The following is a 72,089-nucleotide window of genomic DNA, read 5'->3' as shown; positions in this document are numbered from 1 at the left end:
GATTGGTTCAGACCGGCAAGAAACTGAAATACTCGTTCATTTTCCATCTGCTCCCTATACCGTGTTGCATCTTGGCTACTTGACCACTCTAAGTCTGTCATCAGGTCCAGTTCCTGCCAAATAGCATTAAGTTCCAACCAGAAGGTCGTGACATCACGCTCCCCCTGTTGCAGTGTCCATGCCTTTGTTTTAAGCTCATATATGCGAGCCAAATCCTTCCCATCAGAGTAGGAGTCTTGCACAGCCTTCCAAATTTCATGGGCTGAGGGAAGAAACATAAAGCTTTGCTGGATTTCTGAAGCCATGGCATTTATCAGCCACGATGATACCAGCGCGTTTTCCGTGTGCCATTGCTGAAACTCTTGCGTCTTGGATTCTATTGGAGTTTTCGATGAGCCGTCAAGATAGCCCATCTTCCCCCGACCTCCAATCGCAAGCTTCATGGCCTGCGCCCACATACGGTAGTTCGCACCGTTAAGCTTCACAGAGACGAGATGCACCAAGGACCCTTCGTGGTTGGTAGTCAATCCTATGAGACCACCCACCTTGCTCGGATCGATCTTAGAGGACCCATCATCAGTCGACATCAGAACAGTGTCAGTTGGGTTCGCCTCACTCTCGATACTATCTGCTTCGAAGCTCTCGGCGCCGGATTCCACTGGAAAGTGTCGCGGCTCTGATACCATGAAGTTATTGAGCCGAATTCCTCTTGTATATTCATCAGAAGGTATGTACAGCAATATATACATAAGCAAGACTGATCATATCTCCGAGAATGATGGAGACAGAATTAGAGGAGTATATCGGGAAGTGAATCGCGTAAATCACTCTATTATAACTACCCAATATCTCTCCCAATAATAACATATATTTACATTAAATAATTACTATTTCTAACCACAATATTTTTCCCTTGTGTATTGGAATTACATGGAACCAGTGGACTGCCTGAAAAATAGGGAAGCTTAAACTCTAGAATTTATAACATACTAAGAAAAAAGTTAAATGTGCGCTTTGTGAAAATGAAGTTCCTAAAGTGAATGGAAACTACAAATGTGAACTACGTGACCCCTGGAATGTTTAAGAATGAGAAACTCAGTGAAAAATGGGACTGGACAGTGCTCGTATGATTAGATATGAGCATTGTTGAAACTGAAATTTGAAGCTTCATGGAATGTGATTACTGGACCATTCAGAACTCAAGGACACAGATCCCATGAACATCTGGAAACCAAAACATTAAAAAATGTGCCAGAAAGCTGAAGATGAACTCACACCCGAAGTTTGTCTGAGCATGAATTTGGATTCTTTTAATGCACGGTTTTCACGTACAAAAGGGATCATGGATGGGTGGAGGAACTCTCCAGGAACGAAATGATGTTAAAATCACTCAATTTGGACCTCTGTAGAGTGAGAAAATGAAGTAAGAAGGATCTGGGTTGTGGGGACCTGACGGATCTGAGAAATAGGTAAAAATGACCCAACTGGAGGTTAGGGATAGCTAAAACATGTCGTTTCCTCCATCTCCAGACGACATGTTTTATTAATCAAAACATACCTTTTCAATAATTTGAAAAGGGGCTACTGGGCAGGGCTCTTTAATCTAGAGAGCTTCTTGGGATGTGTTAAGGTCTGTGGAAGCTCATTCTGGGGCACGGTTTGATCCTAAAAGTTCCTAAATTCATGAGCTTTATTTGATATACTATTTGCTATTTTTGGGGATATGATTGGTGATGTTTTATGAATTTTCATGGCTAAATTTTCAAATATTTAGTACCTGAAAATGCTAAAACCCTACGAATGACATTCATTTCTTTTCTAGTTGAACATGAGCTCAGAAGCACCGATACACAAAAATGGCTGGCGTGTCCGTGTCGGATACGTTCAGGACGGGGGAACGGCGTGTCCCTTTTCCCAATTTTCGGCGGACGCGGGCAAATGCGGGTTGAGACGGGTTGACGTGGGCGGACACGGGTCGGACATGGCTGACGTGAAACTCTGCGTTTTTCACCTCTTTTTACTCAGTCCCAACTCTAGAAACCCGATGCCCTAAGATTTTCAGCTCCAGTCGACCCCCTTCTCATGTTTTCCGCTCTGTCGCTCACTGCCTGTGTCGACCGCTGTATCGTTCTTCAACCTTGTATCGTTCTAAGTCAGACGCGTTTTCACTTCTCACTTCGCATGCTGCCTCACTCTCGCGTCTTCAACCTCATCATTCTTCAGTCTTCAGTCTTCAGCTTCAATCTGAGCTCTGCCTCAGCATCTTCGACCTCGTCTCTATCTCTTCTGTTCTTCACTTTTTTATTGTTCAATGTTAAGCTGCTGCCTGATGGATATTTATTGAGATTATTGCATTGCTGGATATTGAATATTTATTGTTCAATTTTTCACTGCTAAACTGAGAGAGGCAGAGCAACTAATCAGTTTTTTAAATTTAATACTGAATTACTGATTTAAACTTTTTTTATTTAGATGGATTATTTTAAGTTAAACATTAATTTATTTTAAATTTTTATTGGCTCTCTTCATGTTAAAATTTTTATTAGAATTACTTTAAGTTGATAATTATTTTTTGCCACTTGATAGTGTTTAAATGCTTAACTATTTATTGTATTATATTTTATGATGGTATTAGACATCTTGAAATTATATTTTTAGACATCCAAATATTTAGTATTTAATTATTTATATAGCCGTACCCATATTCTAAAATTTTGAAAAATAGCCGTGTCCGCGTATCGTATCGTATCGTACCTGATACTGTACCCGTATCGGTGCTTCTTAGAACATGAGTCAAGAAAACTCTTAACTCCAAGGGAAACGAGTCTATCAACAAAAGAAGACCATTGAATTACGTTTCACCTAGGCTAAGGAATCTCATGATTTAGGAAAGAATGGCTTTCTTATAGAGGAATCTTATGAGTCAGATTCAAGTGAAGAAGAATATGGAAGAGTTCAAACAGAAGACGAATTGAAAACTTGCATTAGAAATTTTTATGAAGAATATAATAATCATGCCCAACCTCTAAGATACGTCGTTGCTGAAGTAATTGTACTTTGTAGAAGCTTAGACGTTAGAAGGTATTGTTTCCTGAAGAGATGTGGGTGGATGCTCTACTCAACGCTCTCCCTAGTGATAAGTTTTGGGAACACATTAAATAGAACATTAAAGTAGATGCAGAAATGACACTATCTCAATTTATGGATGAATTACAACTCCTAGATGCGCATCATTATGGTGAATTGGAGAAAGAAAATTCTGATGTCTCACTTTCCAAATATGAGAAGTGCAAGACATTTCGGTCATGGAACATGGGAGAAAGGGAGAGGCATTTGAACTTTTGAAGAGCCCTCTAAAAGCCATCAAAAGGACAAGAGATTGAGTCATCAAATCCAAGCTATGATTCAAAATTTCCCACGAAATTTAAGGAAATGAAACTTTTGTGTCCACTACTCCTGTAAACATCAATTCTAAGAAATACATGTTAGTTTATTGTTTTACCCTTTTTTTTAATTGAACTTGGTTGTATGAACCATTTGGAGATGATAATTTTATTTATTAAGGTCGTTCTTTATTTTTGTTAATGGTACTGATCATGCACTTGATTGTATATGTGTGTGTTTGTAAATTACTTGACTAGGGATACTCTATCTGAGTGGGAGTACTCAATTTAAATGAGGGTTTTTAGATAATAAGCCGTTTGAGAACTATGAATTTTATTTGCTTGAGTTCTTGATTGGGAGTAATGGTACTTCTAGGATACATGTCATGGGAGTTCATATATGTAAACTCTGGATCGTGGACCTAATAGCTTCATTGTTATTCCAGTAAAGAATAAATGCAAATAAATGACATCTTATACATTGGATTGGGGACTGCAAATGATAGGAAGTTTTCTTTAATCTCGGATGAGAAGTCCTCTTTGGAGATAAATTGTTTGTGGTCACTTGTTTTGTTTTTAACCTTTCTAATATTATACGTGCACTGCACAGTGACATGGTCAATTGGTTCTGAGATTCAAACCTGAAGTGTTTTACTGCTTCCAGCAGGCTACATCCTCCCTTTGCTCAAAGACTATTCACATATGCCCTTATAAAAAGAATAGAAACGAAATATTCAAATGTTTTGGTTACTCTGATATTAAGTTAGATTTCAATTTCATGGTTATTTATGTTTTGGATTTCTCAAATCTGCCCTCCCATGCAGGTACAAAACTGTTACAAGATAAAGAGAGCGACGCCCGTGGAGACAAAACCACCTGTACCAAAGCAAAACGATTCTGGGTCACTTCAACCACCAGCCTCTGGATTTACAGCATCTCAGGAGACAGAAATGGATGCTGCGGAGATCGCGGCATACAGAATTGCTGAAGCAGAGCACAAATCACATTGGGCTGCTGAAGCAGTCAAGGAGGCGGAAAAATTCTCAAAGTTGGTTGAAGATGCCGATGCAATGTTAAAGCTAGCGAAAGAGATTTATGAGCAATGTATTAGTACTACAGATATATAGCCTTATCTGCTCAGTGATTTCTTTAATCATTCCTAAAATTGAATTAACCGCTTTTCTTGTGGGTTTATTGCAGGTTCACGGGGTGAAATCATCCTCTTTGCTTAGCTCACAGGGAAATGTAAGGTCGTTTGATGGAATTCCATTGATTTTGGTATTTATGTAAATTTTGTGATCCCATGAAATGATCTGTCTGATACCCCCCCCCAAAAAAAAATCCCAAAAAAGGTTATTTGGGATTGAAAAGGTCTGTTACGGCACATTTCAAATTTTCAATACTTGTATAGTTAATATCAAAAGCAGTGGTCATTACTTGAGGTTGATAGGTTCTTACGGTGCAGTTTTCCAAAGCAGTGGTTGTTTGAGGTTGATAGGTTCTTACTGTGCAGTTTTCTCAAAGTGAATTTCATCCTATAATTGACATGTTAAATTAATTTTAACTTGCGAGCGCGCGAGACACCTTGCTATTCCGAAAACCTATGAAAACTAGAATCGTGTAACTGGACGGGCCCACAGGAGCTTGGTGCTTTATCCACCACACGTTATGCAACTCTCTTGTCTCAACCGTCAATTTATGAATCTTTTACTGAAGACGGAAATGAGGAGCACGCTATTATAACATGGTTTATCAAAATTATAATAACAGAGAGGGTTATCAGTTCAATTGGTCAAAAAATTTGAATTAATTTATCTTAGATTTCTAGTCAGTATTCTGGAATATATAGTCTTATTAAATAAATATTTTAAAAACATCTCGAAGTGCTTTTAAAGAATTAAATTAAGTAAGGATCACTTTAATTAGATTGACTTGACTCTCAATTCTACTTAAACAATGTAAGTTGGTGAAGGCAGGTTAAAAAATGAAAACAAAAAATAGCCAAATTTTAAATGAAAATCCAAGTTGGCACGAATAGGTAAGGTTTATCTTTCTACTCTAACTTATTATTAATATTTTTTATCAGATTTGTAATTTTCAGTTTGATGAAATTCACGACATTCAAGAATGTCTTCATCGTAACATTGTTAACATCAATTATCATTCTTAACATCATAACATTGTTTATCATTCTTACTATTGAAAAAGGAAGGAGGGGGGATCTTGTATGAATTTCACCTATCGACAATCAACATCTATAATAATTTATAACTAGTTACACTACAGACACATTTTGAATATGTATAACTATTCTTTTTGGATGCACTGTATATGACTTAACTAAGGAATAAAGGCTATGGCAAAACCATAAAAGAAAGTAATAAACAGAGAATATTAGAAAGCTGAAGCTTGTGTGTCCAAAAAGTCAACCCCCAATATTTTAAGAAAAATATTGACAACAGCACAGAAGTGTTGGTAAACAGCATGAGCATTTTTGGTTAATCAATTGAGGCATCTATTAGCTTCATGGTATAGTATAATATGCATAATATAATCATGTGTTACGTATGAACCACATCTAGTGGAGAATGTAAAAATTGATGCAAAAGCATGTGATGATAACAAACTTCTTTAAAAAAAAAAAAAAAAAAGCCAAAACTCAAAGCTTTGTAGCAGCTGCATGCTAGTTAATCTGAAATTTTGGCAATAAAACAGTCATGATTTCTTCTATTGAACTTAAATGACATAATCAAGAGCATGCCCAAAAACTGCAAATAGCAAACGGCATTTCTTTAAATCAAACCAGTTCTACATTGAAGCCAAATTCCTCTACCAGGAATCTGCGAAATTGTTTCAGTTTCCAAAAGCAAAACCTAAGTTCCACCCATGGGTCACCACATATTATGCAGCCATAAAAAGTCCAGCAAAATTGTCATGACTTCTTCATCCATCCAAGTCATAATAAAATGACAAAACCTCATACTACAAAAGCACAAGTCCAAGCTCCGCTGGATTCAGAGCCTGCCCTATTCTGTAGTTGTAAAGATAGTAGTGAAGCTTCCCATCACCTGGTCCAAATTTCAATTCCTTTAAGAAGGATTCGTTCTGCATGACATCCAATGCATTGAAAACATCGTAGTCCTTCTGTTTTGCCACAATGAGAGCATCATTCATGAGCTGAAGCAAAGGGGTCTTTGTTGAAACATTATAATAGGAATACGCTGCTTTCAAAATAGAATAGTTTTGGTTGCCAAGGATGGTTGAAGGAAGTGTGTAAAAGCTGCAGAAGTCAGTGATCTCATGAGTTTCAGGACTTTCAACCAGAAAGCTATCGACAACATTCTCCTTTGGAAGAAGCCAATGCTCCACATCGTTTTCATCAAAATCAGGTGCAACAACAAACTGGCTTATGTAGTTCCTAAGGAGCCTCGTAACTGCAGGAACATCATGTATTTTCATCTTTCTGAATCCTGGGGTGACTGTTGACTCCGGTAACTTATAAAGCTTGATTGTTCGACTCATCGTCATTCGTGCACCAAGCCGCGAGAATCCAACATCAATTAACTTCTTGGGATTTAAAGACCTATGCCAGTATTGGCAGTTTGCTATTGGTGTAGGAAGTACCACCCCAGCAGTATAAGCCGCCTGCCAGATATTCTCCATGTGCACCCTTCTAGTCACCTCTTTGATCATGACAGGAGCAAGCCTCTTCGACCTAAGCTTCTTGTGCACACACAGAAAATTAATCTCTGCCATATTAACAACCTCATCACGAACTCGGATTCTAGCAGGAACACCTGTGATGAAGGCAACCAATTTTTTGGAACTTTTAACACAGACACCAATATGCCAGCTCCTGAGATAACCAGGAGGTTGCAGAGCCCAGTGCAGAAACTCCTTTGAGTAATTAAATCTGAACATGTTCTCATCATCTTCGACATAATTATTAGCAAGAAGGTTATAAACCTCATTACACATCTCTTCAGAGTTGATATCACAAGTAATCCATTCATAGAGGTTAGGAAGGTTATATGGTTCTTGTTTAACATCCGATAAGGGAGTTGGAGGTTCAATAGGGCCTTCAGGCAAACTGCTGTTTCCTATATCCTTGAACTGCCCGACAGGTTGAGTTTCCCAAAATTTATGTCTTTTCTCAAGAGAGAGAGAGTCCTGAACCTTTTGGGCTAGAGTATCAGGCACAAGATCACTTTCAGAAGGCGCATTTCCATCTGCAACAGGGTTTTGAGTTTCTTCAGGAGATCCAGAAGATGTATTGCTGTCAACCATTTGAAATGTTTCCAGAAAAGTATTCTGAAAGACACCAAAAAAAAAAAATCAATATGTAAATTTAATGAAAGAAAGAAAACTTCCATATCATACTGGATGGCGATGTTTTAGAAAATAAATTCTTGTGGGAAAGTAATCTTACATATATGCTTTAGTCAAAGTTAATAGCATGTGTAAGATTTCCCAAGTCTAGTATTGTCTGTAAATTTATGTGGGTTGAATTCATTTATTTAGCTATATGTGTCTCAAGTATGCTTTTAGCAAACTCTATTAGATAGTAGTTAGTTAAATGGTTATGAAAAATACTCCCTTCGGTCCCAAATGTAGAAGCTAGTTAACTAATTCACATAGATTAAGAAAGTAAGGGAAGTTAGTTATTTGTAAAAAAATGCGTGCTGGTTTTTCTAATATAGCCTCCTTACTGATGAAATATAGGAATTAATATATTTTGAAGAAGCTTGCTATAAGAGGAAATCTGTCTTAATTTTATATTTTAATACTTTTTGTGTTTTACTCTATTTAGCAAGTGGGCTGTTTTATCATTTCATGTGTTAAATGGGCTGAATGTGGATGTTTCCTTATAGGGGAGGAAACCTCTAGTTTATATACAGAAATTGCTTTTGTAACTTGGAGGTAGATTTGATGAATGAATTCATTTGAGAAATTCTGTAAGCTCTTTCCCTCCCCTGTGCGTTCTCTTCCTCTCAGTTCCTCCTCCCTCTTTGTTCTGCCCTTCCTCTTCTCTTTCCCCTCTCTCTGTTCTCGCTTCCCTCTCCCATCTAAGTCTCTGTTTCTGTTTCTTTTCCCTTATCCTATTCTGTTCAAATCAGTGTGAGCATGAGTGCGTGTGTGTGTTTTGCATCACTTACATTGGACAACCTGTTGAGAGTATGGGACAGAAAGAGTCAGACCACAGGTTAAGTATTTTGTGTATAGCGAAGAGTAGGGTTTGTTGCATGAGAAGTTTTATATAAGTGTGTTTTGAGTATCTCCCTCTTCCTAGTATCTTTTTAAGTAAAGTTGAGAAGATTTGAGAAGTTTTGAATTGTTCTCCTCTCTAAGCATATCATTTTCCTCTTACCAACAATTCTTGTACATTATACCTGTTGAAACTATCTAACCTGCTGACGTGGGAGTCCCTACACTTCTCTAACACCCAAACCAAATAAAATGAACAATTAATTGCAATTAATCAACCTTTCAAGAGCACAAACTAAAAGCATTTTGAGGTGAAACATCCAAACAATAAAATTTCAGTCATTACAATCATAAGCACTAAACTAAAGAAAATTATCTTTAATTGCACAATATTCTGCAAGCCACTGCAATAGTGCTCTGGTACATTTTTTTAACCATTTACTCCTTCAATATTCCAAAAGTCGTGACAATGCTTCATTTAAAAAGGAAAAAAAAGCTAAAATTTAAAAGATACATCAACTCACATAAATAGTATAGTACAACAGCAAGTTGATTATCAACTCAGTCAGAAGAGAAGTAACCTAAAACAGATTTTAGTTGTCCTTACCTTTTGGCTAAAAGAAAGGCATCTTATCTGCATATTATTTTGGGATGGAGTGAAGTAGTAACTTTTACAAAAGATGATGAAACTACTGAACCTTGGTTTTTCTGGTAACGTGACTTACTTTTGCTACACCATAAAGTCTCTAGATAAGCCTATGGCAGTTTGAATTCTATTGTGGAGAGATGTGAGAAATAATAATAAATGTTGAAATAGTTGTAGTAGAATATTCAAAATAGGGCTCATGGCATTAAAATGTTGAGGTAATCCATAAAGACACTTAAAGCAAAGTACCTTTAAAAAAGAGACAAGTGTCAATGGAAGATAAGTTCTGTGAGCTAGTTAATCGAAACTAAATTCTCCATCCAACCAGGAATTCAACAAGGACTTTCGAAAAGGTTATATAAATGAGTGCAATACAAAAGTGCATGTAAAAATTGATGCTTAACAAGTCATTTTCCATCTATACAACAACAACAACAACAACAAACAAGTGGGATCAGCTACATAGATTGAACAACACTACTGTACTCCATTAACAACCAAGTCTTTGGATATATTGTCAATCAAAAGACCTATTTCAACAACTTTATTGAGTGTTCTCTTTGGTCTCTACCTCTCTTTGGCTTCATAAGGCTTGGCTGCTGTAACTAAAAGTCGAGTCCATGTATCACCTTCTAAACTATGGACTTTTCTGCTATGATCAGTGAAAGGTGGGATTTTTCCTGTTCGAACTGCAGTAGATAATCCTCCATATTCTATACTAAAACTATGTTTCGATTAGAACCATAGTGCATAGAGGCCACCATATCGACTAAAAGTGCAGCTTCTTGGTCCTTGATGTCGAGAAGAACATAATAAACTATACTGGTTCAGATTTAACGAATAAATTGAGTTCCTTTTGCAAAAGGGTATGAGTAAATCCGAACTATATAATACAAACACTAAAATAGCTTCCAGCGATTGAGCTAAATAAAATATGCGGGAAGCAGACAGGCCAAATTTGAACTGTCCACAAATCCAGAAGTAACATCATAAGTCGACTAAGATCTAACCAACGAGAACCGACAGAGACAACTTAGATTAATTGTTTGTACAAATCAAAATCATAATTTCAGCAACTGTTCTAAATCTTAAAGTACGCCGAAAATATTAGTACGATATGCCCCCCTTTTATTTTCCTTCATTTTCATCAGAAAGGAAAGGGAAAGAAATGCCAGAATATTTTGAATGGAGACAGAAAATGGAAAAGGAAAAAAAAAAAAACTCGGCTTTCTTGATTACCTTACTTCAAACTGTAGCTGGTGTGTAGATTAGAAAATTCAGCTTAATCCCTCCGAGCATCCTCTAGCTTGCAGTCGTGAGATTAAATCGTCTCAGAGCGAGCTTTGGAGGAATCGGAATACGGGTCTGACAAAAGCGTTGTGGGCTCTGGCCTTTGAAGACGGTACTACCATTGGAATTTTTGGAGTTTTGTTTTATTATATCTACCTAAAATAAATAGGAAAAAAAAAAGTCCACCAAGAATCTAATTATTGAAAAAGACTTGGAAATGTTTTGGAAATTAAGTATTTCCATGATGAAGGTTAAATGGTATAAATATTTTAAATGATTAAAAAAATTAGAATTGAGCGAAGTCTTTTATTGTTAATATATTACATAAGATCTTTTGCTATTAATAGATTATTAGTCCTTTATTATCAAAAATTAAATGTCAATATATAACACAGAATCTTTTGAGGTTAATTATCAAACAAGGTCCTTTGATATCAATTTATTAAGCCTTGAAGCACAAATATATCATATGCAATGTTTCTTTCATGATATACAGATCTTCTTCGATAAATCATATGCAAATTTTCTTTTATAATATATGATTGATTTTTAACAAAGTGTAATTTTTTTATATATTTGAATATCACTTATACATATTCAAATATACTTTATTAATTCTTCCTTATGAATGCCTTTGAAAGCATATGTAACCTTTCTTCAACGATAGGTGACTAAGCTTTAACAAAATATAATTTTCTATCATATATTTAAATATCACTTATGCATATTCAAATATCCCCTACCTATTTTCCTTATGGATACTTTTGGACGTATATGCAACCTTTCTCAATGATATGTGACTAATCTTCAACAAAATGTAAATTTATTTCATATATTCAAATATTACTTATGCATATTCTAAAAAAAAATTCTTAGTGGTCAAAATTTTACATGAAATGCATCTTATATATTTGAATATGCTTTTTGCATATTTTCGAAAAAAAAAATTGATGTCAAATTTTTACATTCAATGCGCATTATATTCAACTATCCTTAACGAAAACACCAATTGATAATTTGAAAGCACAAATAAAAATTCTAAAAAAATTTTAATTTTTCAAAAGACACCAATGATCTCGATTGTTACATGTAAAGCTTATAAATAAAATAACACTTGAAAAAGGAAATTGAATTAAACTATTCATTTATCATATCATGTAATTCATATAATAAGAGTCACAAAAAGTGAATTTTTATATCCTGAAATATGTATACATAAAATCATTTATGCTTTACAAAGGAAAACAATTTCATGGACATGAACATTTACAAATGACCAATTTTAACTATACTCCTAATATATTCATCCTAGCTTCCTTGTTCTCCAATAGTTAGATAACACAAAAATCAAACCAAATGCCATTTTGCTTATGCCAAATATTTGCAAAAGTCAATGTCAAAATATAAGAAGGCACTTTTAGTATGCAATAAATCAAGTGACAAAATATTGCATTTGCCTTAATACAAGAAGACTAGAGTTTTAGTTGCAAAATCTTGTACTAAATTTCTAACCCTCTAAAGCATGTTTTTGAACGAAAATTATGAAGCAATCAATCCAAAATTATAGCAAGAAGTTCAAAGTACTTTTCCCTAGGCAAGAATTAAACAGTAACTAGACTCCTTTCTGGCATGATTTATGACAAGGATAATTCCTAATGTTGAGAACTACAAAAACAAGGATTGATACAAATATTTACAAAATAAGAATAATTAAGGGAAAGTAATATCTTTTCTTGGCCACAACTAGTAAATTTAATGACTAACAATTTTACAGATTAGTTGGAAACACCCGCTGAGTGTTGGAAAATACCAAACCTACTCCAAAACGGCTATGTCCCTACACAATGCAGAAACAGATGTGTTTCAAAACAAAGAAATTGTATACAAATACTAGGAGAAGGGCAATTTTTGGTCTTTGAATTTGAAGCAAGTCATTTGCATTAATTCTGTTCAAGGCATGTATTCAAACCAAAAACCTTTAGCTTGAATAAGCAATAGAAGCGAAATCACTATGTAAGGCACAAGACACCCTTGCCCAAAGAAAAAGCAAAAAATATATTATGATTCTGGAATTAAGGACATCAATATTCAATCCAAGAGTAAGAAGAATATGCAAAACAGTAATAAATGCTTGACCCTATTTTTAAAAATCCCAGACCAATCAAGCACATAATTCTTAATTCTTGATAGAAAGATTGCAAGGAGAGATTTATCTAACAACAATTGAAAAATACATCTCTTAATAATCTAGATAGAATATGAAAATAAAGAAAATATTCAATGACTAAATTCTAAATAATCCAAAACCTTCTCTGATCAACTAGAATCATATCTCATCAGCACTTACCAATGTTGAAACTTCATGTGGATGGATCTTAAGTCAAATTTCCTTGCCCAGGCATATTCGAAGGAAAATGGAGACCTAGGATCAAAAGGTAAAAATTAAAGGGAAAGAGATGCGAGGGAAAATTCAAATCTAAAGTCAAAGTTAGATTGATTAAAACCAATCTCACCTTATTGAAAGTTATACTAGGAAGATTGCTATGTAGGGAATGGAAGAATTGAGCATCGAGGGAATCCATGACAATGAGGCACTGAAAAGGGGGAGGAATGGAGTTAGAGTAGTTTAGATTTTGACAAAACCAAAATAGGTTTGTTCATAAGGCAACACTTGAGGTGAAGAGGGAGAGCAAGAAGAAAACATTCCAAGAGGCATAAAGCTTTGTGATTTTAACAGATTCATCAGGGAATAGAAAAACCCCTAAGGTTTAGACCTTCTTCACTCCCTCTTCCATTATCTTCAAAACCAAGACCTTTCCTCACTCCTTTTTATCGCCCCTGTTGTCAAAATCATGACCACTCATCATCGCCATCAAAACCATGAAACTGGGTTTAAATGATGCATATGAGAACAAGAGATGTAATATCACTCTTATTAATCCAACAACTTACAGGTTACTAGTAATTATTAGAAAAAAATTGAAGAGGATTACCCAACCATGGTTAAACACTTTCCAAAATTTAATTTGCAAAATTTACACAACTGGGCCCCTAAGTTTAAACATTACAAAACATTTCAACTATGACTTTAGTAAGTCAAAAACAAGGTAAAATTGAGTACAGAAGTAGGGGATACCATTTCGTAGTTAACAAGTTTCAAAACAAGTGGAAAACAACAAGAGGGAAGAGAAAATTGAGGGACTCAACATGTGCATGTGCGTCACAACTTGTTCCTCTTTATGTCACATGTTGTGGCATAAGTGCCATGCATTATGATGCTCTGCACGAAATTTGATAACATTATGTTGTCATATGATAACACTCAGGCACAACTTCTAACATGCCTCATATCTCCATTTGACATCCGATCGAGATAATTTAAATATCTACAAAAAACACTTTACATAAAATAACTAATGGCATGAGTTTTACTTTAAAAAAATTTTACACAAAGGAGTTGGATTCCCAAACATATTTTCTTTACTTTTCACAATACAAAGGTGTCCATAACCCAAACATATGCCCCAAATCTACAATTAACACCTAAACCTTATTTAATGGACTTAGGATAATCTGTGCAAAACACCATATGCACATAATAATAATAATATCTCATTTTCATCTCTTAACCCCTCAATATTAAAAACAATGGGGGAGATTCATCTTAATAATTTCAAATTGCTTTAACTATAAAAATATCATACCTTTTCCTATACTTGCACTAGTATTTTAGCTCCATTAGAAATAATCAAATTTACATACAAACACTTTAGGGCCCAAAATACAATAATAATCATGAAAATTTTTTATAGTGCAAGTATACTCAAAATGCATTCCTAGTTAGCAATATCTTAATGATTACACAAAAATAATTTAAGATGGGAGGCTTTATAATACGAATATCAAATTTCTAAGCCTCTAGAGCTTTTTCCTTATCCGCACTCGAGCTAGAGCCTATAAAATGGTAAGAGAGAGGAGTGAGTACAACTATTTAATAACTAAGATATATTTATCATGTATAATTTCTCATTAATTGTCAATAAAAATAGGCGCAAAAATAAAAAAAACATACAACTTTCTCAACATACAAGGCAGTCCAGTATTATTTTCCACAATAATCTCAATCATGTGACATTAGCAAAAGTAAATATCACAACTTATCACAAACTTAACAACCATGTAACAAGTTAGATAAAAATGCATGATCTGACCATCCTTTTGTCCTCCTTATACCTTCTAATTGAAACTGTGGCTATAAATTCAATTAAGGCTCCATCTGTTTAAATGAACTACTCAGGCTCACTAATTGTGAGGAGTAACTCAATCAAAGATCACTACACTCACTTTTAAACCATGACTTTCCCAATTCTTAAATTCCTAGGGTGTTGTAAACCTCAGGCTAATCTCCTCAACAAACTCGTGGAGTTAGATAGGTTTGAGTCCCTTGATAAATAATGAGATAGTCCCTCATCCAATAGTAGGATAAGGCTTGCCCCTCAATTTCAATGATTGACAGCTATTACCATATAAATTTTATCTACTCATCTTCCTAGGTGAACTCTCACCAAAATAATCATGCTATAAATTATGCTCACACATTTCACATCTTCATATATACAAATGCAAACTTATTTTCATACATTAAGTTATCACATATGAGCATCACAATCATTTTCACTATTCATGCTTCACTTCTATTCTCAATATCATACCACGTTTGTATATCCTTTACAACATCTAGAGTTTTTATTTAAGAATTAATTTCTAACTAAATGAGCAATTAGTAAAAAAATTGATTAATTAAGTTAATCATGTTTTCAGGTTGTTAATTGATATTTTGGATCATGGATAGGTTCAAGGTCGAGCTAGGATGGACATTAGATCAAATTGGGTCCATGTGACATGAGGCAAAGCAAGAAAATGCTTATTGTGCCACATACCATGGCATATGACACAAATTCAGCATAAAGACTTGAAAAACATTATAAAAATAAAGGGTAGCATCTGGAAAACACATAACTCAAAGAAAGAAGTTGGAAGGTATGTTGGGGCTTCATTTTAGGGTGAGATTAGAGGCTTGTTTAGACCTCTAATCATCTAATAAGTTTTTTAATAATCTTCTCTATCTATCCACCTTAGTTTTCTTGGATTTTGAAGAAAGGATGGTTGGGTTTTGAGTTGAAAGTGGATTATATTTGAACCTTAAGTCTTCTATATGGCTATAGGAGTTTGATTAAGTTGTTTTATATTAAATAAGTGGTTCTATAGTTATGTATTGTTGGATGCAAGATTGTGGGTGAACCTTAAGTTGGTTTTGGAGTTTTGAAGTTGTGTGAGTTGAAATTAAGCATGTATCAATATTGTATATGCTAAATTAAGATAAGGCTATAGAAGCTTTGACTAGCTTTATCGTAGATATTTGGATTGTCGAGTAGTTAAATTAAGTTAATTTAGCTAGAGGGTACTTATGTTAAATTACTGAATTAACATATAGTATTTCTAATTGTAGATTTCAATATCTTGGAGTGATTCCAAGGCTACGATAATCGGATAATGTGAGAGCTTATGTTTTGATCTACGAGTAACCCTTTTGGTAAAAAAGGAGTTAAGGTAATTGATTAATCATATAGCTTATTAGCTTCTATAGTTATTTGCAAAAAAATATTTATATACAAATGTAATAGTTGATTTTAGAAACTTGTGGAGTATGCTAAGGATTTTATAATAAAAATTTCTCATAATTGGATTAGTAGGCTAAGGTTTGGAAATATGCTTTTGAAAATGGATTTATCAAACTAAATAAATAAGGTGACTTTGGTTAGTATGGAATATGCAGGAGTTATATTATCTATGGAAGAAAAATGCAAAGAGTTACATTGGGAGAATTGCATGATTGAATAAGGGTGGAAGTTCGCCCTAGTTGAAGAGATAATAAAATCCATATAGTTTTGTTGTCACCTAGGATGCCCAGTACAACCTATCTTGGCTCCGTATTCACTGAAGAGGTTTAGTAGATTGATGATGTTCTAAATCAACTGAAGAGCATTTGGTAGATTTGGTGCATATGACAGCCCAAATTATGGTTGGGGGATCCGTAGTCCTAAAATGGTAAGGGACAACCATGGCTAAGTATTTCCCTCTGTTGAAGGTGAACTTGGAACAATTCATTAGGAATTGATCCTATGTGACAACCCATGGATTCAATCGAAGAGACACGAAGCTTCGACTAGATAAGGGATCATGCATACGATATTTGTGTTATTTGTTATGAATTTATACTTAACTTATATATTATACTATATTACATCATATTTTATCATGCCACTCTACTATTTGTTTATGATTGTACATGTTAATGGAGTATATGATTTTTTGGTTATTGAGACATTATTTCACCCTCATAGATTCATATTTCTATAAGTTTTAAGGTTGAAGGAGACAAGGGAAAGAGTCAGACCAAGAGTAGCCTGTCTACTTTCTTTATAATGCCCTATATTTCATAAATAATGATGTATATAAGTTGAGTTACTAATTTAAGAGATTGCATATTTTGGATGCATGTTTATATGAGATATTTTGATATGTTAGCCTTAGGTATTAGTGTTGATCTCCATGTATAGGACTAATATATTAATATAAAGCATGATGTGTATATGAATGTGTTTGGATTAGATATTTCACTTATTATGATGTGTAATGTGATAAATTGGCTTAAAGTGAATGTAGATAACATCACTTATGGTGGGCTAATTTTTATTGTAATTGTGTGGTTCATAGCACAGTTTTATGTTAAACTAGTGCTTTAATAGCCAAATCTTGGATCTATATTAAAATTATGTGATTACTTGTTCAATTAGGTGTATTTTAGTCCATTAGGCTTGGTTAAGTTAAGTTATTGTTACAAGTTTTGAGATTTGAGCACTTGGATGTCCTATATTGATTTTAAAATCTAACATTTCTCATCCAAATGTCTAAAATTCATATACAATATTAAATCATAATGAAAGTTATTTCATTATCTAGATTATTAAATAAGCTCTATGTGAATGCTTGAATCACTTTAATCGAACGTTGGATGTAAAATTGGCACATGCTAAAAGTTCATTTTAAAAAGTAGTAATGACAACACTATGCTATCATGAAATGTTATGTGGGTTGCAGCATATTTGCATATGCCACAACATATGGCACAACAATGAAATTAAACCCTATGTGCCACATACTATGACATATGGGCCCTCATACTGCAATACATGTGTTAGAATGTGCCAAAATGACATTTTCAACCTTATTTTACTTGCTTTTGTCTTCCGTGCTTTCGAAAACTTTAAATAGTTTTGAGCTCAAACTACATATTTGAATGGTTTTTCTTGGGATCCTAAATGTTTTCAATTATATTTCAAATACTTAATTGATTTAATCTTTTTATAATTATAGTAAGCTTAGGAGGGATTAATGGCTCTTAGCTAATTACTGTTGTATGATATAATTGTGTGGTAATTATTGGTAATATCAAGGTGGACATTACATCCTCCACTTTACTCATAGATTACATTCAAAGTTAATACAACAACAAAATCATTTCATCAATTTGTCAACTTCATATTTCAACACATAATCATAGTAACATCTCGAATTCTTACTTTCCATCTATGACCAACATGAGTTAAACAAAACTTCACATTATTTTGGCACATGTTTATTATCATAAGTTCAATCTTTCATTTTTGAAAACATAAATCAATTAATAGATAACTACAAAAACAAAAAAAATATTTTCCTTAATTACCTTAAACATTTGAAAGTTCAAAAGTTTACCCCTCATGTAAATGCTTCCAAGCTTACTTTCAAGCCAAATAGGTGCAATTTAATCTACAATTAATCATATTTACATTGTCAATATCACCATGTATGCAATTTAAACTCTTATTATCAACACTCTAAATACCCATTAAGCTCATTATCTTTTATTAACCTCAATTAACTTCATTAAATTTTTCTAGGGTTATTAATGTTACCTAACAACCTTCAAAACTTACATTTAATGCCTTAAATTTAAACATAAATGAGGCCAACTAACCAAAGATGTGTAAAGCCATAAATCTTTGATTTAAATACCTCAAATAACTTCCATTGAGTCCATTTAAGACTCGGACCTATAGCTTTTATGGTCCAAAAATTACTTGTAATAATAAATCATAACCTCAAAACTTTTGAAAAATGAGAGAGGAAGGAAGAAGGCAGCTTAAGAAACTTATCTTTTATGTTTTCTAGCTTCAAAATGCTTTAAAATCCTCTAATAAGTAAGACCTAACAGAGTTCTCAAGCCTTCTTCGTCCCGTTTGTCCAATACTTCTATTTTCTTTCTCTTTTTTGCATATGATTTGCAACTTATCATTGTCAAATTTAGTCCATGCGCAACGACGCGCGACATGAGGCATATAGAGGGTTCTTTTGTGTTTTCTGGGTTCTTGGGCCATAGCACATGACGCACACATTGCGACATCTAACATAAAGGCATTCTTCTTTGTTTTGCTTCCTTTTTGAGGTTCAAGTGACCACCCGAACTTATGATCGAAAACACAATCCAAAACATTTACTAGTCCTTTCTAACCACACACTACACTAATTTTACTTAATTATCCTTAATTACTCTGATTAATAGGAGGTTAATTTTCAGGTGTTACAAGAGACTTGAGGGGGAGCCGAGTGGGAGAGAATTTGGTCAAGGGCATTTAGGTCTTTTGCTCAGTTCACTTATTGACATTGCAAGATCCAAGTCCTTTCTCAAATTCTAAGTCCTTATAAGTAATAAATATCGTGGTGAAGTTTTTTTGAACAATTTTTCCAAATAAATATCATATGTCTATATATTAATATTAAATATAAACTATAAATTCATGAAAAAAAATCATAATAATTTTACAGTTAATACACTCTACTTTTATGTGTACAATAAATAATATAAAAATAGGAGTGAAAAACAATTTATTAAAATAAGGGATTAAAATAAAACTTTGTGTGAACTTAAATAATTAAAAATACACTTTTTGAAAATTGTACTTTTTTTACCAACACAAATTGTATTATTCATAGGTTATAAACTTATCAACATATGTTGATTATATTTTTTTATAAGTATAATTACGAAGTACACTCCGTATGAAATAATGAGATGAAAATATCACCCCTAAAAATAATGAGTAGATCTTTTTTAGCTAAATTACTGCATACATAAAAATTGGTATTTAAAATTCCAACCACTTGATATATGTATATATGTATATATATATATTGATAATATCCACTTGCCAAATATTAACAAGTGGTAGTATACTATTAATTTTTCAGACAAAGAAAAATATACTATTGATTTTCAATTTAATATATTCCGATGAAGTCAAAAGATCCAGTCATAAAATGCTGACTCATATTTTATGATAATAATATAGATTGAAATCATTTTATATATATATATATATATATATATATGTATGTATGTATATAGGGTTTAAGGTTACAAAAGAATGTTACGTCGTGTGTCTATTTTAAGGTTTGCTATAATTTTATATTTTAGGATACCTTTCATATGATTTTGTGCTCTGAAGTCAGGTTTGAGATTAAGTTCAGAATGGTTTATTATTTTTTAATGTCTATAAAATATATTATTTAAATTTAAAGTTAGGTGCGCGATAAATTATTAATTTTTATATGTATATAAAAATTATTTTTTATTAAAATTCAAATCTCATCTATCTTGATGATTTCAGAAAATTTTGGATGATATTTTGAAAATTAAGTTTCATACAATTGAGTATATATATGTGTGTATATATAATCTCTTTTTAAAAAATATAAGTCATTTTTAACTGAATCTCACCTCTTAATAAATTAGTTGCTTGTCGTCAAATTAATTTTATCTTTCCATATTCACCCCTATTTAATAGGGTATTTCACCGTAAAATAAATATAAAGTAATTCATCCAATATGGGCACTTTTAAAAAAGATAATAATTATATCTTGAAAGACTAAAAATACCTTATATTTTTTAATATATAATCCCTCAAAAGATGCCTTATATTTTTTAATGAAGGGAGTATTTGAATTCAAATTAATGTTTTTTCTATTTATATCATTTTTTATACTTATATAAAAATTAATTTTTAACTAGTTGAAATAAAAAATCTAATATGTCCTGATGACTTCCAAAAATTATTTAGACCAAAAGTTATATACATTGTATCTATTTTCTTAACCCGCATTTATAGTTATTTAAAAAATGACATATAAATATAAAAAATTATGAATATATTCCATGCTTTAAATTTAAGTTCGAGATGATTTATTATTTTTATATATATAAAATAAATAAATAATTCAGGTTTGGAGTAAGTTTTGGATTATTTATCATTTTATATATATATATAAAATTAAATTTTGATTATTTTTGATAGGTTTGGTTTGGAAAATAATGCATGCATGCATGCATGCATGTATCTAAAATAAAGGAGTGGTTACCCATTATGCACGTTTATATGTATATATTTGAAATTCAAATTAAATCATTTAAAAAGAAGTAATTAAATTATTTTATATTTTGGTACAATAATAAAATTAAATATTGTAGTTTGTATCCATCTTGTCCTATTTTCATTCACAACCTTATATGTTGTTGTTTCTCGTGTTCAAAGTGAGAAAGGTTAAAAGAATTGGCTCTTAATAAGGATAGTCGCTCCATGAATAGAACTTCTAATATTATTCATAGGAATGATTTTGATAATTTAATCTAAATAATTATAAATTTTTTATTAATCTACTTCCGTCTATACTCATTTACACAATGTGCTTTTAGTTTTTATTATTTGCTATACTCTAATATACATATTTAATATTAACGACAATAATTAATATAGCCCCACTACATATAAGATAATATGAAAAAGGTGCCTATTAGATTTTGCTATAAAATTAACACTTATTTAAAAAATATTGTTGCATATGATCCATACATCGCACAAGCACTTTAATAGTATTATAAGATATAAGAATTTTCATGGTTAGTAACATAAGTATAGGAAAATATCTTTGTAATATAGTTTAGCCTAATTTTAAATGAGGTTACTGTACTTTTAATTGTTTTAATTGGGACCTTGTATTTTTCATTATTAATACAGTTAATCATTTTCCATTTAACACCGTTTAAATCACTGACAAATCCATTAACTCTGTTAGTCTAAGCTGAGTAGCAGCCAAGTAGATTAATTTTTTTACACCGTGAACTAACAAGATGTGCTGGAGGAAGAGAAAGAAACATCGATCAAGCAGAACAGTCTTCGCACTCATACTCGGAAACACTGTTGTATGAGTGCGAAGACCAGCGACTGATCCGATTGGACAACAACATATCGTCTAATAACTCTAACTCTAAAACATTGCATTTTTGGGTATTGGGGTTTAGTGGAAGAGCGAGAAGACTCTTCTACTTGATTGATGTTTCGTTCTCTTCCTTTAGCACATGCTGTTAGTTCACGGTGTAAAAAAATTAATCTATCTGGCTGCTAATCAGGTTAGACTAACAGAGTTAATGGATTTGTCATTGATTTAAACGGTGTTAGATGGAAAAGGATTAACTGTATTAATAGTGAAAAATACAAGGTCCCAATTAAAACAAATAAAATTACAGGGATCGGATAAACTATAAGGAGCAAAGGTATTTTCTCATATAATTATTACTGTAATCATTTTTTTTAGTTAATAAAATTATATAAAACTGGTGAGTTTCAAGAATCTAATTTACATAATTTTTTTTATATACACAAGAAGAAAGAAACTAAGCGCCAATGCTAATGTCTTGTATTAGAACAATAACTAACTCAGGGCAGTGACAGATCTAAAAAAATTAATCAATGAGGGCATAAGTTATACTTAAAATAAATATTAATATTTTTATAAAATAAACAATTTTAAATATCTATTAAATTTAATTAATGGTATAAGTTAATAAAATTAAATATTAAAATATAACATTATAATAACATAAAATACTCTCTTTATATAAATATTTGTTATATCTATTAGAATCATGATTTTAGTTTTCATTAAATAAAACTAATATACCTCTTTTATATGGTAAATAATTTTTTTTTGATAAAATTTTTCATGAGCAATTTTTTTTTCTAAATTTTTTCTTTTCCATTTTAAAGCTACTTCTGTTTAAGTTTATAAAATACACATATATATATAATTTTAGATAATGGAATAAGTAAACTTTTATAAGGGCATGAGTGAATTTTTTTGAAGTGAGGGGGACAATTGGAATTTTTTAAGAGGGACAACTAAAATTATTTATTATTATTTTAAGTAATATCTTCTTGGACTAGTTGGGCAATTGTCCCCTTTATGGCAAACATAGAAACGTCCCTAATTCAAGGGGAGGGAAGAAGTCAGGGTGAAACCTATTAATGTAAAAAAAAAAAAAAAAAAAGCTAGCTTGGAAAGAAGGTCAGCAGCTCCAATGGCATCCCTCGAAATGCACTAGATGGGCACCACCCAATCTTAGACTAGCAACAATTGCATTTCACCAATAACATCAGCATTCAATTAGTTAAGAAGGTCAATATTATTAAGTGCCTTGATAGGTTAACATGAATCAAATTCAAGTATGAGCTTCCTATAGTCAAGATCCCATGAAACTTTAAAGCCCCACAAGCAGGCTCAAGGCTCAACACGAAATGAATTCCTATCATTCATTTTAAACATAAATCAAGTTTCAAACTCCCCTTTTGAGTTGTGTACTAATCCACCACAACCAATCTCATTTATATACGTGGAGAAAGCACTATCCATGTTAAGTTTGCACCAATCATCACTTGGTGGATTTCACATAAAATTTTATACATAAGTAAGTAAAAAAAAAATCACTTAAAATCCAAGCTTTATTTCAGCTGTGTAGGAAAATTAATCAATTGTGAGTCTTAGATTGGTAATATGAAATTTGTCTAAAAATATTTTTAAAAATAATTTTTGGAGAACATCTAGTCTAGTGAAATTTATAGTTACACGTAATATGGACGTGATCTAATTAATTTGTATGGTAAGCATAACTTTCTACTTTCAAATTTTCCTAGGATAAGAAAAATGTGACAAGCCAAAAAAATTAAAAGGAAGAAAATTGTAATAAAATTCATAGCAACCAACTACTAAAAATTTAGAAGAGACAATTTGAACCAATCTTGAATAAGTTTAAAAAATTTTAGGGTCAAGGTTAGGTTTGAGATTTAGAATATTTTCTTTGTTTTGAGTTTACCTAGGCCACTTGAAAAAATTTGAAGAAATTTAGGTCAAACCTGAATTTGAATAGGCTTAATTAGAATACCCAAATTCTTTTGATTATTCTTAATAAAATAAAATTAAAATAAGATAAAAATTGAAATTAGCTAAAAATAAAATAAAATAAAAATAATTTTTAACAATTTGGGTATTCAGGTTAATTCGAATAAACTTAAAAGCTTGAAGTGTTAAAGTCAAGGTTGGCTATATAATTATATAATTATATATATATATATATATATATATTCAAGTATTTTAAGTCTGACCCAAATAAGTTCAGGTTGCTTGAATAACCAGCTTTAAAAAATCCAACTTGTCATTAATCTGATCAATGCATTGATTTAGGGCTCATTTGTTTTAGCTTATTTTACGAAAAAATAACTTATTTTTTTAAAAAATTTATTTTATGAGTTTTTATGATGTTTGTTTGAACTTTTAAAAATAATTAGAATCTAAAAAAAAAAAGAAGCAAATATGTAATTATTTTAAGAAGCTACTTTGAGTAGCTTTTAAAAATAATCTAATACAGTAGATGAGAGAGTGTTTTAAAGAGATAGGATATGTGAAGATATCATAAAATTTTAAAATAATATAATAATAAATAATTTTGATAAAACAAAAATAAAAAAAGATATCATAAAATTTAAAAATAACTAATTAATAATCACTTTTTATTATTATAACTAAACATAAAATAATATCTGCTTTTTATAAATCTCTACAAAATAAATATCTTTTTATAAAATTTCTGGACTATCTAAAAATTACTTATTTTTTAATCTTAAACAAACGGACACTTAATGATTATGATTAAAAATAGGTTAAATTACATGGAACTCCCCTAAACTTTGTTTAGGTTAAATTACATAGAACTCTCCTAAACTTTGAATCATGTACAAATAACCCATTTAACCTTTAAAACTTAATAATAAACCTCCTTGAGCTTTCAAGTTTATGTAAATAAACTTACATAGAACTTTGTTTAGGTTAAATTACATAGAACTCCCCTAAACTTTGAATCATGTACAAATAACCCATTTAACCTTTAAAACTTACAAATAAACTTTGTTTAGGTTAAATTACATAGAACTCTCCTAAACTTTGAATCATGTACAAATAACCCATTTAACCTTTAAAACTTAATAATAAACCTCCTTGAGCTTTCAAGGTTATGTAAATAACTACTAATAATTAATTATGTATCCCCTTAAATTTTATTTTTGTGTGCATTTTAGCTTCCATACTTTGATTGATATACGGATGACCCCCTAAACTTTAAATTATGTGTATATAATTAATGTATAAAATTAATCATATATAATTATTTACATAAATATAAGAGTTGAGAGGGGTTTATTGTAAAGTTTTATAAATTAAGGAGATTATGCATGGATTTAAAACTCAAGAAAATAATATATAATTTAACCTTAAAAGTATAGCCAAGTCATGGATATAAACAAAATATTTTATTGAACCTAGCAAATAAATTAATTTAATAATTTGCTAGTTCAACTTATAAAGTTAACTCAGTTTTCACTACTATGAAGAGCATAAAATTGCCCTCAATTTTAAGGCGGTTTTCTTTTGAAAAAATTAATATAAAAAAATTGTAAGTACAGATAAATAAGAAGAAAAAGAAAGAAATCAGATACGAGGGACGGGAAGTAAGATATATTTTACATATATATATGATGATGATGATGAATACAAAGGAAAATTATAACATAATGTAGTAATGACATAAGAATTTAAAATAATTTAAATCAAGTGAATACACTAGGGAAGATAAATAACAAGAAAAATTAAGAAAAATCTGATTACGGTGGATAAAAAGTTAGTTCTATTGTGTGTATAAAAGAAGTTAGTTATATTATACTTTTATATATATTAATAATAATTTATATTGATATTGTTTTATTGTTGATATATTAATTTGATTTTGGAAAATAGATAAGTTATCTGATATTGTAAAATACATTAGATATACTGATAAGAATTACTCCAAGTATTTTGGGAACGATATCATACCATGTTTGTGTATGAAAGGCGTTAGAATTAGGTGGGGAAAACGGTGTTAGAATACAATTCTACGTCCTGCGTTCACCTGCTTTCAACTCCACAGTGCAGATCCGAGGAGTTTGTGGAAACCTTCATGTCCTTTTGAAGTCGCTTTCAACTGTTAATTCCTCTCTTCCTTTCTATTCTCTATTGTTAGTAGCTATACAAGCAAGCTTCAACGTACTACCAGGTACCTAATTTGCTCTCTCTCTCTCTCTCTCTCTCTCTCTCTCTCTCGTCTGAATGGAATCTGGGGTTGATCTGACTGCTTCTTCCGAGAGTTCTTATTCTGTGAACCAGTGCAATTTTTTTTTTTTGGTGATCTTTTTCGTTGCCCGGGAATTAAGGGACGATAATGTAACGTAGAAAAGCTCTTGTTCTCGGAATTATGGGTTTTTCATTCATGCATTGTTGTATAGAGTTTTGTGGCATAAGCACGATGATGCGCTACTCAATAATCTGCAGTAAAATGATATACTTAATAATGCAGCTATCAAAAGTTGTTAAATGTTTCCAATATTGGGATCTTATTTTTATACGATAAATGATAGTCTTGACAAATATAGAAATTCACATATACCTTTTCCTCTTGGAGGAGAGCAAGAAAATCCTTCCTTTGGCTGAGAATATAATCAATTACTGTTATTTGTATCTATATCTGTGACTTGCGTTGTTTCAGAATAATTTTGGAGCCTCTTTTTGTTATCTGTTTTAGCTTTTCTACAGTTTTTCAGATTACTTGACTACTTGGTTTTCCCCGCATTGTAGTGATGGCAGGTCTGGCTCCAGAAAGAACACAATTTGATGGTTGTCAATATGATGCTAAGATGACTGAATTGTAAGTCACTGTGCGAGATACTGTTCACTTCTTGCAATGCTTGGACTAATTATTTAAGTGCCTATGCTGTAATTTGACTTGTAGCAAACGGATTACTCAGGCTTTCCACTGATGGAGAAGAATTCTTCATCTCATATGATGAAGTTTACGACACTTTTGATGCCATGGGGTTGCAAGAAAATCTTTTAAGAGGCATTTATGCTTTTGGTATGTATTGGCAGAAAGTTCTTTTTCATTATCAATTCCTTAGGACAATTATCATCTATATGTTTTCTTATGCATATTATTTATCTAGAATTAATTGATAATTTCTAGCTTGACTTGGCTTGAGAAAATTTATGGTTAACAGTTTTTTGACATCAGGAAGCAAGCTTAGTAGTAGTTCTATAGAAAAGAATTTAGAGCGTGTTTGGTTTCACATCGGAAAACGCTGAAATCATGGTTTTAGTGTTTCTGACATGAAACCAAATCGCACAGTTAAATAATAACTTGTGATGGATCACAATTTCTGATATTTTCCCCTTGTTTTGAAGCTGTCTACATTTTTTAGCAAAGAGTTAGTACCGTATCTTTTAAAAATGAAAACAAGAAGAAATGCATTTAACATATTATTTTTGTTTTAAAGGTTTTGAGAGGCCATCGGCAATTCAACAAAGAGGAATTGTTCCTTTCTGCAGAGGTCTTGATGTGATTCAACAGGCTCAATCTGGGACTGGGAAAACGGCCACTTTCTGTTCTGGAATTTTACAACAGCTTGATTATGGATTGGTTGAGTGCCAGGCCTTGGTTTTAGCACTAACAAGGGAGCTAGCACAGCAAATTGAGAAAGTTATGAGAGCTCTTGGTGATTACCTTGGTGTGAGGGTTCATGCTTGTGTTGGGGGCACAAGTGTACGTGAGGATCAGCGAATGCTCCAATCTGGTGTCCATGTTGTTGTTGGCACTCCCGGCCGTGTGTTTGACATGCTACGAAGGCAATCTCTTTGCCCAGACCACATAAAGATGTTTGCCTTAGATGAAGCTGATGAAATGCTTTCACGTGGTTTCAAGGACCAGGTTTGTGAATTAGCTTATCAATGGTGACTGTTTTAACATTAGTTGTCTGTCATCATCCTTAGAGTTTCAGTCTCTGAAACATGTATACAGGGAAAATGCATGATTATGGAGATTTAACCCAAATTTTCTATGAATTACATATTGATTACAGCCAATCTAGTCTAGAACATGTGATCGTCCATGCATCACATATTCCATGTCTCAAGTCTTCTGTTAGATGGCATCAGCTTGTTCTCTTAGGCATGAGATTATTAATAGTTTGGTTTGTATTGCAGATCTATGACATATTCCAGCTACTGCCTGGTAAAATTCAGGTTGGAGTGTTCTCTGCTACAATGCCACCAGAAGCCCTTGATATTACAAGGAAGTTTATGAATAAACCGGTGAGAATCTTGGTGAAGCGTGATGAACTGACCCTTGAGGGTATCAAACAGTTTCATGTCAATGTTGAGAAAGAAGAGTGGAAGCTGGAGACATTATGTGATCTTTATGAAACGCTAGCTATCACACAAAGTGTCATTTTTGTGAATACTCGCAGAAAGGTGGACTGGCTCACTGATAAGATGAGAAGCAATGATCATACTGTCTCAGCTACACATGGTGACATGGATCAAAACGCTCGTGACATTATCATGCGTGAATTCCGGTCTGGCTCATCGCGAGTTCTGATCACAACTGACCTCTTGGCTCGAGGTATAGACGTGCAGCAAGTCTCTTTGGTTATAAACTATGATCTTCCAACCCAACCTGAAAACTATCTGCATAGGATTGGGAGAAGTGGAAGGTTTGGAAGAAAAGGTGTTGCTATAAACTCTGTGAGTATGGATGATTTGAGAATGTTGTCTGATATTCAGAAGTTCTATAATGTGACCATAGAGGAGCTGCCATCAAATGTTACTGATCTGCTTTGATGAGTTAATTTTTGTTCTCTGTTGAGTAATCAGGGCTTCTTTTTGACAAGTTCTATCTTCTTCTTTTGTTCTATTCTTTCTAAAATTTTACCGTTAGATTCAGAGGCATATGGCCATAATTTGTAATGGATTTAATACAAAATTCATTCATTTATTGTTGTATCTGACATTCCCTCTAGTCCTTCCCATGAAGGTTATCCTTTGCAGTAGCAGCACAGCACAATGTCATGGGCTTAGAGTCTGGCGTAGCACACAGCGCCCGTGCGGCATCCCGAGGACCTCATAATCCTCGGAACCAGCCTTTCCACATACAAATCTTACTGGTTTCACCCTGCCATGGGCTTATCAGGGAGGCGGCATTAGCCCCAGATCAGTTGTGCACTTAGCCCGAAGACTAAGGCAGAACATACCCAAATGCTAATGTCTCCCCCTTTTCCCATATTGTGCGAGGCTAACCAGTAGATCGTTCATTATATTAGTTTTTACACGGCCACGAAAATATCATTCATGACAACAAGCTCACTGATTTGAAAAATAATAATTAGCAATAATGTGCGAGTTTTTGTGTTGCTTTTTTTTGGTTGCAAGTTTTTGTGTTGCTTTTTTTTGGGGGGGGTGGGGGTTGTGGGAGGGAAGTTAATTATTTATTAACAAACCTTTAATATATGAAATGGAAAAATAATATACACAGACATGCATGCTATCAAGTGATTATTATATATAAAAGTATATCAAATATTTCATATGAATAAAGAATATAGATATTCAATCTCTCTAATCAAATTAAAAGCTTCAAATTTGCTTTTATAAATTTTTAGAAGTCAACTCACTTAAATTTTTTTACAATAAAATAAAGTTTCATATTTAAAATTAGATGATTGTGGCTTCTCACTAGAAAGAAGAAAGAGGGAAGTTTTGATGGACCTCACTTAATCTATGAGTTCCCCCAAACCATCTTTCTTTCTTACTCTATTTATACTGTGGGTGGCTTGTAGAGAAGAAGTCTGGATTAGATTTGAAACTAAATATCATTTATTACACACACACACATACATGGTTTGTAAAATGATGTGTTTTGTTGAGAAGCTGAAATTTAAAAATAGACACTTCATTTATCATTGTGATTCATAAAGGGGCGTGATGTGAGCACAAGTGGCATCCTATGTGGCATCCATAACTAGAATCCATTTAGCTTAATTAAGTCAATTTTTTTCCTATTTCTCCATAAAGGAGGATGGATAAATGAAAAAAGATGAATAGATGAAAGGATGGACTGGTGAAAAGACGAAGATGAATAAAATGGAAGGATACAATCTATTAGAAGAAACTTGGCTCTGATTACTAAATGATATGGAAAACCACCCCCCCAAGCCCAAGATAATCCAAATGCTTAGGATCTCTCAAACAAGGAATTCAACCCTGAATATCAATAAATAAGTTTAAAAAAAATAAATTTTTTATTCCATATGTCTTTTTATTTATGCTGTTTATATAAGAGTAGTATTTAAAGAAATAAAAAACTCATAACTCAACTAAGGCTCTCTATAAACCTTATAGATAAGTTAAATCCAAAAGCCCAAAATAGGCTATTAAGGCTTAAAATAGTACATAAATAAAACACAGGAAAATTAAATACAAACGTTCAATAAAAATAGTTTGATTGAAATAAACTAAGTAAACTCTAATAGTCCAAATATTCCCTCTAACTTTTTGACTCTTATTCTTAATGTCGTCATGGATGTCATTTGTGTTCACGTCAGGGCTGTCATTCTTTTTTTTTTTTTTTTGGTAGGGACAACTACCCAATAATACACACTCACTCATCCATATTTACAGTCATTCTCCATAGAAAGGAAACTCACACACCCTCCACAATTGCCCACTCTGGACTCAAACGCACGTCCTCCTCAAGGAGGAGTGCTGGTGCCACTGTGGCACAAGGCCATCTCCCATTAGGGCTATTATTCAAATACTTTACAAAGAAAAATTGTTTTTTATTGTTAGTGTTAAATGATGAGAGTATGCATGGTTGAGAAAGACATTGAATTGCTTATCAAGTAGGCTATCATCAAGAAGTGGGACAAGTGTGATTATTTTCTGCAAGATTGCTTCCAATGACTCTACTAATTATGCATGTTACCATGCATTTGACCTAAAGCTTGAAAGTAAAGTTTTTACAGAGAGACAAAATCATGCATATTTTTCAAGTGTTTGTTATCACTGCTTTTTAGGTTCAGCGCCATTGATTTTAAAACAAAATTAAAACCTAATAACAAATATGCAAAGTTTACTTTAAGTTTCATTCTTCACGAAACTCCCACAGCAAGTTTCTTCAAGAACGGAATGTTTGTAACTTAGGTAATGCTATGCATTATGAAAGATGACAAAGTCAATAACAGTATGCAAGTTTAGTATTTATACCTATCCCATATCCTTTTCTTTTTTTTTCGTTGGTATAGAGAGAGAGTAACAAAATTAAAAAAAATTACTGTAAAATATAAATAAGTCATGTTATTTACAAGTTATGAATAATGCAACTTATTTTAAATTCTTTTAAAAATACAAGCTTGCTCTGGTTATGATCTCCATGACTGAAGTACTAGTAATTTTTTTTATTCAAAATATTAAGTTTTCTGAACTTGAAATTTTGCCTTGAAATGTTGATCCTCTAGATTGAAGAAGCCTCCCACTCAACATGGGGAAAGCAAATTGGGGAACTATTCAAGATTTGGACCACAATGGACATCTCAAAATCAGTGTTTTGCATTTCTATCAACACGCATAATGGGTCTCTCTTTCAGGTTAGATTTTGTTCACTTTCTCCCATAAAATTCATTTCACATGTTTTTACAAAAAACAAGCCAAAAGGTTGAGGGAAAGTTACTTCTAGGTATCCTGATTTTAAAAAGTTTAACGACAAATCTTAACAATTATAGTTATTATTTTTAGAGATAAAACCTACTCCAACATTGGTGGGCTTATTATTATGTCTTAAAAAGTTATTATCAGGCTTTCCAAAGAAGTATAATTTTTAAAAATTTCAACCTAAACATTCTAAGATAAGAGTCAATTTAAAATTTTTTCAAAAAAAAACACCTCTAAATTGTCGAAAATATTTAGTACAAACCGAAGTCATTAACCCTGGAATAAATTCCAGCCAGAAGTTATCTCATAAATTTTGTTGGGAAAATACTAAGCAATTATCTTGGTCATGCAACTACCCTAAAAGCATTGCAAAGTTACATTTTCCTCGCCTATTGTACTGTTTTAAAAAGAATATAATTATAAGTTATTTTGCACTCATACTCAGGCCAGCATCATTTTTGTTTGTTAAGTAAATTTAAAAGCTTCAATAAGAGAGTAAGAGTGATCCGCAAGTTTGAATTTTTTAAAAAACTAATAATTATCATGGTATCATTTTCTAAATACGTACTGTTTTGATAAATCAAGTAAATAATAAGGAAAGATATAAACCTATAAAATTTTAATTTTACTAAACCCAAATTACACAACTTGAAAAAGAATAATGAATGTATGAGATATGTAAGATTCTAATGTGTTCTATTATCTAAATGATATTAATCTCACACGCACATAGATATTCAATTAATTCATTTATATTTTCAATGTCAAATGTAAAATATATTTATAAAAGTCATGAATATTGTAGTTTCCTTTTCACTCCAAAGATTTTTTCCCCCTATAATTATCTGGTATCAGATACTACTTGATTGGATTTGAATATTAACGGAGACGCTCATAAAGTAAAATGTTTTTTTTTTGTCCATAAACTCTTAACCTTACTAAGAGAGTGTCTAATCCCTTTCACTTATTTAATAGCAAGAGTTTAGGAAAATTCTTATATAGCCCGGATATACCATATCATTCATGTATTTAGATTTAGTACCTAGTACAAGCACTAACCATCTAGACTTTTGGAGTTCAGGTTAACAATTTTAAATTTATAGTCAACTTGATATTAATAAATAAGTAAGTTTATTTAAATAGTTAATTTGAATTTTAGTGACTTAGATAGGACGGGCACTTGGAACCCATTCTAAGAACATGCACTAAATCCAAATCGTCATTTATTTTTATTTAACAAAATTATACAAATTTAATTAAATAAAATCTTATGTGTTATTATCTTTAATAATTTTATTTTTGGAATAATATTCTTTAATTTTTTTATCTTTTTCCATCTATCGAATCAATTTATATTTATAATCAGCCAATATGATATATTTTATTAGATAGATTCTGAATAACTTAGTGTATCATGTTTATACAAGAATTTTCTCGACTTTATTTTGCAATAAATTAATAAAGATCCACGTGTACATTAACCGGTCTAAGTCCAAAAGCAAAAAGGCAAAAAGCTTCATGCAATTCTGCAATGTCAAGCAAAGTAGAATATGTGGCTATACCCCACACACTTCATTAAATAAATACTACTAATAACACCATCATCTTCTTCAACCGCTACTAATTCATACAAAACTTTGATTACATAAAGTAAACCTTAAAAGGCAAAGTACTAAACAATCATAACACAATTCAGGACGAGAGAGAGAGAGAGAGAGAGCAGAGAGAAAGAAAAAGCAAAACCCATCAATCATTTCTTTACTTTCCCCTTCATTTTCTCCTCACCTCATAAAGACATCCTCAGTTTTTTCCATTTGCTCTGTAATCTGAATATTTCCTCTGTCGACCATGGAATTCAGATCCAGATCATGCAGAGATGAAAGTTGTAACTCAGGAGGGAGGGGATTCCCAGGAAACATGCAAGATCTGCGGAGTTACAGTGCTAATTATAGTAATCAGAAGGAGGGGAAGATGAAGAAAGGGAAGAAAGTTTCAAAAAGTTGGAGTTTCAGTGACCCAGAAATGCAGAGGAAGAAGAGAGTTGCTAGCTACAGAGTGTATGACATGGAAGGCAAAATGAAAGGGTCTCTGAGGAAGAGCTTCAGGTGGATCAAGAGCTCTTATAACCATGTCATCTATGGATGGTGGTGATTAATACTTACTAGTTTGTACTTTTTTTTCTTTGAATTCTGAATATGTTCAACTAAAATTGTCTCTCTGTGATGTATGGAGTTTCATGAACTATTATGTTTATGTATGGAATGTCAAATGGTGATTTTCTGTTCATCTTTGAAGTATGGTTCTATGCTTTTCATTAGATTCTTTTTTGGGTAATTTTCAATTTTAATTATTTCAGAAAGCTGACTGGGTTTTGTGGGGATTAATCTGATTCTGTAACGTTTCAGCCTCTGATCCAAGTATGTATGTGCTTGTCTTCTTCACTATGATGGCAGTTAATTTTGACTGTGCGAGGCAGAGTTTCATGGATATCTCTATTTAGCTTCCTCTCAGAAAATTTTAAAAAAGGAATTGGCTATAAAAGAACATATCTGTGTAATATTTTCTGCGTATATTGAGACCCCCCCCCCCCAAAAAAAAATCTTCTTTCTCCACTTCTCTTTGCTTGATAGTTTTTGAATTATTTAGATTCAATATGAAAAGAAAAAAAATTATACCATATATATATATATATATATTTAACACCTCAATCATCTTTTCTTTCTAAAGTTAATGAAATTGATTTTTACATTAGCTTTTTAATAGTCTAATATTGTGCACTAGAAAATGATTTTTCCTATCTTGACATCTGAGTTGATGCGTACAATTATTATTTTTGAAGTGTTCTCAAGATATCAAGTCAGGATTATAATTTTCAATTTTCCATCCTATCCTTTGTGTAACTAATGTTAATACTAGCACAATTTATTGATTCAAGATCTCCATTTTGTAATAATAATTATATGAAAGAGTCAAATTGGACAAAAAAAGATGTTAGTTATAAATATAATTGTTATCTAGTCTTCTAGAATTAATTGTTTTCTTTTTATTTTTCTCGCCTCAAAATTTGTCATAAGAAATTTAGAGAGAGAGAGAGAGAGAGAGAGAGAGAGATGGTTGAGAACGAAACTTGTTTAATGAGATTCATTCGTCGGTACAAATTTATCACAAGCCTTTTACATTTAGGCCATTAAGCATAACGCTACAGCGTACTGGTTAATCACCTGAAACTTAGCCTAAAATTAATGTACTTACCGATCATTGATGCAGTTTACAAATTTGATGAGTTTAGAACTAAACTTTTATGTTCACACGTTTCACTAAACACTTCCATAAAATTAAAACTTATCAGGTGTAACTTTCACATATCGCATCAGCCTCATTCGCCCACCCTTTACATTGAGAGATCTCGGAAGATCTCACACGGAGAAGAGCTTATCATTTTAGTGTTAGAACTTCATTTTGCTCGACAAAATGAATCGTATGAAATGCGAAAAGCAGTTATAGATACAAACTATGACAATGCTATATATGAAGAGACGTAATCTATTCCAATATAAATTACAAGTACACAATCACCGTAAGCAAAATCCTAAGCTATATCAGCCCTAACCCGCATGTTTAAATGCCTACCCATTTCCAGGAGATTCTGTTCAAAACAACGCCAATCAAACCTGGGAATTCTGGCCAACAAAACAAAACAAAACAAAACAAACCTCTTGGTGTAGGTAATTCATGCTGTTCTGGTCAACAAAACAAAACAAAACCAGTTGATCAACTTTTGAAACTAAATATACTTGACGGTCAAAATCTCCAACTTCGTTGTCATACAAGAAACCAACCCATAATTATGTTCACATCTTGATCAGCGATCACAAAACCTTGCATTCTCCTACTTAAAAGTCTCACAGTAGAATAGTTTAAATCCAGATATTTGCCAGATATGATTAGAAATTCAAGACCAAATACAGTAAAGATGATGTAAAGCCAATATCAGTACATTAACAGTATTAACAAAAAGCCTTGATAACAGGCTAGAGATAGTCAGGAATCCACCTAAGCATGTCTTTATTGTATACTTCTTAAAGTGACTTCCCAACTTGTCGCAGCTTTCTTCGAACAATGAACAGCCAACACTCCGTTGAGTAAAGCATGTGAAAGAGCATGAAACTTTTTCAGAATTTACAAGAAAGACAAGGTACCAAGAGAGGCAGCTGCTAATACTGCACCCTCTCATCATTAAAATGCAGGCCCTCAATACCTCTGAGAGTTGAGTCGAAATTCTTTACATTTGACAAGTTTCTTCCAGATGAAGTCCGGTTTTGTTCTGATGAAATAATAGAACTTCTTTGAGCACCAGAGACTTTACGAAGCATTCCAGGACTCGCATCCACTGCAAGAGGGCGAGAGGGTTCAGTCTCACTGCCAACAACTGCATCACGACTGCCAGAAGCAGCACCTCGCCTTTGTGACCCACTTGCCCTGAAGAGAATGGAGCTTGACAACTGCATAATCAATACATAGTTAGTCAAAAGTTTGACATGGAATAAAGCGCAAAATAAAATTGACAGACAGACAGGTGTGACCTTCACTGACAAGAAATTGCAGCATGATCATAAAGCAACTAAGCAGATCAGGTCTTACTCACTTAAAAAATGCCCCAAACAAAACAAAAAGGCACATGTTGCTTTCATTGCCCAGGAAATATGAACTACACACACACACATGCATTAGCACATTACTAAAGTCAACACAGTAGGAGAAAACTCCAGCAACCAAATATAATTCGTCCAGCACAAGCTTGGACTCCAAAGAAAACAAAAATCGTTACCTGTTTTGCATTCCATTTGTACAAGTAAAGCCCACTGACAACAATGGTAAATGGGGGTTGGATCTTGGTAATTTGGTGTCTAATCTCCCCAATGGCTAAGTGGCTATGGTGGTTTCTTTTGGAGCCTGAATCTTTATGGCATGAGTTTATAAGGGCAAATATGGAGTTTATCAGAATGGTTAGAACTCCAACAAAGGGATTGCTGCTGCTAATGTAAACCCCTGAAATGATTTCTCTCAGGTATATCGTTTCCTATTACCCCTGATTGCTTCTTGAGTTGGGAATGGTTCTTGCTTTCAGCTTTGAGAGAACCACTGGATGTTAATTCATCTTTAGAAGTCCGTGAATTTATCAGTTTATCCACATCAATCAATGCTCCATTTGCAGGTTTTCTAACCATTCTAAATAATAAGTCTTCATAAAATTTTCATAACATTCTTGCTTTATCATGCCATGCTTCTACTATACCTGGTAGAAGGATTTGGAATTTGGATTCTTTAGGTTCTTATTCTTGTTCTCTATATTTTTTGTTCAAAGTCCAAAAGCACAATGCTTTTCATCATCAAAGTTTCCTAGAGAGCCTAGAAAAGCCAAGGCTCCCTGATGGAATTCAGGCTTTTATGATTATTCAGCAAGCTCATACTTTACTATAATGAGGAATAAGGACTATCACATCAGTTGAGAGAAAACTATCAATGACGCTAGTGATGAAAAAGAAAGAAAACTTGAAATGGAATAACCCTACCCTGGTGTTGGAGAGACAAGGCCCCCTCAACTACCAGCTAGGAATGTTGCACCTCCCTCAAATCCTCATCTCTCCCATGATAGTCCCCCCTCCCCTCTCTCCCTACCTGGGCCCAGCCCTGCTTGCTCCTTGCATAAACCAAGCATGTCAAAGACTCTTATTGGGTAGGTTTCTTCCTTGTAGTGAAAATCAGAAAGTAGTAAAAGATGAAAAACGCCCCCAATGCACCATACTTGTAAAATGCCTGAGGTGAGAAGCACTAAAGAGAACAAGACAAATAGACAAAAAATAGATAAATGTAAATTGAAATAACTCTGTACATATATTTTCTGAAAAAGTGACATGAACAAAAAATAGATGAATAGTGTGCTGATCCCAATATGTGGAACTTTCATATAGTATTTTATAGATTTTAGGCTCGGACTTTCAATCCAACTCCTTCATATGTCTAACATGCCTAAGGTGGGACTTTCTCCATCAAATGTCCAAGGCGCCTAAGGTGGGACTTTCTTCATGTAGAAGTGTCAAAGGCACTCGCCTTTTGGTGCCTTGATACAGCAAGTGCTCTCATACTATGAGAGGCACTAGAGTCATTTGGCTTCTCACCGACGCGCCTCAGGCACTGAGGTGAGCACCTTTAACATCAGCATATGCTTCCCCATATCCCCATTCCCTCTAAGGTAAAGCCCTTTTATTAGACTAAAGGAGATGAAGGCCCAATACGCCTATCTTTTCACGTGATTTGGACTCATTTGATATCATAACATAGAATGGAGTAGAAACGAAAATGGGGTCCTGCAAGGATTTTGTGTATTTCTTTTTTTTTTTTTTCCTGGGTAATGAGACAAATAAAGAGAAGACTACAATGGTAAAGTAATACTTTGAGTAACTGAAATTCCCAGCAGTGATTCCACCATCTTTGGAGACAAACCCAGAAGGAGTTAACTCATGGTGGAACGCATTCTAACATTGCCCTGTTTCCCCCTTTTTAGTGAAGTCTGAATAATATATATGCAACTTTACTTGGCCCCTTGGCAATCCAAAATAAAAAGTTCAGAATCATTCCAAAACGCATTAACAAGTTTTGAAACACTTTGAAATGGTTCAAGAACTTATCAGGAATATTGTGATGTCAAAAGAGATCCAAATTGGTATCTCCTTCCTGCCACTGACAACCTAGCCCAATAGGACAAGAGGTGGCTCCCCTTCCCACCAATATTTGTCACTAGAAGATATGCAGATTGGTAGCTTGGTAGGGATATCTTATTTTTCATTTCAAATACTTGTTTGAAACTCAATTTTCTTTCATGTTGTTTAACCTTTATGCTAATTATATTGAATGTGTGCGCGCAAAGCTTAGTTTTTCATTCCCTTATGGGTTAAAGCCACTGGTTTTCATTTTTACGAGGGCTTCCAATGAGGATTTGCCAATGGATTGGACTCCTCATTTTAGCTAATGAACCCACCATTTTTTCTTTGATTTCCAAGGACTCATTGTCCTCCTTTTTGTAAAGCTCATCTCTTCTATTCAATAAATTCTTTTTTCTATCCAAAGAAAAAAGAAATCAACTTTAATCCTTCAACTTTGTTCAAGAAATACACCCAAAGGAAGAAAATCCCAAGCAGTGAAACATACACACCATAGCATCTTTAGAACCAGTCAAGTCACTTGTAACTGGGGCTTTTTGCCTTGGTAAAATGCCATCATTTGCAATAGGGCCAGAGTTTCTCCTCCGAGTAGGATCCGATGAAGTCCAACCAGTGTGCCTACTATCTTCCCCGCCTACAATCAAGTCAATATGCTGTAAAATACACAATAATGAATCACAAAAGAAAATATTTAAGACTAAGCCAAAAAAACAGAAAAAAAGATAACCTTGTAACAATAATCATTTTGCAGATATTATAAATTTTATTCACTCATCAAGATGGAGGAAGTCAACCTAGTATCAAATAGTCAACTAAGAGGCAAAATGAAGGAAAAACGGCTTTACTCATCTTCAAGGTGTTTTGATTAAAGATCAAACAATATACTTCATAGATCAATAATATAAGAATCAAAGCAACAATCTAAACACACAAGCATATACCTAAATGTCTATCAGCATTTGCAACCGTTGGTGGCATGCCAGAACTTGGTCCAACACCAGGAACCTGTGAGTGACATTTCTAACCAAGATCACCAACTGTCAACAAGCAAAGAAAACAACCAAAATGCAAATGTCACTTACAATACCACGTGCAGGAGGAGTGGGAACTTGAGATTGCTGATATTTCAAAATGGTCCAGTCAAAGACATAATCAAACTGAAATCCTGGTGAAACCAGAAAATAATAAGAATAATGGCATGAAATAAATAACAAAACTGTCTGTAAAGAAATACGATCATCAAGGACAACTTATAATCCACAAATTGCATAAAAATTATAGCAAAAAGAAGCATCAAACCTTCACGAATAAAAAGGTCACGGAAAAGCCTCTTTAGATAAGCATAATCAGGTTTATCATCAAACCGAAGTGACCGACAATAATGGAAGTAAGATGCAAATTCTGAAGGATAACCACGGCAGAGTGCCTACAGAAAGGGTAGTCCACATTCAGTTAAAATATAAATATTGTTGACAAAATTACAAATAATATGTATGATCAGTCTTAGCATGCAAGTTTACCTCAATAGAAGTAGAAACTTTCTTCTCACTGATCTTTTCATACTTTTGCTTCTTAGTACCAGCTTTCAGTCCCTGCCAAGGAAGACTATAAAAATAACATGTCAAAATTTAATGCAGAAAAGGGAAAAGAGGTATAAGTAGTAGCACAGGCACAAGGAGGTTTACCTTCCTCTCAAAAAATACATAAGAACGTATCCAAGAGACTCTAAATCATCCCTACGACTTTGCTCTAACAAAGAATAAAAGGACATTATTCAAAATCATAATCACTTACAAGCTTACCACAATACATACAAAAGAAAGGGGATATCTTATGGGATAAATACCAATTCCAAGATGAGTGTTCATGCTAGCATATCTTGCAGTTCCTGTTAAATTCTTATTCTCTCTGCAAAAGTTTACAGCATGATTAATTATCACAAACAGCAGAGAAGTACACTGCTACTTGAAGCTGCCAAAAACAGATGTTATATCAATGTGAATAGTTTAAAAACTAATTTCAAGATATTCATAATAAAAATTAATATAAAAACATACATTACAAGAGTGTGCATACATCTCAAAGGGAAAATTACCATTGGGTACAATAAAATAGGCTTGTAAGTTGCAACCTAGCAGCAATAATTTAAAAAAAAAAAACAAATCAATAAGAATAGTTACCTGTAAGGAATATGCTGATGAGTAGAAGTGTCTCTATATTTCTTAGCAAGACCAAAGTCAATGATGTACACCTACAATAGGGGCAACTAAGAAAATTATACATCCATATAAAATACGATATAAGACACAATATAATAAAGTATTATAAATAAGCAAGAATCAAATTAATACTTGATTTGCACGCCTCCCTAAGCCCATGAGGAAGTTGTCTGGCTTGATGTCACGATGTAAAAATGATTTGGAATGGACAAATTCAACTCGATTTATCTGCCAATAGTTCAAGGTTGCCACATTAAGTAAAAAGAAAAAAATATGGAATGGAATATAACAGAAAAAATGATCATTGGTATGGGAACCCTACCATCTGATCAGCAAGCATGAGAACAGTTTTGAGGGACAACTTCCGACTACAAAAATTGAATAAATCTTCAAGACTAGGCCCCAATAAATCCATTACAAGCACATTGTAGTCTCCTTCAACACCAAACCATTTCAAGTTTGGGATTCCAGCTGACAAATACACGTAGCCAAGTAGAAATTGTTTAAGCTAAGGGAGTAACATGGAGCCTGTGACAATCAAAGAAATCCAGCAGGCAGAAATATTGTGACAAGAGTCATTACTTCCTCCTTGTAGTATCTTATACAACTTCGATTCATACAACAGTTGCGGGTGCTTGGTCTTGACATTTTCCTGAGTCAAAGGCAAAGGGGAGGAAAACATTTCATTAAACACAACCCCTTATACCAAACATAGATATCCAAGAAGTGACTTAAAAATGATGATAAAACAAAGCATTGCATGAAGAAAAGGATCCAAGAAATTAAGTTCAGGCCTCAGATAGAATCCTTCAAGTGATAACCAATGCTACAATTACCATATTCCAGCATAATGGATGAACAAATAATCAACTATCAACAAACATTCAGATGATCTAAAAACTTGAAATGCTTATCAATCCCTAGGGATCTAGAATAATAAGATATACATCAGATATGCAGGAGGCACCAAAGCATCTGGAGACAATCTTCTGCCTTTTTGCAACTGCAGTACTAAAATATAAACATTTTGAGCCTATCAACGAACTCCTCCCTTTACCAGAACTGATAAAGCAAACTACAATGAGATAACTACTAAGAAATTCTGAACAAAATACAGTAGCAGTATGGTACAATCATCTCTTCTTGTCCAGTACTCATTCTTCATCAAGTTCTCCAGAAGTTAAGCATAGCGGTCTGGGCATTCATAATGCATTAAACAAGTAAATCAAATTTATTACTTGAGTTGTAACGCATCTTATCGTACAATAAGAATCTACGATCAACTACATTTCTCAGCAGCATATTCCAGAATGCTAAAAAAAAAAAAACTAAATTAAGATATCAGTACAACGAGTTTAAACGAAGCTGCAACACGTTTTAAGCATTGAATGTCATTAACTATAATCCCGAATTCGCCCGTGACAAAAGTTCAAAATAAAAAATATCCATACTCAAGTAGGTACGGGTACTCACAAGCTTAATTGCAACCTCTTCATTTGTCTGAATATTAGTACCTGACGGTGGAAAAAAATAGAAATCAACAAAAATTCAGGAATTCCCAGCAAAAAAGAACAAATTAAAAGCGAAAGGAATCGAACTCACCGAGGTAGATCTCTCCAAACGATCCGCTACCAATCTTCCGGCCAAGACGAAACTTGTTTCCAACTCGAGGTTCCATCCAGCAAAATTTGATCACCGATCACGCCTAAACCCTAGAATTAAATCAGCGAAAAAAAATGTTTGGGGTTTATAACCCCACAGGAAAAGGAATTTTCATCAGAATAGAAAATTGGAAGCGAATCACCAACCACGGTACTTGAGGGACGACTTCAAGTGGACATTGCAGCAGAGAAATCCAAGGTGATGGAAGAGAGACGAAAAGGGGGAAACGGTGGAACAGAGAATTGGAAGAGAGGAATTGTGCTCATAAAAGTTTAGCGTAGGGCGGAGGACGGAGAGAGGGTGAAGAAAACCCCAGAGGGAGCGTCATGGCGCTTTGATCCAATCGATACGGATTTTCTCGGAGCTGAGCTGACGCTGTATGTTTCTCCTCCGCTGTTGCTTTCCTGTTTCTCCATCCGACACTGTTAAAACGACGACGTTGTTTTCATGAGTTTAGGCTTTTTTCATTATTATTGTTATTGTTGATCCAAATGAGTTTTTTCTTTTTTTAACCTTCAGTTTAGGCCTTATTGAACCATTATTCTTGTGCATCTTCCCCTTAATATTATCGTGAGCCAGTAAACTATGGAAATTTTCTTTTTCCTCAAGTATATGTGATCTTGATATTTTAAAAATGTGTTTATTTGGTTTAAAATGTATATATTTTCTTATAATTTTTTTTTTTACCAAAACACTTTAGTTGCTAAAAAATACTTGTTTTTTCAGCCACGTGGAACTTGCTCATACAATGGGGATGATAATTGGTAAAGATGGGGTCAATTATCAAAATTCAAATTCTTTTTCATACAATTCGAAAAATATAAGATTTTGTTCTAATCAAGCCATCTTTGTTTTTTGGCAGTGAGTAAGTACGCTTTCTCTGAGAGAAAATATTTGCCTCCATTAAATTGTTGCATAATTCAGTCAATTGTTCCATCCACAAAAGGTTTGAAACACATAAAAATAAAAATTTATAAAGTACTTTTAAAATGAGAGAGAATCAAATATAATGAAATATCAAGTCTGCTACTGAAAATTATGGACAAGTCTATTCTTATAATTTCACTGAATATTTCTCTCCCACACTTTAGAAGCAATCCATATTTTAATTTCATAAGATCCCTCAAACGTGGTTTATATGTTAAGTGGATGTATACTTGTGGAGTTCCCGCACATTCGAACAATCATTTGACTATTTATGTAAAGTCCTTGAAATTTTTTTGCTGATCAGTGACGATTGTCATTTATCAAAATATCTCAAAACCTATGTCAAGATTAATCTCAGCATGAATAGTTTGGTAACCACAGAATCTTTCCAATCCCGGAAAATAGGCCTAGTTCTCTTTAGTAATTAATGCACACTGGGAAGTGGGGTTCAGTGCCAATATTGGCAACTTTCTACTGGTTAATACAAGGGTTGTTGCTATCTTACATGGCTTTCACATGTGTTGCAACAATCGAAAAGTCAGTTTTTACCGATTGTGTGGAATTTCACCTAGACAATGATATTCTTGACCAAATTAGATTTTATTTTTCTTATATAAGGACAGGGGCGTGTCTTTAAGAATTTATGTATGGGGAAGTCAATTTTTATGCATATTGATTGACTGTTAACATTCTTGACTAGTTTAGTGATTTTTACACTTCTGATCATTCACCATCTTTTTATCTTTTTATAAGAAGGCCATGAATGACAAGAAGTTGTTAAATTAGCTTTTACTTTAACTTGTAATTCCTCTAACCAAAAAAAAAAACTTGTAATTTCCATTTGAGTAATTAATCATCTTTTTATTGAAAAAATAAAAAAAAATATCAATCAATAACTGTTGGAAGAAATTTATATAAATTAAGAATCATTTGTTGTCAAAACTTAAATGCATACTTATTAATTCGAGTTAGTTTTTTATCAACAAATATCTATTCAAGTTTTAAAAACAACTCATTTTAAATTAACAACTATCAATTCTGCCTTATTTTTCATTCGGATTTTCATAACAATTAATTCTTGACTGATATAAATTTCTTTCAGCTCCAACGATTCTTGATTGCTATTTTCCCAAAAATAAAAGAACAATTACAAAACAAAACATCCAAATCTCTAAAGGGATCTTATATCCCTTAAAAAAGGGAGGTATTTTGAAACACCTCATAGTTAGGATTGAAAACAATCAAACAAGCATCTCAGAGTCAGTGTAATGCTTGCGGAATTGAACGATGACTAGCAACAAAATGAAGCCAGCATGGTCCAACCAGCAAGCCACGAGTTCAATAAGCGACCTCTTACTAACTAAGATGTTATTTTGAAGTTAGCTAGTTGATCAATAGATTGTCACATAATTCTCTTTTGTAAATTTTTAGACTATCTTTAACGAATATTTTTACAAAATTAAATAATTTAAGACCAATATAATTTGAAATATGTGAATGTATTTTTAAATAATATTAAATATTGTTGCAACTCTTTCGCTTGTAGCTGATATGTTTCAAAATTTACAAGAGGGATGTAATTTCTTGTGACTATAATCCTAAACATAATAACTACACTTGTTTCTTTCTGCAGCATGATATAAAACACAAGATTTTTCTAAGTAAAAACTCCTAGCATTATCACTTCTCCGTGATCTCTCGAATCATAACCCACCATTTCGATCAAAGAATCATCTACATCTGTACTCGAAAAGAAAGAAGAAAAAGAAATCAAGCCAAAATTGTTAAATCATTTGTAATGTCCGTCTGGAGAAGACATGAAAGGCAAGGCTGATTGCTTCCTATGCAGCTTATGCTTCAAATTCCTCATCTTAGCTTCCACTCTTGCACTGAACCCAATATTGGTTTTCTGTCTTGCTTTAGACCTTTCCCTCTTCCACATGCGTTGGTCCTCTACGTCCTTCTTGTAGTGCTTGATCTCTCTGATAATGTGATGATCCAAAGGACTTTTCCATCTTTGAAAGCATACATGGGCATAATAAGGAAAATTGCAAGTAACTGTTACTAGAAAAGTCACCAACCAATACATTGGGGCAGGAGAAAGAACTTCAAGCAGGATTTGGTAGGCAGTTTTTGAATAATTTGGTGAAAGCATGCCATATAGCACCAGGAATATGTACCAAAAGGCTATACTGCCTATGATAAATATGTATTGCATCCATGTGAAATGGCAAATTGTGAGGGCAATCTGGCAGTTGACAGCCCATATTATGCAAGTGAACATCGTGGTACCAACAACAGCCATATCAGAGGTCCGGCCATCCCCTCGAAACGCTTGGTCAGAGAAAATGCAGATGTTGAATAAGAAGACAACGAGGGAGCAAAATAGACCATTGAGCATCCATCCCAATATTCTAAACCAGTCAAAAAACACATTTCTAGGGCCTTGCTGGTATAGAGCAGGAAACTGCGAAGAGAAACATTGCGTCGTAAATGTAGGTCGGGAAACATTGCTGACACAGCGTGTTTGAGAAACTCCCAAAAGTCCGTTTCCCTTCCGATTGAAATGGACATTTACAAGATCCAACAAATGTGTGTTTGGGAGTTTCCTAAACATGTACTTCAATTACCATGGATGAAACGTTATGAAGAGGACAAACCTGTAAGCAAACTTCTGATGGAACATCTTGTTCAAATACTCCAAGCGAAATGACAGGTAATGATGTTAGAACAACATTGAACAATATCATGTACCAGTCATCATAAACTGATTGCCCAGAGAAGCTCGTCATGGACTCAAAATAAAAGATGGTGAGCCCAAAAGCTATGTTTTTGTAGAAGAAATAGCATATCTGCATGCATAGAACATCATTTTCAATACATATGTTAAGAGTGATATTGAAGGCATATCCAACATGTGAGAATGATATCCAAGATGAACATCGATCAGCAATCACCATTTGAGCTATTCTCTTGTAGCACCAGTGTCCATGGATCACCAAAAGTCGTTCCAAAAATCTAAATTGGGCAATAGCGAAGTCACTAGCCATCACTGCCTGAAAATATGTTACAAGTTAGAGCTCCATAGATTTCCGACATATGCTTTGAAAACAGAAAAATCTGAATGTGCACTTTCAAAATCTGAATGCGCGCTTTCTTGAATCGTAATGATGAAAATAACAATTCAAAAAGAATTCTATGGCTGATGGTGGCAAACTTGGGAATAAATCTTAGCAAGTTAGTGTATTTACTTACACTCTGCTATGGAAGAGAGCACCCAAATTTACTGAATTTAAATTTTGAAAAGATAATAATTCCCATAATCTCATTTTTAAACCTATCCACATGTCAAACAAAAGAAATTTGTAACTTCTTCCAGATAAAGGAAACCTACATATGTTTTTTTTTAGAAAACACTTCCATTTATGATTTAACAAATTATAACAATGCAGAGCTCTCTTCTCTATTGACTTATTTATCGCATATCACAGAGTAACAAAAATCCTCTACAAAATTGCCAAAGATTTGCTTCTCTGCTCATCTTGCTATGAATGTAAATAGACATGACAGGCTTCCTCTATCTAGCTTTCCTATCTTTCGAAAGCAAAGAAACTGAAACCATACAAGTAAAATTCCAGTTGTCTTTGTATATAACGTTGCAGGAAAACAGCTTGGAATGCATCCATACTTTCGTGACACAGCCATAGAGAAAGTGTTGGAATGTACGTCACTAACCTGCATACCTTCAACCCCACTAATACCAATACCAATATCTGCTTCTTGAATCATGCCAACGTCATTTGCACCATCACCTATTCCTAAAGTGGTCTTCCCAGTGCCTTCTTTAACTAACCTTGTTACCTGACACCAAGGTATTCATAAGTTGACTAAAAAGAAGCAGTGTGCAACATTATTCTATTTCTCTCGAAACAGTGAACAATTGCGTTTATGGATCCACTTGAGTTTTTTATAATTAGCCTCACTTAAACTATTTCTGGTCAAACTTTAATGGAGCCAAGTGAATCATTGTGCAAAATACACCAAAAAATCCACAGCTTAGCAGTACTGAAAGCGATGAAAAATGAATATGTAGAATACCAAACATTAGAAGAATTCCAACAGAAGTAAAAATGAGAAACGGGAGAAAAGTCATACCAACGCCTTTTGCTTGGGAGACACACGGCAGCAGATGACAGAAGCACAATCAACAGCCAATCCCAAAAATTGATGCTTCATATCATCTTCTAAAGTATATGCTAGAGCCTTCCCATCAATAATTAATGCAAATGCAGCATGTGGATCTGTCTCCAGCTTTATCATTTGTGAGGCATTGATGATTTGATTCAAAATGCCCTCCTTAATGGCCTGAGGGTGTACAAGGACTTGGTCTAAAATCAGATGAAACCTATGTCCATAAAGTAAATTTCTCTGGTCTCTCAATAAGTTAATTACCTCTTTGTCAAAATTGGTAACTAAGTCTGCCTCTTGAATAGATATGCAGATCTGCTTCATGCCGTGTCGAAGCAAACTACAAGAAAAACTGCACCGCACAATAAAAAGACCATATTGTTTACCAAAGCGGGGTATCTCAAACTTAATTATGATAAGAGAAATAGAATAACATAATGTGTTGAATAATTTTTGGTAGACAGACCCTATGTTGATTGCAGTTTCCATCTTATCCCCTGTCAAAACCCAGATCTTGAGACCTGCTTGTGCAAGTTTGTCAATGCATTGGGGAACCTGATGAGAAAGAAAGAAAGAAAGAAAAAAAAGGTTAAAAATAACTGAGGAAAAACATACTTGTAACACTGACATAAGGATTAATGAAGAATTATAAAGCCTACCCCATTTTGCAGTTTGTCTTCCACAGCAGTAGCCCCAACAAGAATTAGCTCTTTTTCCATTCTTTCAGCTAATTCCTCAAGCACTGCCTCTCTGTCAGGCCCAACAGTCGTTTTGGCTTTCTGAAACTCATTGTTCCAAGCATTGTACTCTTCCTCATCAAGCTTTCTGTAAGCTAGAGCCAATGTTCTCAAACCATTTTCTCCGTATTCATTCAAATGTTTGGTTGTAGCCTCTAAATACGTCTTTCCATTCTTTGATAGTCGATCAAATATGATACTGCATAACCAAGAAGAGTGAAATGAAAGTCAAAGTTTGATCGGTGCCCGCATATGTACTTGTTTGCAGGCTTATGTTTTTGGACTCTCGGTGGTGCACTGATTTTATTGAAAACCATTGGGGACTACGCTTTACAAAGCTTAGTAAAATTTAAATTTCTTTCACAATTCACTCTAATTGTGCTCGACCATTAACATCAATATATTCTGTTGTAACTAGTTAGAGACAGGAACCAGATATTGCATAAACTAACCTGTCAGCCCCTTTGCCATAAGAAGTAAACTTCCCTCCTCATCGCGCACAATCACTGTCATTCGTTTTCTTTTGCTAGTAAAGTCCAACAGATTCAGGATTTTGTACTCCCTGTCTCATTCGGCAGAAAATAAATAAATAAATAAGAAAAATACTATGATATAAATAATCTCAAGAATTGTAAACCCTCCTTCAAGGGGGAAAAACAAGAGTAAAAAGATTATCACAACGAAGTTTACCTTTCAACAGCTTGTTCAGAAGGTGAAAGCTTTTCACGGATGAAAACACTTGCTTGAGTTCTTTTACAAAACTCAAAACCAAATTCTCTTGATGCTGCTAGAAAGCCCCTTCATCAGGGGATTCAGCCTCATAAGTTAAAGTTCCTGTCTCCTCATTCAGCTCAGGAATGGCAGTGTGGCAAACAGCTAATATTCGGAAAAACAATAAAAGGACATCAGGATTGGGCTCTTTCAACCAGTTACAGTTCATGAGACGACCATCCTCAAATCTGAAACCCTTTATAGTAGCCTTCTGAGCCTCATCATCCGTGGAAGTAACAACAGTCTCCAGGTCAACGTTTTCCCACGAAACAGATGCCTTGCCCTCATGTGTGGGTGTTTTGGAGAGACCATCCTGCTGGTCTTCCTCAAGTTCAAGAGCCATCTGCTGTGCTGTAGCAAGCTCAACTTCACTGGAACTCACACCATATGCAGCACCAGCAATGGAGCACTTTAAAAAATCCATCTGATTGCAAGTTAAAGTTCCAGTCTTGTCAGAAAGTATGGTGTCCACTTGACCCAACTCTTCATTCAGATTTGATGTTCGAGCACTAGCTGGGGTCCCAGTTTCTTCATGATACATGTGCAAGTCTTGTTCAACCAAGTTTGCTTGTAAAACCTTCACAACCTCAATTGAAACGTAAAGTGATATGGGTATCAAATATCCATAAAGAATGAGTGCGGTAACCAGATGACTTAACCCAGCCAATGCAGCATTATTGGGATCATATTGGACCTCCGATTGCATGGGCATCAAATACCACCAATTTATAGTTTGAAATCTAGTGATTGCGGCAAATATTACTGAACTGACCAAGGATATCAAAATAAGAACAGTAAATAGAAGGTATATGATGTAATCCATCTTTCTCTCTATTCTGCTCCTTTTTGAAGGAGATTTTGTAGAATTCTGCATAACTTTACTTTCATGACCAGTGAAAACGACAACTCCATATATGAAATCAGTGTTCCTAAGCTTTGAATCTCGGAGGAGAATTTGACTGGGCTCAATCGGATGAACCTCACGTTCATACTCAAAATTTCCGATAAATGTGTAGAGACTAGGATTTGGGTCTTCACAACGAATTATTCCAATGAAATCCTTAAAAGATTCATCATTATATAGAAGCATGGTAACCTCCAAAGATCTTTTTACCTTTAGGTTTGTCTCACCATCTAAATTCATAGTTTCCACATAGCATATCCCATCCTCATAACTTGATGACAAGAAAAGCAAATCAGCAGGAAAAAATTGATCTTTATCTACTTTTACTACATCCCCAACCACAATGTCCTGCCATTGCTTGAGATCAAAAACACCATTGCCTTTATGGACACTAGCTTTCCGGTGATTAACTTTGACATCCTGACGAAACCTGCGCCAATCTTCCAATGCTTCCTTTGCCATACTAAGCCCAACAACAAATGCCAAAGGAGCAATCATGCTCAGCGGAGAGAATGGTGAAATTGGAGAGGCAGAAAGGCATGCAGCCACAAGGAAGTATACATTAGCAACCCGGCGAAATTGCTCATAGAGTGCCTTAGGTAAAAAGGTTATAATATTGTATTTTGTAGTTGATATATCATTCCGGCAGTAAAAGTGAGGCTTCTTTTCATGGAGATGAGGGTGGTTGCAGTGTACAACTCTTGAAAAACCAGGACCTTCAAGGTTCTGACCATTCTCATGTGCAGTGTGACTCCGCCTAAGACAAGCAAACGTGTAAAGATGGCTCCTTTTAATCTTCGCTCTTAATTTACGTAGTCCCATTTAGCCAAGCTCAATGCGGCAATCGTTTACACATGCCAACTAAGAAGAAAACCCAAATCTTGCCTTTAGGGAACGAGTTATCCCAATTTCTTCTTCTAAAGCCTGATGAGATAAACACGGGGATACTATTAACTACAGCAAATAAGCATGATCCTTTCATGCATACGTTATATGCATAATACGTAAAGTTGAATAACTTGCACTCGAATTCTGAATTGACACCATTGGAAAACTGAGAAAGAAAATTGAAATGCAACGAAAGAGCGCCTATTCAAATTGGCAATCATGAATCAGCTAACCACCTTGCTTTCCAAATATTAAAATTCAAATAAATCAAATGACAACCTGTTTGTCTCTACCAGATCATTAATGTGTTCATCATTCTTAGCTTTTTCAACAAAACGTAATCAGTCTAAAATAAATCCAGCTTAGGCAGAAAAGCAATTATTAAAAATAGCACGTATTCGATTCCTCATATCCAAAACTTTTAAATTGAAAAAGGAAATTCCTTCTATTAAAAGAATAAAGCTTCAAGATGCAGGTTATGAATGTGCGAATAAGAAACAAAAGAAAATGTACCGAACGCTATTGAGTCATTCATCTTCAAAATGTAGCAATGCGGGACAAAGAATGGAGACATAGACAGCCCAGAAAATTCAAGTTGCAGATCGAGGAGACAAGGTCTAGAGAGAGAAAGTCACTAAAGGAAGACCATCGAAGAAAGGGAAAGAGAGACAAAGGACAGTGGCCTGTATCTCTCTCCCCCTTCGCTCCTCAGAAGTCGGAAACAATGTCAGGAATTTTCGGTCCCTCATTTCCCGCTATATTTATTTTCGCAAAAAGAAATCATATCGAAATGTTGCAGGTTTGTCGCTTCTCATTATTTGTTTTGCATTGAACTTGACGAACATTTTTTTTCTTGTGAAATTTTACAAACATTGTGACTGATGCTTTAGTTTCAAGTTCAAACTTCCAATGGAGAAGTTTCACTAGTCGCAGGAAGGGAATACAAATACTTGCGGGAATATTCCTATTAAATGGATGCACCCGAAAGAGCAAAGAAAAACGGAAAATGACAAAGATCTTAAAACAATCAATTAATTTAAATTAAATTTTAAGTATTAAATTTTTAAAAATTTATAACTTAGGTCTCATTTAGTATGATTGAATAGTTTTTGATGAAATCGAAATTAAAATTAAAATTAAAATTGGAATCAGAATTGAAATAGAATTGAATTACAAAAATATGTTTAGTATGTCAGAAAAATTAATGGAATCCTTACATTATTTTTATTTGGTACGTAAGACATAGAAATGGAATTATACTTAAAAGACAAAAATACCCCTATATAGAAATTAAAATAAAACATAATAAAAGCTTAATTGTGTTTCAATTTCTTTATGTATTTTATATGTTAATGAAATATTATATAGATAATAGATATTATATATAAGTAAAATATTTTACAAAAATATTTTAATTTCCTCACATGTTTAGTATATAAATAAAATATTAGATAGATGATAAATATTATATATAAGTAAAATATTTCATGGAAGAAATATTATAAATACATATATCGTATTATATTTTACACATACACACATATATTATAATTGGGTGTGGTCATTTTTGGGTATGGTTAGGGTTATATGTTTTTAGGGCAAAATTATCTTTTTATAATTTTTATGAGGGTAAAAGTATCTTAAAAGTCACAATTCTATAGAATTACCCTTGATTTCATAACTTTAAACAAAGAATACAATTCAACCTATTTTTATGGAATTGGGATTCTTGAAAATTATGATTCATGTCTACCAAACATCACTTTATTCAGATTTTTTTTCAATTCCATTTCCATCTCTATAATTTCAGTCTACAAAACATGGCCTTAATCTTTTAACTTTATAACTACATTGTGATTAATTTATAATTTTTTTTTAAATTTTAATATAGTTAAAGAATTAAAAAAATATTTTTTTATTAAAATTTAAAATACAAGTTGCAGTATCTCACAACGAAATTACAAAATTGAGAGATTCAGTTACAAATTTTTAAAAGTTAACACTTTGAACCTAACTTAAATTAATTGATCTTTTTGAAACATATTTGTCATTCTCCCTCAAAAAAATAAAATTAACCAATTGAATTTTATTTTTTATATTTATTTTTGATAACATTAGGGAAAATAACATGAAAATTCCTTTGAATTATCTAAATGGTATTTTGGTTTCTCAAAATATTATAATTCCCTTGAAGTCTTTAGAGATTTTTCTGTCATTAATGAATTAACATGAAAGACAAAATTGTCATTAATTGAAATAAAAATCTCAAACCTCAAAACAGACACTAACACAAAAAGCATTTTTTACCACAATTAAAATGTATTTTTGGTGATAGAAGAAGTTATATAATAGAAGATCGTGTGGCATTAAATAATTTTTTTTATCACAGGTCAAATGAAATTGTAACAAAAGATGTATTTTTCGTCATAGGTTTCAGCTCACCTGTGGCGAAAAATGATATCTTTCACCATAAATACCAACTCACCTATGGAGAACAATACATCAAACAATGGTTATCATTTGCCATAGGTTTCAGCTCACTTGTGGCAAAAATAATATCTTTTGCTATGGTTCAAACTCACCTGTGGTGAAAGATATGTTTGAAGATGCATATATGGCGACAATTGTAAACTACAATTGCCGCCATATATGCATCTTTTACCACAGTTATAACTGTGGCAGTAAATACTATATATTTTTTTATAGAATCACCGATAACTATATACATCCCTTACTTACAAAATCTACATTAATATGTAAACAGCAATTCCAAACACCAATTCAAATATATCTAGTACAAACATATGAATAAAAGTTTACACTTTCAAACAAATATCTAGAAAGTTTTCACTCTAATCTTGTTAATTTTAAGAAAAACTAGACCACATATTGCATATATGTCTCAACTCTTGCTTAAAATATGACTCTAAATTTTGAAAGTGCTACAAATTCAATAACAATGTACATATGAATAATAACTCAAGTATATAGCAAACATTATAATTATAAATCATTATTAATAAATTATTACCTGATCAAATGAGTGAGTGATACCTTGCATGATGATTTTATACATGAAATCATCACATAATAACAACATTCTACACTTCTTGATTGTTAAGGACACTATAAAAAAAATAAAAATAATTAAATTTATTATATCAATATTATAATCTTCATTCTAATTAGGAAATAAATTTAAAATACTTAGTTGCATTGGTACTCACTTGATTTCATTTTTTTTCTTGTCAACCATTCCTGTTAATTTTTAATATATCGCTAAAGATCTATTTACCAAATATACACACTTAAAAATATTAAATATATGTTATTAATAACACAAAATAAATTATTCAAAAACTTACAATTTAATCAAAGTCTTCATATCGTCACTTATTTTCTTTTGTAGTGAACAAAACCAATATATAGTATTTTCATATGGGCAAATGACAAGAAGTATCCAATAATGACTACAATATATTAATTTATATTAATATCACATTATTAAGAAACAAATTTTATAAATTAAGGGGTGAATTTAAAATGTAACACCTCTCAATAATTACTAAAACCAACATCTCTTCTTTTGTTTGCACATCCTCTTTTCAATATAAGAAGCTTTTTAATTCACTTTGCCACATTTTGTTAAAAGTGAAGACAATAACCCATAATTATCATCGACACTGAGTTTAGTACATATTTTATGGAGGTACCTTTAATAATAAAAATACATTAGCAATAAGATAAAAATATTAAATAATAATTTAGAAATAAAAATGAATACTTACATGATAAAAATTTGAATTATTACCAAGTCTAACCACTCAAAAATAATGAGATCATTAATATCTTTTTCGATGACTCAGAACATAATAGGCTTCCTAATAATCTTTTTGACTACGTTTATTTCATCAAAAAATACATTCATTTCAACTACCACCAAAACCAATCATTTCAAATCATTTTGCACCGATTGAAATTGAAGCTTAGAGATTCTTTTGATTGTTAGAACCCTCAGTTGGAACCTTCGATGACAGGCACCATTGGGCTTTTCGCTAAAGGTGCCTCTCACAACTGTACAACATGGTCTCACCTTAAAAAATTAATAAAATAATATTATTTATTACAAAAATTTAATGAATTATAAATTATTTTGTCAGAAGTAAGACACATAAAATATGTCTTAATTCAGACACAATTATGAAATAATTAATATAAGTTATTATATACTCTTGTACTTCAATTACTTATGAATTTAATATTTAAAATAAACTATTATAATTGAAATTTATTTATTAGTAAATTAATTTTAATGATTATTATGACTTATTAAATAATATAATTTAATATGTCTTATTTGGGACATAATTCATATATCTTAATTATTATTCAATTAATGGAAATAATTAACAATATATTTAATACTTTTATTTGATTTAATTAATTGTTAAATTTTATTTAAAATATTTTAAATCAGACACCTTTGTTTTGAGGACTATCACTATAAATGATATTTTGCATTTTATTTATGAAAGTGCTCCTAGGTTTATTTCTACCACAGTTTCTTGAAAAACTATGGCAAAAAATATGTCATTGAAATTTAATTTTGTACTAGTTAGATACTTGCGAACTTACAAATTGTTATTGAATTCTTACGATTTAAAAAAAAAGTTGTAAATAGTAAAATAAAACTTATGAACGACAATTGATATTTACAATACTCGAGAAATATTAAAATTTCAAATGTAAACTTGCAAAATTGCTATTGAATTCTTACAATTTTAAAAAAAAATTGTGAATCTTATAACAAAACTTGTAAATAACAACTAATATCTGTAACAATTAAGAAATATCATGATTTCAAATATGAACTTTCAAATTGCTATTAATTTTTGTAAATTTAAGAAGAAAAGTTATAAATCTTACAACAAAACTTATGAATAGCAATTAATATTTGCAACATTTGAAAAATATTAAGATTTTAAATGCGAACTTGCGAATTGTTATTGAATTCTTGTAATTTTAGGAAGAAAATTTATGAATCTTAGAACAAAATTTATGAATCAAGGGCACGAAATATCTATTTTAAAACTTAAAATTTTTATTTCAGTTAAGGATAATTTGGTATTTTATATTAATTCCTTAATGTCAAAAAATTCTTAAAAATTTTAAGAGAATTATGGTACTTTAAGGGATTAAAATTTTATTATCATTTTCTCATAACAATATCGTGTAATGTGTATCATGTTAAGTAAGATTATGCATGGAATCGAAATTTTGCTTAATGAAAAAAAAGGATAATAAATGGGAGAAGGAACTTCGTGTGTGAAAGGATTAATGTCAGCTTTGCACGCCAAGTAAAAGACATAACATTTTTTTTAATTAGTATTTCTTTTTCATTTAATTTAAACAATTTAATCAGTATTAATTTTTTATATGGTATTTATTTGTAATTTTTAGCTTGTTTTCTATAACTTTCTATATATATTTTTTAATTTTTATCAATTAATATTTAAAATTAACTTTTATTAATTGCAGGATAACATTGTATTTTCAAATATTAAATAGAACATTATATTAAAAATGAGTTTAAAATACTAAACATCAGTAGACCTATAATTTAACTTCTTATAGGCTACTTATTTATAATTTTCATTGTTATTGTTTTGTGATTTTGTTGGTTTAATTTTTTAGTCAACTAATGATAAAATTAACATATGTTAATAGTAGGAAAACATTACACTATTTTTAAATGTTTTAAAGAAATATTATATTAAAAATAAATTTAAAATTTTAGATGCTCCTATAGTTATAATTTAAAAGTAAAACTATCATTTAACCTTTTTAAAAACAAAAAAAAAATGACAAAACAAGTGATTTACTTCCTTACTATTTCTCGTAGTTGGTGTGCATTAGATGAAAATGTTGCTCCAAATAGAGCATTTATCTTTCTAAATTCATAATATACTAAAAACTACATAAAAGGGTTTCAAAAATTATAGAAAATCACTTATAAAAGTATCAATAAGTACGAAATTTAATATCAATTAAGTTTCTTAAATTACATATAAAAATTATGATATAAATGTTATTTCTTACTCACATAAAAATTGAAAATACAATTTTGACCAACTATCATTTTAGAGACTTAATTTATATTAATTTTTTATAAGGTATTTATTTGCAAATTTGTGGGTCATTGTATGTAATTTTTATATCTTTTTTTGATAATTTTTTAATTAACTAATAATTGAAGTTAACTTTTTCAATTGCAAATGCTGGTGAATTATTTTCAAATGTTAACAAGAAAAATTGCACCACCTACAAGTTTAGAATCCGTAAACACTCTTAAATGAATATGTAAAAGGCGAAAATACCCTTTTAACCCTATATAGAATTATCTAACTTTTCTTTTGTTACCAAAATGTCACTTTCCCTAAGTAATGAGGCATAGAAAAACCAATAGATATCGCAAGCATACAAATCAAAACTATAATTAATGGTAAATTATGGTCGATACCATAGATAATCAAGCAAAATGAAAAATAAGCATTAATGTTTTAATTTCATTTAAGTAGAGCAAATCACGATTGAGAATTTATGAACTTGAAAAGCTAACAATTAAAAGGTAAAGGCAAGTGATTTCACCAAACAATAATTTTATAAAAGAGATAACCTAGGCTTCTACGATCTTGTTAAATTCTTAGACTATATCTCCATTGAATTACTTATGATTAATATTGATTGGTTAATTTAGTGTGTATTTAGTTGAAATATCTTCCCAATCAATTACAACCTCTCTTAAATAAGAATGTTGATTTTAATGCAATCATCCAAGAGGCATTAGAAATTTAATAGCACTCTAAAATGATTATATAGGTCGAAGAGGTATATTCTGATCCTAATCACAAATCAAAATAAATTCTAACCCTGTATTACCTAATCTTAAGGTCCATTTAATATTTTCTTTTTCAAGATAAACTCTAAACCCCCAATCATCTATTATGACAAAATAAATGAGATTAAGTGATCAAAACTAACATTAATTATAGAGTAATTGAAGAAAATAGTATTTAATACATAAACAAATTTATGATTGCTTAGGTCATTGAAAAAAAAAATCTAACTATACATTAACAACATCAATCCCATAGCAGCAAAATGAAAGTGCCAAATAAGAAAAATTGGAGAAGGGAAAAAATAAGATTAAACTATATTGAATCACAAAAAGCACATGAATCATTTGCCTCCAAACTCTTAAATCAATGCTAGCCCTCCAAAATTGTCTCCTACGGCTCAAAATGCTTTTCCAAAGTCAAACTTTGGGACAACATTTGTTCTCTAATGTTTTCAATCTGAAAAATCGAAACTGTGTGTTTTGGGTATAAAATTTGTTGTAGTGAGCTTTATTTTTAATTTAAAATTTGCTCTATAATACTGACTCACTGTAGTATGGTTGCTGTAACAGATAACATTAAATTCCATTGTCCCCCCTTAAAATTCATTATATTTTCTTCCTCTACATCTTTTAAGTTTTTGTAGGAATTCTTAAAATTAAAACATCTCAAATTAATAATAAAAATTACTCAAAAAATCAAAGTATAATATTTACAAAATAAGCTAACTAATATTCAAAATAAATACTAAACACAAAAAACTTAACCAAAAATCACTAAATGACTTTTTAATTAACTAATGAAACTTTTAAAAATATATAAGAATATGGAGAGTGATCAGGTAACATTGCACACTTTAATAACGCAGAGGTTTAAAACAAGAACATCATGTAGCCGCTTTCCCATTGACAGTTGAGAGTGGCAGGGAGAGAAGGGGGAAAAAAAGGAGGAAAGATCATGATCGTTTAAATTACGATTAAATCGCTCTCACAACTCGTCAGACCTCTGCCCAGGCGGCTGGACTGACTTGATATTAGACGAAAGACATTAGTTTTCAAATGATTTTTAGTGCCACTATTTATTTCAATCCACTTCAAGAAAACAATTATATATACTGCCAGTGCCAGATAAATGGCCTTTGGTGAGTCTCAAATACCTAACTGATCATATAATATTATATAGTTATTGTTTAAACCCTTCCGGAAGTTTAATTTCATTATCAAATTGGCTGTGAACTTGAAAGTCAGTCAACTCCAATCGATCACTAGTTGCTGCCTTACGCCTTCATGGCTTCATTGTTATCAACATTTCTCAGCAAATTGAAGAAGAAAATTCGATAAACTGTTGGTCGTTCGCTTTGAACAGCTGATCACAGTATCATGGCTTCTGCTGCTGCTCCGTCATCCTCCTCTTCTGCACTTTCTCATGGCCGCTCTGAATTGCTGTAATTGTTTGCGCGCTCTGAATTGCGCTGATCGAAAATATCATGAACGCTACTTCTTCATCCTCATCCTCCTCCTCTTCGTCACTTATTCCTCCAAGAAATATGATGTGTTTCTGAGTTTTAGAGGCGACGACACTCGCAGAAGCCTCACCAGCCATCTCTATACTGCACTATGCCAAAGAGGAATTCGAACCTACATAGATTATCAACTCCCAAAAGGCGATGACATCTCGGACGCACTCAGAGAAGCAATTCAGGATTCAAGTATAGCTGTGGTGATCTTCTCTGAGAACTATGCCTCCTCCAAATGGTGTTTGAATGAGCTCCTCCAGATCCTCTGGTGTAGAGAGGTCCAGGACAGCTTGTTATTCCTGTCTTCTATCAAGTTGACCCATCTCATGTCCGCCATCAGAGGGGAGCTTACATGGAGGCGTTTGCAAAGCATGAGAGAGACTTCAGGCTTCATCAAGACAGCGTCAACAAGTGGAAGCAAGCTCTCTTTCTAGCTGCAAATTTAGCTGGTTGGGATTCTCGAACCTGTAGGTCAGTATAGTATCTCCTCACTCTTTGAAATTGCAACTTTAATTGGATCAATTTATGCTTAGTTAGAAATCAATTCATTACATTTTTATACTTTTCTTCTTTTTCTTGTCCTACTGGCCAGAGTTTCAATATCTTCTTAATTCGTCCATGATTTCATACCTTCAGTTAAAAGCACTTGCTCCTTGAAACTTGCGCAAGTCATATTTGTATGATAAGTCAAGATATTACCTATTAACAAGGCATACACATGGATAGCAAAGTTATAGGTCAACTATATTTATTACAATTGGATTAATCTTTATTGAGTGATGCTCATATAATTCTTCTCTATTCAATTTTAAGAGGTACTCTATAAAAGTGTCCCTCAAATAGTGCCATCTCGTCAAATTTGTATTTTATGGAGCCCCTACTCAATTTTTTTAATACATGATTACATTATCAAAAACACTGAAGAAATATTTGTTCCATATCAAGTATTGGACAACAATAAAAATAGAATATTTAAATCTTAACAAATAAAATATTTATATCCTCTCATTAAGTTTGACCTTTTATTTCTAAAAAAAAATAACAACAGTAACTTGACAGCTTCATGGCTCATGAATCACGCTTTCGATCAAAAATAATGTTGACGAGGCGATTAGGTGTGTGTTAGGTTTGAAGGAGTGGAGCGAAAATATCTTTGAAGTGGTGCCATGTCGTACGGTATCTATCAGCATTGCGCTCAAGTTTTAAGTTGTGCTACTGCCACCTTTATTCAATTGTCAACGGAGATAAGTAACATATTTTTGTTTGAGAGAATGACAAATTTTTTTAAAAAAATAAGTTAAAAATATCAATTTAAATTATTATAAATATTTTAATTATAAATAAATATTTAAATATTAAATATAACTTTTAGATTGTACCAAAAACTTTTATTTGAATTGATATTTATAATTTATTATTAAAAGTTTTGTTAAACACGTAACTATTATTAATTCATTTTTTTAAAATTTAACTGTCTTTCTCCTTTTTTATTTTTTATTTTTTGGTCACTTTAATTGATAGTCCATCTCTTACCAATCTTTTACTTTTTGGGCTAAAATACATAAAGTCTTCCTAAATTTGGTAACAGATGTATATGATTTTTCCTTATTTTTAAACATTTAAAATTAACTCTAGATATTTAATTTTGTTTTTCAAAATCCCTCATTGCTAATTAACTGATATGTTATTAATATACTATTTTCATATTAGATTAATAAAATGCACATGACATATGATAAGGAAAAATGTTTTTATTATTTTTTAAGACAATTTGAGAATGGGCAAAATTATAATTTTTATTTTTAACATACATGATGATACTTTCAATTTTTTAGTTGATGGATATTTTTTTTCATTGTTCACGGGTAATACAATTTAAAAAATTATAATTTTATTATTTTTTATCAATTAAAATAGCCCTTTATACTAAAAAATAAAAATAAAAATATCTAAAAGATGTTATTGATAAAAATTGTATAAATAAAATTTATCATTTAATATAACAAAACTATGCACCATTATTGATAACAAAAAAATATGAATAAAACTAATATAAAAATATATATTTAAAATTTTATACAATGATAATAACAATTTTTTTCCTTATCAAGCCTCACCTATTAAAAAAAATATAAAAATTGATTTTAAATAGTTTTATGATATAATATTTTGTTTAATTAAGGACATTCATGGAATTGAATCCTTTGCCTCTTGCGACCCTGAAAGAAATTGTTATGTGCCACTGTGCGGTGGCAAGATGGAAGGGCAACTAGGTTTTTTTTTTTAAACATAAATGACATTTTAATCCTTATAAAAATAATATAATTTTCATACATTTATTATTTTGCCACATAAGATGCCACACAAGCTTTTATGTGGCTTTTCTTGACATGGGAGATTGTTAATAATGCAATAGGATAATTAGCAGTAAGGGACTTTGAAAAACAAAATTAAAGATCATAAGGGTTAATTTTAAATGATTAAAAGTGAGGGACGTTATATGTAATTACCTCAAAACTCATGAGTTTTATGCATTTTATTTACTTTCTTTCCTGTTACTTTAATACTTTCTTCTATTGTACTGGTCTTCGGAGAAATTATTGAATGTGCCAATTAACTTGCCACACAAGCTCATGTGTGTTGCCTTTTGCTGATTGGAATATATTGCACCACCTACTTAGATTTTGTATGGCCTTCCTTGAAAGGGAGATCAAAAGGATGTTATGTGTGTAATTTGTTGTTTGCTTAATGTATTGAAAAATCTTTTTGGTTTTGTTAATTGTTTTTTATATTTTAGGGACGAATCAGAACTCGTTCAAAGCATTGTCAACCATGTGTTGCAAAACATTGACCTCAGTTGTCCAAGTTCAGCACTGACAGGTCTTGTTGGAATTGATGAAAATTGTGCCGAGATCAGAAGGTTATTGCAAAAGGTTCGAGTAATTGGAATTTGGGGGATGGGTGGTATAGGCAAAACAACCATGGCTAGGGCTTTATTTTCCAAACTCTCCTCCCAATTTGAGAGTTATTGCTTTTTGGAAAATTTAAGAGAAGAGTCCGAAAAGCATGGATTGACATTTGTACGTGATAAGCTTCTCTTTCAGCTACTAAAGGAAGAAAGTTTATATCACAGACCACTTGATGTTGCAGCATGCGCCTTTGCTATGAGAAGACTGAGTTGTAAAAAAGTCTTGATAGTGCTTGATGATGTTAGTAGTTGGAAGCAGTTAGAATATTTAGCTCCGTATTGTGATTACTTGGGACCTAGCAGTAAAGTCATCATTACAACAAGGCATAAGCAATTGCTTATAAGTGGAAGAGTTGATGAAATATATGAAGCCCAACCTGAGCTATCACAAATCTGTTGAGCTTTTCAACCTCAGAGCCTTTCACTCACACCATCCACAAATTGGATATGAATCCCACTCACAAAGGGTTGTTGATTATGCAAAAGGCATCCCATTAGTTTTGGTAGCATTGGGTGCATTTCTTCATTCCAAAACTACAAAGGAATGGGATAGTGCATTGACAAAACTCAAAAAGAGTCCCAATGAAGACATTCTTGAAGTGTTCAGATTGAGCTATGATGCATTAAATGATGAAGAAAAGGAAATGTTTCTTGATATAGCTTTCTTTTTGAAGGGTGAAATCGAAGAACATGTGATAACTCTATTAGAGAACTTTGGCTACCATGCTAGAATTGGATTAAAAACCCTTGTCGATAGCACTCTCATAAATCTAGATGGTGTCACGGTCCGCATGCATGATTTAATACAAGAAATGGGCTACGAAATTGTTCGTCAGGAGTGTACTAAAGAACCTGAAAGACGAAGTAGATTATGTGATTTAAAAGAAGTCTATCACGTGTTAAAAAATAATAAGGTAAGGAAGAAGCATTTATGTTCCAAATAATCTCACATATCTATTAATGGAGAATGTTACATTCATATGATAGATTCAATCTATTTTTATTTTGTTCAATTTACTTCTATTTTATATTGTGGTTTTTCAGGGAACTGATGCAATTGAAGGCATAGTATTAGATTTGTCTAAAATTAGACATTTACACTTAAGCACCGATACCTTCAAAAAGATGCCTAATCTAAGATTCCTAAAATTCTATTCCCCTACGGATAGGAGATCTTGTAAGGTGGACCTTTCTTTTGGCCTTGAATCATTACCTGAGCAATTAAGGTACCTTCAATGGGATGATTATCCTTTGGAGTCTTTGCCATCATCATTTTGTCCTGAGAAACTTGTTGAACTTCGCATGGTAAATAGCCATGTTAAAAAACTTTGGGATGGAGTACAGGTAATAAATTAAAAAATGACAACATATGTTTCAATATTTAGTCAAAGTCTTATGATATTCTTTCTTAGGTGATGCTTTTCTTTTAATTGTATGTGATAGGATTTTGTGAACTTAAAGAGGATAAACCTTGTTGGGTGTAAGCAATTGACAGAGCTACCTGATTTTTCAAAGGCACAGAATCTCGAATCAATGTATCTCACATCTTGTGAAAGTCTGTGTTATGTTCACCCATCTATCTTATGTTTACAAAGGCTTGTCATTTTGGGTCTCGATAAATGCATTAAAGTGAAGAAACTTCATGGGGAGAATCCTCTAAAATCTCTCAAAGAAATCTATCTCAATTGGTGCTTTAGTTTGACAGAATTTTCTTTGTCATCAGAAGAAATGGCAAGATTAGAACTAGAAACTACACGCATTGAGATATTAGACTCATCAATTGGGCATCTCAGTAAACTTAGACAGTTTAGTCTCAATGGTTCAAGACTGAAAAGTCTTCCAATAAACGAGCTATGCTGTTTAAGATCTCTAGAGGAGCTATGCCTTTATAATTGTGAACAAGTAATTGACAAAATGAAGTTGCATGATCTGTTTGATGCCCTGCGGTTTTTACAAAAATTATGTTTGGATGGGTGTCGAAACTTAACTGAGCTACCTGACAATATCAAGCATCTTTTGGGGCTAAAAGTTCTTTCTTTGAAGAATTGTGAGAGGCTACAATCTCTACCAGAGCTTCCACCATCCATTGAAGAAATAGATGCTACCAATTGTTCATCATTAGAGACACTAGTCCTCACTTCTCAGATGGGATCTTCACTGTTGCCAGAGGAAGGGATGATGGCTTTAATACCCTATTCCTCAACTGGGTATCTTACAAAACTGAGAAAGCTTCGCCTCAATGTCTCAAGTCTGAAGAATTTTTCAATTGAGCAGCTATGTTGCTTGAGATCTCTCAAGGAGCTCTCTCTCTTTGATTGCGGGGAAGTGATTGACAAGTCAAAGTTGCGCATGCTTTTTGATGCCTTATCCTCTTTGGTAGACCTTTATTTGAAAGGTTGTAGTAACTTGAATGAACTTCCCGACAACTTCAGCACCTTGTCATCGTTATATGTACTGGGATTGGACGGAAGCAATGTAGAGTACTTGCCTTCTAGCATCAAGTATCTTTGGAAGCTAGACTACATTTACCTGACCAATTGTAGGACACTCCGGTCTCTACCAGAACTTCCTCCATTCACTAAATATGTAAAAGCCACTAATTGCTCATCATTGGAGGTTGCCTTCCCTTTAACAGCTTCTAGACCACGAAGGAAATATCTGGTGGAGTCCCTCTTTTTTGAGAATTGCTTGAAGTTGGAGGAGCTTTCACTTTCTTGTATTGAGGAATATGCTAATTTATCATTGAAGCGAGTGGCATATCTCAATCGAATTGGTGCTTTTTGTTACCCAGGAAGCAAAATTCCTGAGGCTGAGTGGTTTAGATATGATCAGACAACCAAGGCTTCGAGTTTCGTAACCATTGAACTTACTTCAGCAGTGAACAACTTGATAGGCTTTGTTTTTTGCTCGGTTCTTTCTCCGTTCATGTCAAAGTCAAATTGTCAGAGTTACTTGAAATGCCAAATATATTTTGAAGATGGTGAACAAGTCAAAGGCAAAGGTGATGATATGCGGATAGCAAAATTAAATTCGCATCATGTGTTTATGTGGTATGATCCAATCTACTCTGTTGGTATTTTGAATGAACTTATAGAAAGAGAGGACGATCAAGGCAGCAAGGCCAACCCGAAGCTTTCATTTGAATTTTCTGCAGTCACTTATGATGAGAATTACAAGATAACCAAACATGATGGGTTGATAGAAGCATGTGGAGTGTGTCCAATATATGCTTCAGAATATCACAATTTCCTTCAACAAATAGAACTCGGGTCAAACATGGGTGGCCAAAAAGTTGGTGGTCATGGTAATAATGATGAGCATGCACTTTGTGGGATTATGGAATATGCTAGTCTTTCCTCAAAGAAGGCAATTTATGACAATTTTGAAAGAAGCGTTGTTTCTTTCCCCAAACCCACAATTCCGAAGTGGTTTATTAATCGCAGTTCATCACCATCTTCTTCCATATTTGTTTCCGTCATTCCAGATTTTGACGGCTTATTGGGTTTCATTTTCTGTTTTTTTATTCCCCAATTTTCATCAAAAGAGAAGGATTGGAGTCACTCGGGATGCCGATGCCGTTGGGGAGAAACTATTAATGAGGAAGAAGGAACAATTTTGGATCGAGGTTTTGAAGGCCCAAGAGGATGGCATTATTCTATGATAGAATTGAACTCAGATAATGTTTTCCTATGGTATGATCCCCTCTTCTGTGAATTGATAATAGAGGGAGTTAGAAGAAAAAGAGGCAATGATGAGGGAACCGGTAATTATAATCCAAGGCTTTCATTTCAATTTGAGTTTGGTGATGGTTTGATCAAAGAATGTGGAGTCCGCCCATATACGCCTCAGAATATAACGATTTCCTTCAACTGAAGGAATTGAAGACTAAGCAGGGCATGAAGACAAAGAGGCCCCGGGATACTTGTGATGATGGGGATGAACAACTCACTCTAGCAAAAAAATTGAAGGAATCTTGTGTTGTTCAACCTGAGAAAATTGACCAGTTACTACTCACACTATCCGGATTGAATTTGGAATCTCCGAGGGATAGCACTTCACATTAACAGGTTGCCTAGCATTTCTTCATTGGTATATCTCTCTCTTTATATTTTATCCATTAATTGAGCTTCAATTTGTTAAACTGATGCAAGTTCAAGTAACTGTTTTTTCTTTTATTTAAAAAACGCATTATGGATTTATGTATTTGAGCCAACAAAAATTATTGGGATTTGTTAATCAATATGTAAAAGTGGATATCTTTTTTTTTTTTCTTTCTCTTACCACTTAGCAGAGCCCCCCTCTCTTTTTTTCATACTACTTACTTTGATGGTGTTTTGTCTAGTACAGAGCCTATTTTGACTGCCAATTATGGCTGTTATGAAGCTATCCTTTATATCTCATCTCAATGACTATATCAAAAATGTTGCATTAGCTTTGTACTTTCTGATGCAAATGAAGTTTCACAGTCCTTAGTATCTTCGTTAACCAACGTTTGTGTTCTTCTTTTGTAGTTTGACGGGGAACAGGTCTACAGCAAGGGCAGCTATAATGATTGGTGGCGCATATTCAAGTGTTGTTTCCAAGAGCATTAATTTGCAGTAGGAGCACCTCCAAGAATAAATTCAAGTGCCAAATCTCTGGTAAGTACTGTGTTCTTATAAGAAATATTTATACCAGTTTGATAATAACATAGAGTAATAAAAGATCGGCTTTCATTCTATATGTGCGTGTGTCTTTTCTAGTCATGAGAGGGCACTTTCCAATTACCGTTATCACCGTGAATTGGAACAAGTTTACGTCACATGGCAAATTTTGAATTAAGGTAATACCAATATGCTCTGCATAACCTGAGATATTTTTGTTTCTAAGGGAAATAAAATCAGAAGCAGCATTGAAGCTTCCATAACTATTCCCACTTGGTCCAGCAGTCCAGCTGCTGACAGAGCCAATCTTTGAGATCAAAAGGTCCTATTGGTCTGTGTTCCACCTCTTGTAACAGAAATCTCTGCTGACTTGACAGTAAGGATTTGGAGCTACTTCACTCACTTATCATAACATAGAGCATAATTCTAATTTCTTTTACGTCTGTTAAGATATCTTCTTTTGGAAGGAGTTAAGGGTTCCTGTGGATGCCGCAAGTAAATTGTTGCAAAAACACATTGGGACAAGACAATCACTTGGTGGTGTTATAATTTCAGCGTGAATCAATCTTTGTGTAATGGCTCTAAAATCTGAAACAATTTTAACTTCTTGGCGTGGCTGTTTTAAACAATTGCTTGTGCAGCTTCCAAGGATTGCTAGCTGTGTAATCTAATCACTTTTGAATATTAGTGTTAATATAAGTTGTTAAAGCAAAATATTTTCACATTTTGTTCATTAATTTTTCGCAGTTGAAATATTGATTTTATATTCTTTTAATATATTTTTCATTTGTTGAGGACCTGTTTGCCTCACTTCAATGCAGCTGTGCAATGATAATCTATGGTGATCCAAATCTCATTACCATAAAGAATTGTATTTCATTATTAATAACTTTTTATCATGCTAATGATCAATGACAGAACGACGAGTGAGTGATAAAGTGAGGGCCACACTTGGAGCAAATTACTTACTTGATGTCTAGATGTGTATGTTTTTGTATTTTGAACCTCTGTTTTTTTTTTTTTTCTCTTGATATTTTAAACTTGGATTATAGGTCATTTTCTTCCTGAACTTTTTTCAATAAAGCATTGAGCAATGTTCTCTGAAATATTTTTTTTTTTGAAAAGTAATTTTATCTTTTCATGAAAAATCATCAGTTTCAATATTTTGCTTCTGTGGATTACATACGAGCCGATTAATCATATGATAAGGTTTATTATGGTAGGATTAAAGTGTTAATTTGACTATAAATTCTTTTTACACAAACATTCGCACATACAAATTTTGTTAAAATAAAATTTAATAAATATTTATTTTAATAAAATCTTATAAATTATTAAATATTAAATTAAATATTATTATCATAAATATTCACTCAAAATTTGGAATTAATTTTTAAATATTAATAGGTGAAATTGGTTTAGTTCATCGGAATAATCTCCCATCTTCTTCGATAAGTAGAGCCACCTCCACCATTTCCATCGATGTGGACAGAGAGCCACCGTCGCCAACACCAACTCCCACCACCTCCTCCGCTGTAGTTTTTCTCTACTCTTCTCTTCCACCTTTCATTCCGATGCCTCTCGTTCAAATTTCAATATTGGATGCTCTTCTCATTGTCGCAAATCTCGGTGATGTCGTGGGTTTTTAACTGAGCTTGAGAGAAATATTTATATTTTTATATTTTTATTATTTTTAATTAATAAAATATCTCAAAATAATATTTAAAATATATTTTAATATTTATTTTCATATTTTAAGCTTCAATTTTTTTAAAAAAGTTTTGATTCCTATATATCATTTGTGTATCCAAAAAAATATATTTTATATTTTTTATAAATAAGATAATTAATTTTAAAGTAAAAATAAAATTTAAAATAAAATTTGGGCATGTTCAAATTCCTAATTTATTATTAGATAAACATAATGAATAAAATAATATTCTTGAATAATAATTTAATTGTTATCCATGTTAGACTTGATTAAAAATTAAGAATAAATTAAAGTAAAAATTCCTTACATGTAAGGGTTAAACAGTATAAAAAAGTTAAAGAAAAAATGATTTCAAAAAAATAGTATTTTATTTATAATTAAATAATTTTGTTTATACAATATAATTATGGCTATTTTTCTTATATTCTTAAAAATGAAAAGTATAATTTATTTAAAATTTATTAAAAAATTTGAACTAATTGAGATAATGATTTTAAGTTAATAGTCTAATCGTGATTGAATTGAGATCAACTTAATTATAATTAAAATAATATAATTAAATTAAAATATATAAAATTATTTATATATGACCATGATAAAAGCAGTATTCAAACAACTAAGACATTAATATATAAGTAAAGAAAACATTCATGAATACATTATATATAATACAATAAAACAATAACAGAGCTACTTAAATACAAGGTTGATAAGTTATTTTTTATTTTATTCTTTTAAAGTTAAAATAATATTTTATACTTCATATAATTATTTAAAAATTAAAATTCATTCAAAAAATAAAGAAAAAAATATATTTAAAAAGTTTTGGGTATTCGGGCCGGCCCAAATAACCTCGAAGCCTGAAGGTGCTAAGGCGAGACTTAGCTATATAGGCTTTTTAGAAGGGATAGGATAGTTTAAATTTGATCTAAATAAGCCCGACCCATCTGAATTATTGGCTTTAGGCAAGAGAAGAAAAAGGTGGCTAGACTAACTTGATATTAGACAAATGAAGAATGACAAAGAGATTCCAAAATGATCAATTAATTCAAATTAAGTCTCAAATGTTAAATTTTAAAATTTGCAACCCAATTTCTCGATTTTGTAATTTCATTATAATGAATTTTCAATTTGTATTCCAAATTTTAATAGGGAAAACAATTTTTTTATTCTTCAATCATGTTAAAATTTAAAAAATAAGTTACAAATTCATCACAATACAATTACAAAATTGAAAAATGGACATACAAATTTTTAGAGTTTAACACTTGAGACCTAATTTAAATTAATCAGTTATTTTGAGACTTTTTGATCGTTCTCCCCTAGAAAAAGACATTAGTTTTTAAATAATTTTTATTGTCGCTATTCACTTTATTCCACTCCAACTAAACAATTATATATCACGTTTGGTGAGTCTCAAATACCCAACTGACATGGAATATTATATGGTTCTTGGTTTAACCCTTCCTGGAAGTTTCATCTGATCAAATTGGCTGTGAAGACTTAAAAGTCAGTCAACTCCGATCACTAGTTTAATTACGGCCTTACTCCTTCATCGTTATCAACATTTCTCAGTGAATTGAAGAAGAAAATGTTATATAAAATGTTGTGTTTTTGCTTTGAACAGCCGATCACAGTATCATGGCTTCTGATGCTGCTGCTTCCTCCTCCTCCTCCTCTTCACTTCCTCCCACGAAACTTGACGTGTTTCAGAGGCAGTGATGTAATGTACGATTTCCAGCAACAATATAATATTAAATTGACCACAAATTGTGATACTTGAATTGAAATTAGAGGGATAAATGAGCAAGTTTCAAATTACAAGCAATAGCGGAAGAGATGGGCAAGAAAAGAAACAACGAGAAGTAGAAATTGTAGAAGGAACAGGGAAGAATATCCAATTATTTGAAAATCAGACCAAACTGGATTGTTGGAACTGTTAACGACTTAATTTAAACAAAAAAATTATTTTTATAGCTGAATTAGATTGAACCGGAAGTGAAATGCTATTATATCAGAAATCAGAATTGAATGGAAAATTGGAGCATTTTTTACAAAAGCGGACGGTTTTAATATAATATTAAAAAGTTTTAAAAATTAAAAGGATAAAAAATTTAAAAATTAAATTTTACTACAAGTCAACTTTATTTTTGGACAATTTTTATGTATAAAATATGATTTGAGACTTTTTTTTAATATAGATGTTGATAATTATATATGAAAATACATATATTTTTTAGTTTATTTATGTCTAATTTAATCAAAATTCACCTATATTTAATGAATTATAAAATTATAATTTATAATATTACTAATTTATAGTTTTGTCATTTAATTAACATATTATAGATTTTTTCTTGTATTTAGTTTATCTATATATTTAATATTATTTTTATTTAATTATTACATCAATTTAATTATTAATCTAACTTGATTTATTCCGTCTGATTTTAAAAACATCGAGAGTATCAAAGGAGAGAAGCATCAGAGAGGGAGACGACTTTCATCAAAATGATTCTCTGCCTCTACAGTGATTGTATCTCTCCTTGTGCACCTAAAACCCCAAGCTCCTTCTGCATAGCCCGAAGCCCAATATTACAAGCTCTTGGTCCAATAGTTGCTTTTTTGGTAAACCCAGTCCATCATGTACTAAGCCCGTCCAGGACAAATGACACTCGCACAACCTTCACCAGCCATTTCTACACAGGCCTATGCCAAGAGGAATTAATTCGAACCTTCATAGATTATGAATGTTATATTCATGGATCCCGTAGAGGATTTAAATTCCTTTTGACATACTAGAGTGTTATTATATGCCTATATAATATTGAACGTTTATAGCAAGAACATGTTGTGGCACCGAAACCAATAGAAGAAAGAAAAAGGGAAATGCAGGAAGGAGAGGGCTCACAATTATGTGTTCGGCTGAGCGGACATTCTTCTATCCTATGCATGACATGGGAGCGGTTCTAGTTTCTGAAAGATAATTGTTCACGTGTATATTGTTAGCACTAGTTTCGTGGAACTGAGCTCAACTTGCACCTTCTGCAGAATATTCTATAATCAGCTTAAGGTTGCCTTTCCCGTACACGCGTCTGAAGACTTGCAAGTCAGTCAACTCCAGTCACTACTTTAATAAACTGCTCCTTTGTCACCATTAGCAGCATTTCTCAGCGAAGAAGAACGTGTCAACTGTAACTGATTTTGCGCTCTGAATTAGCTGATCACAGCATCATGGCCGCTGCTTCTTCATCCTCATCCTCCTCCTCTTCTGCACTTCCTCCCAAGAAACATGATGTGTTTCTGAGTTTCAGAGGCGAGGACACTCGCAGAAGCTTCACCAGCCATCTCCGTACTGCCCTGTGCCAAAGAGGAATTCGAACCTTCATAGATTATCAGCTCCCAAAGGGCGATGACATCTCGGACGCACTCATCGGGGCAATTCAGGATTCAAGTATAGCTGTGGTGATCTTCTCTCAGAACTATGCCTCCTCCAAATGGTGTTTGAATGAGCTCCTCCAGATCCTTTGGTGTAGAGAGGTCCAAGGACAGCTTGTTATTCCTGTCTTCTATCAAGTTGACCCATCTCATGTCCGCCATCAGAGGGGAACTTACAGGGAGGCGTTTGCAGAGCATGAGATAGACTTCAGGCTTCATCAAGACCAAGTGAACCAGTGGAAACAAGCTCTCTTTCTAACTGCAAATTTAGCCGGCTATGATTCTCAAATCTGCAGGTCAGTACTGCGTAGTCTCTT

At 32.6% G+C, this 72,089-nt stretch overlaps 7 protein-coding genes and 1 pseudogene across 11 annotated transcripts in view; 5 read left to right on the top strand and 3 right to left on the bottom strand.

Annotated features, from left to right (window-relative positions):
• Positions 1–4,836, top strand: part of LOC129288395 (telomere repeat-binding factor 4-like) — a 12,769-nt gene extending 7,933 nt beyond the window's left edge. The window contains exons 5-6 of the mRNA XM_054924934.1: positions 4,208–4,487; positions 4,584–4,836. Of these exons, the coding sequence (XP_054780909.1) occupies positions 4,208–4,487; positions 4,584–4,615 (312 nt within the window). The 3' untranslated portion in view covers positions 4,616–4,836. The remainder of the gene's footprint in view (positions 1–4,207; positions 4,488–4,583) is intronic.
• Positions 4,837–6,158: 1,322 nt separating this feature from the next.
• LOC129288394 (glycylpeptide N-tetradecanoyltransferase 1-like) lies at positions 6,159–10,630 on the bottom strand. Of its 2 annotated transcripts, none has more exons than XM_054924932.1 (2): positions 10,474–10,630; positions 6,159–7,694 (listed from the first exon to the last, which is right to left on the bottom strand). In XM_054924932.1, exon 2 carries the CDS (start codon positions 7,668–7,670, stop codon positions 6,366–6,368), a length of 1,305 nt encoding a protein of 434 aa, XP_054780907.1. In that variant the 5' UTR covers positions 7,671–7,694; positions 10,474–10,630; the 3' UTR covers positions 6,159–6,365. The 2 variants fall into 2 exon arrangements, with proteins under 2 accessions (XP_054780907.1, XP_054780908.1); XM_054924933.1 differs by having other exon boundaries at positions 10,479–10,630.
• A 15,371-nt stretch (positions 10,631–26,001) lies between these two features.
• On the top strand, positions 26,002–28,717 carry LOC129289407 (eukaryotic initiation factor 4A-10-like). Its single transcript, XM_054926168.1, has 5 exons — positions 26,002–26,102; positions 26,681–26,750; positions 26,851–26,957; positions 27,376–27,806; positions 28,082–28,717. Exons 2-5 carry the CDS (start codon positions 26,683–26,685, stop codon positions 28,715–28,717), a joined length of 1,242 nt encoding a protein of 413 aa, XP_054782143.1. The 5' UTR covers positions 26,002–26,102; positions 26,681–26,682.
• A 4,544-nt stretch (positions 28,718–33,261) lies between these two features.
• LOC129289598 (uncharacterized) lies at positions 33,262–33,876 on the top strand. The gene has a single exon (XM_054926391.1). It carries the CDS (start codon positions 33,431–33,433, stop codon positions 33,731–33,733), a length of 303 nt encoding a protein of 100 aa, XP_054782366.1. The 5' UTR covers positions 33,262–33,430; the 3' UTR covers positions 33,734–33,876.
• A 1,500-nt stretch (positions 33,877–35,376) lies between these two features.
• Positions 35,377–42,598, bottom strand: LOC129288213 (casein kinase 1-like protein 2). Of its 2 annotated transcripts, none has more exons than XM_054924711.1 (15): positions 42,332–42,598; positions 42,126–42,235; positions 41,997–42,037; positions 41,106–41,175; positions 40,846–40,994; positions 40,656–40,751; positions 40,485–40,555; positions 40,151–40,212; positions 39,990–40,053; positions 39,825–39,909; positions 39,604–39,730; positions 39,387–39,469; positions 39,246–39,309; positions 38,796–38,938; positions 35,377–36,084 (listed from the first exon to the last, which is right to left on the bottom strand). In XM_054924711.1, exons 2-15 carry the CDS (start codon positions 42,199–42,201, stop codon positions 35,797–35,799), a joined length of 1,419 nt encoding a protein of 472 aa, XP_054780686.1. In that variant the 5' UTR covers positions 42,202–42,235; positions 42,332–42,598; the 3' UTR covers positions 35,377–35,796. The 2 variants fall into 2 exon arrangements, with proteins under 2 accessions (XP_054780686.1, XP_054780684.1); XM_054924709.1 differs by having other exon boundaries at positions 42,126–42,228; positions 42,332–42,597.
• A 2,036-nt stretch (positions 42,599–44,634) lies between these two features.
• Positions 44,635–51,332, bottom strand: LOC129287901 (probable phospholipid-transporting ATPase 4). Its single transcript, XM_054924169.1, is given in 12 exon segments — positions 44,635–45,579; positions 45,773–45,964; positions 46,070–46,168; positions 46,848–46,973; positions 47,268–47,477; positions 47,565–47,652; positions 47,767–47,855; positions 47,960–48,236; positions 48,486–48,599; positions 48,728–48,833; positions 48,836–50,636; positions 51,114–51,332. Coding segments are annotated over 11 exon segments (3,678 nt in total). The 5' UTR covers positions 50,535–50,636; positions 51,114–51,332; the 3' UTR covers positions 44,635–44,901.
• A 7,416-nt stretch (positions 51,333–58,748) lies between these two features.
• On the top strand, positions 58,749–67,337 carry LOC129287780 (disease resistance protein RUN1-like). Of its 3 annotated transcripts, XM_054924026.1 has the most exons (7): positions 58,749–59,483; positions 60,139–60,188; positions 61,810–62,894; positions 63,025–63,324; positions 63,424–66,069; positions 66,492–66,620; positions 66,850–67,337. In XM_054924026.1, the coding sequence occupies exons 3-5, from the start codon at positions 62,337–62,339 to the stop codon at positions 65,851–65,853; spliced, it is 3,288 nt and encodes a 1,095-aa protein (XP_054780001.1). In that variant the 5' UTR covers positions 58,749–59,483; positions 60,139–60,188; positions 61,810–62,336; the 3' UTR covers positions 65,854–66,069; positions 66,492–66,620; positions 66,850–67,337. The 3 variants fall into 3 exon arrangements, with proteins under 3 accessions (XP_054780001.1, XP_054780002.1, XP_054780000.1); XM_054924027.1 differs by lacking the exon at positions 60,139–60,188 and having other exon boundaries at positions 63,424–66,047; XM_054924025.1 differs by lacking the exon at positions 60,139–60,188.
• Positions 67,338–71,438: 4,101 nt separating this feature from the next.
• LOC129289347 (putative disease resistance protein At4g11170) overlaps positions 71,439–72,089 on the top strand; it is a 7,419-nt pseudogene continuing 6,768 nt past the window's right edge.

The sequence above is a fragment of the Prosopis cineraria genome, unplaced genomic scaffold (assembly GCF_029017545.1).
Source record: "Prosopis cineraria cultivar Desert tree isolate PC_DT_omini unplaced genomic scaffold, ASM2901754v1 PC12, whole genome shotgun sequence".
Taxonomy (NCBI): Eukaryota; Viridiplantae; Streptophyta; class Magnoliopsida; order Fabales; family Fabaceae; genus Prosopis; species Prosopis cineraria.
The sequence above is the reverse complement of the archived record's forward strand: the minus strand, read 5'-3'. Positions and strand labels throughout refer to the sequence as shown.

Excerpts from the sequence above, each read along its gene's own strand:
- LOC129288394 (XM_054924932.1), bottom strand. The coding sequence starts at position 7,670 with ATGGTTGACAGCAATACATCTTCTGGATCTCCTGAAGAAACTCAAAAC.
- LOC129289598 (XM_054926391.1), top strand. The coding sequence starts at position 33,431 with ATGGAATTCAGATCCAGATCATGCAGAGATGAAAGTTGTAACTCAGGA.
- LOC129287780 (XM_054924027.1), top strand. The coding sequence starts at position 62,337 with ATGAAATATATGAAGCCCAACCTGAGCTATCACAAATCTGTTGAGCTT. Across the intron at positions 62,895-63,024 it reads ACGTGTTAAAAAATAATAAG|GGAACTGATGCAATTGAAGG; the intron begins GTAAGGAAGAAG and ends GTGGTTTTTCAG. Across the intron at positions 63,325-63,423 it reads AACTTTGGGATGGAGTACAG|GATTTTGTGAACTTAAAGAG; the intron begins GTAATAAATTAA and ends TGTATGTGATAG.
- LOC129288213 (XM_054924711.1), bottom strand. The coding sequence starts at position 42,201 with ATGGAACCTCGAGTTGGAAACAAGTTTCGTCTTGGCCGGAAGATTGGT. Across the intron at positions 39,910-39,989 it reads ATGTATTTTTTGAGAGGAAG|TCTTCCTTGGCAGGGACTGA; the intron begins GTAAACCTCCTT and ends TTATTTTTATAG. Across the intron at positions 39,470-39,603 it reads TGACCTTTTTATTCGTGAAG|GATTTCAGTTTGATTATGTC; the intron begins GTTTGATGCTTC and ends TGGTTTCACCAG.
- LOC129289407 (XM_054926168.1), top strand. The coding sequence starts at position 26,683 with ATGGCAGGTCTGGCTCCAGAAAGAACACAATTTGATGGTTGTCAATAT. Across the intron at positions 26,751-26,850 it reads GATGCTAAGATGACTGAATT|GCTTTCCACTGATGGAGAAG; the intron begins GTAAGTCACTGT and ends CGGATTACTCAG. Across the intron at positions 27,807-28,081 it reads CACGTGGTTTCAAGGACCAG|ATCTATGACATATTCCAGCT; the intron begins GTTTGTGAATTA and ends TTTGTATTGCAG.